The following is a 72,089-nucleotide window of genomic DNA, read 5'->3' as shown; positions in this document are numbered from 1 at the left end:
TGAGAGGAAAGCCTAGGGTGTGGAAATCAATTGGGACCGACCTCAGGTCACCCAGTCAATACCTGGTAAAGATCCTGGGTACCAGCGGGTGCACCCGCCGCTTGAGATTGGCGCCCCCAGCCGCCATCCAGGACTGGGACACACAGCCTCTGGCCCAGAGTGAGGGGCTCAACCTCCGGACCAGAGTGGAGACCTCAATTGCCAGCCCACAGTGGAGTGCATAGCCTCTGGCCCAAAACTGGGCCACCCCAGATCGGCACGCACAGCCTCGGGTCTAGATCGGCCACCCCAACCACCATCTCAGACTGGGGTGCACAGCCTCTAGCCCAGAGTGAGGTGCCAAACCCCCGACCCAGAGCAGAGCCCTTAGTTGCCAGCCCAGAGAGACATGCACAGCCTCTGGCCCAGAAGGGGACACACACTGCCAGCCCAGATCAGAGCGCAGAGCCTGCGGACCAGAGTGGTGCCCACAGCCACCATTCTAGACTGGGGTGCACAGCCTCTGGACCAGACTGGCGCCCCCAAACACCATCCCAGACAGGAACACACAGCTTCCGGCCCAGAGTGAGGCACCCAGCCTCCAGACTAGAGTGGAGGCCTCAGTTGCCAGCCTAGAGAGGTGTGCACAGCCTTCAAACCAGAGCAGCGCACCCAGCCGCCATCTCAAACTTGGGTGCACAGTCTCCCGGCTCAGACCGGTGAGCTCAGCCTGTGGCCCAGAGACTTGCTGGGTGCTCCTCTCCCCTTCCCAGACAGAACTGTGTGCCCAAGGGTACCAGACTGAGTTTCCCTGTTGGGAGAAAAACCCACAGCTAGGGAATCAGCAGGTTCTTCAAGAGGGCTGTACCTGGAAAACAGTGTAAAAATAGCAGCAGCTCACTAAATTCAGAACAAAAAATCCAGCAGTGGGGCAACTGTCTTGAGGACTTCTATGGGTGAGAGGAGAGCCCCCTGACTAACAAAGACCACAGCTACTACTCAGGTCTATACACCTGAGGTGAGCAGTGGCAATTCCTGAGAAACACTGGCCATACAATGACCATACCCAAAAAGCAGAGGAGGCTTCCTTCAGGAAAAATCGTCTTCCTGCCAATGGGATTCTCCCAACCTCAGGATTCCAGGAAGCACAAGAAACTAACAGCCAACATCTAAAACAGCCCAATGGGTAGAGGTCAGCATAAAAGCTCAACCAATAAAAGACAGAGCAATATGGCATCTCTAGAATCCAGTTATCCAGGGGCAAGTAGCCCTGGACACCCCAGCATAATTGAAATTCAAGAAGATGACCTAACATCTATGCTCATGAAGAGGATAACAGAGGAAACAAATAAAATGGGTAAAAACCTAGAGGAAGATAAACTCAAACAGATTATGGCCATCCATAAAGAAACAGAGATAGATAAAAACAGATTATGGCCATCTGTAAAGAAATACAGGAAGTAGCAGACAAACAGTTTGTGGCCTTTAGAGAGGAAATGCTTAAATCACTGAAATAAATAAAAGAAACAGAGCATTGTTCAAACAAACAGCTGAAGGAATTGAAGGAAAAATAGGAAAATATAGTCAGACAGGTAAAGGAAATCAACAAAACAGCTCAAGATCTGAAGATAGAATTGGAAAAATTAAAGAAAACACAAATGGAGGAAATTGTGGAGAGAAAGAACTTAGGGAAGAAAACAGGAACTACAGAGGTTAGCATAACCAATAGACTATTAGAGATGGAAGAAAGAATCTCACATGTGGAAGATACAATGGAAGATGTATCTGTCAAAGAAAATGTTAAATCTAAAAAATTCCTGACACAGACTGTCCAAGAAATTCAAGACAACATAAAAAGACAAAACCTAAGAATAATAGGAATAGAGGAAAAAGAAGATTCCCTCCTCCAAGGCCCAGAAAATATTTTCAACAAAATCATTGAAGAAAATTTCCCCAACTTAAAGGAGAGGCCAATAAGAATACAAGAGGCCTACAGAACACCCAACAAATTTGACCTGAAAAGAAAATCCTCCCACCACATAATAATCAAAACAGTAAGTATACAGAACAAAGAAAAAATACTAAAAACTACAAGGGAAAAAGGCCAAGTAACATATAATGGCAAACCCATTAGAATCACACCTGACTTTTCAACAGAGACTATGAAAGCCAGAAGGGCCTGAACGGATATCATGCACACCCTAAGAGAACACAGATGTCAGCCCAGGCTACTATACCCTGCAAAATTCTCAGTCCTCATAGATGGTGAAAACAAGATATTCAATGACAAAAACAAATTTCAACAATACCTACAAACAAATCCAGCATTACAGAAGACACTAGAAGGGAAAATACAACAGAAGAACTAGCTACTTTCAAGAAAACACGGGAAATAATTACCCTTGCTACAGTAAAACAAAAAGCAACCAAGCACACAACCGTATGACCAGAGCCAACATCAAAATCAAAGGATCTAACAGCCACTGGTCATTAATCTCTCTCAACATCAATGGACTCAATTCTCCAATAAAAAGACACAGACTAACAGAATAGATGCATAAACAAAACCCAGCAATCTGTTGCATACAGGAAACACACCTAAGTCACAAAGATAATCATTACCTGAAGGTAAAGGGTTGGAAAATGGCTTTCCAAGCAAATGGACCCAAGAAGAAAGCAGGAGTAGTCATTCTATTATCTGATAATAGATTTTCAACCAAAATTAATCAAAAGAGATGGGGAAGGATACTTCATACTCATCAAGGGAAAATTCCACCAGGAAGACATCACAATCCTGAACATCTATGCCCCAAATACAAGAGCACCCACATTTGTTAAAGAAACATTGATAAAATTTAAACCACATATAGATCCCCACACATTAATAGTGGGAGACTTCAACTCCCCACTCTCAACAAAGGACAGGTCAACAAAACAGAAACTAAACAAAGAAACAATGTCTGTAACAGAGGTCATGAATCAAATGGACCTAACACACATTTACAGAACTTTACACCCAAACAAAAGAATTTACCTTCTTCTCAGCACCCCATGGAAACTTCTCCAAAATAGACCATATAGTTGGTCACAAAGCGAGGCTCAACAGATACAAGATTGAAATAATCCCTTGTATCCTCTCTGATCACCAAGGAATAAAGCTGGACCTCGACAACAACAGAAATAGCAAAAAGCCTACACACACATGGAAACTGAACAACTTGCTACTAAATGATAGCTGGCTCAGGGAAGAAATAAAGAAATTAAAGTATTCTTAGAACTCAATGAAAATGAAGACACAACATACCCGAACTTGTGGGACACAATGAAAGCAGTGCTAAGAGGAAAGTTCATAGCACTAAGTGCCTTCAAGAAGAAATTCAAGACAGCTCATTCAAGCATCTTAATGGCTCACCTAAAAACCCTAGAAAAAGAAGAAGCAGACACATGAAAAAGGATTAAACAGCTGGAAATAATCAAACTCAGGACTGAAATCAATCAATTAGAAACAAATAAAACAATTCAAAGAATCAATGAAACCAAGAGTTGGTTCTTTGATAAAATCAACAAGATAAACAAACCCTTGGCCAAGCTAACTAAAAGGCAGAGAAACACCATCCAAATCAGCAAAGTCAGAAATGAAAAGGAAGACATAACTACAGATACTGAGGAAATCCAAACAATCATTAGGACTTACTTCAAAAGTCTATATGCCATAAAATTTGAAAATTTAAATGAAATGGACAATTTTCTTGATTGATTCCACTTACCAAAGCTGAATCAGGACCAGGTAAATCAATTAAATAATCCTATATCCCCCAAGGAAAAAGAAGTGGTCATCGAAAGTCTCCCATCCAAAAAAAGCCCAGGACCAGATGGTTTCAGTGCAGAATTCTACCAGACCTTCAAAGAAGAGATAACTCCAGTTCTCTTTAAACTATTCCACAAAATAGAAACAGAAGGAACACTACCAAACTCATTCTATGAAGCCACAGTCACCTTGGTACCTAAATCTCACAAAGACCCAACAAAGAAAGAGAATTTCAGGCCAATCTCCCTTATGATCATTGATGCAAAAATACTCAACAAAATACTCGCAAACTGAATACAAGAACACATCAAAGATATCATCCACTACAACCAAGTAGGCTTCATCCCAGGTATGCAGGGGTGATTCAGTATACGGAAATCCATCAATGTGATCCATCATATAAACAAACTGAAAGAAAAAAACCACATGATAATCTCCCTAGATGCTGAAAAAGCATTTGACAAAATCCAACATCCATTCATGTTTAAAGTATTGGAGAGATCAGGGATACAAGGCACATATCTAAACATAGTAAAGTCTATATACAACAAGCCTATAGCCAACATCAAACTGAACGGAGAGAAACTTAAAGCAATCCCACTGAAATCAGGGACAAGACAAGGCTACAAGGCTGCCTACTCTATCCAAATCTCTTCAACATAGTTCTGGAAGTCCTTGCTAGAGCAATAAGACAGTTGAAAGAGATCAAGGGGATACAAATTGGAAAGGAAGAAGTCAAATTATCACAAGTGAAATTATCACTATTTGCAGATGATATGCTAGTATATGTAAGTGACCCCCAAAACTCCACCAGGGAACTCCTCCAGCTGATAAACACCTTCAGCAAAGTGGCCGGATACAAAATTAACTCAAAATATCAGAAGCCCTCCTGTATACAAAAGACAAAAGGGCTGAGAAAGAAATTAGGGAAACAACAGCCTTCACAATAGCCACAAATGACATAAAGTACCTTGTGTAACCCTAACCAAGCAAGTCAAAGACTTGTACAAAAAAAAAAAAATTCAAGTCTCTGAAGAAAGAATCAGAAGAAGATATCAGAAGATGAAAAGATCTCCCATGCTCATGGCTTGGCAGGATTAACATAGTAAAAATGACCATCTTACCAAAAGCAATCTACAGATTCAATGCAATTCTCATCAAACTACCAACACAATTCTTTACAGACCTTGAAAAAAAATTCTCAACTTCGTATGGAATAACAAGAAACCCAGAATTGCTAAAACAGTCCTCTACAATAAAAGATCTTCTGGAGGTATCTCCATCCCTGATCTTAAGCTGTGCTATAGAGCAATAGTTATAAAAACGGCATAGTACTGGCATAGAAACAGAATGGTGGATCAATGGAACCGAACAGAAGACCCAGAAATAAACCCACACACTTATGGACACCTGATTTTTGATAAAGATGCCAAAACCATACAATGGAAAAAAGATAACATCTTTAACAAATGGTGCTGTTCTAACTGGATGTCTACATGTAGAAAAATGCAAATAGATACATACTCAGCACCCTGCACAAAACTAAAGTCCAAGTGGATTAAAGACCTCAACATAAAACCAGACACCTTAAATCGGTTAGAAGAAAAAGTAGGGAAAATCGTAGAACTTATTGGTACAGGAAACAACTTCCTGAACAGAACACCAACATCACAAGCTCTAAGAGCAACAATCAATAAATGGGACCTCACAAAACTGAAAAGCTTCTGTAAAGCAAAGGACACCATCATCAAAACAAAACGACTGCCTACAGATTGGGAAAGAATCTTCACCATCCCTTTATCTGACAGAGAGCTAATATCCAGTATATATAAAGAACTAAAGAAGCTGAAAAGCAGCAAACCAAGTAATCCAAGTAAAAAATGGGGAACAGAGCTAAACAGAGAACTCTCTGTAGAGGAATATTGAACGGCAGAGAAACACTTAAAAGAAATGCTCATCCTCATTAGCAATTGGGGAAATGCAAATCAAAACGACCCTGAGATTTCACCTTACACCCATGAGAATGGCCAAGATCAAAAACTCAAGTCACAACACATGCTGGAGAGGTTGTGGAGAAAGGGGAACCCTCCTCCACTGCTGGTGGGAATGTAAACTTGTACAACCACTCTGGAAATCAATCTGGCACTTTCTCAGACAACTAGGAATAGCACTTCCTCAAGATCCAGCCATACCACTACTGGGCATATATCCAAAAGAGGCTCAAGTACACGAAAAGGACATTTGCTCAACCATGTTTGTAGCAGCTTTATTTGTAATAGCCAGAAGGTGGAAACAACCCAGATGCCCCTCAACTGAAGAATGGATGCAGAAATTGTGGTACATCTACACAATGGAATATTACCCGGCAATGAAAAATAAGGAAATCATGAAATTTGCAGGTAAATTGTGGGACTTGGAAAGGATCATCCTGAGTGAGATGTCCCAGGAGCAGAAAGATGCACATGGTATATAGTCACTCATATAGACATATAATATAGGATAAACCTATTAAAATCTGTACATCTAAAGAAACTAATCAAGAGAGAGGACCCTGACTAAAATGCTCAATCCCCATCCCGAAAGGCAAAGATGATGTACATCAGAAGAAGAAGAAAACAGGAAACAAGCTATGAACCTGCTACAGAGTGCCTCTGAAAGGCTCTGCCCTGTAGACTATCAAAGCAAATGCTGAGACTTATGGCCAATGTTGGGCAGAGTGCATGGAATCTTATGTAAGAAGTTGGAAATAGTAAGATCTGGAGAGGACAGGAACCCCACAAGGAGAGCAACAGAAACAGAAAATTTGAACACAGAGGTCTTCCCATAGACTCATACTCCAACCAAGTGCCATGCATGGAGATAACCTAGAACTCCTGCACAGATGTAGCCCATGGCAGTTTAGTATCCACGTGGGTTACATAGTAATGGGAAGAGGGACTGCCTCTGACATAATCTGATTGTCCTGCTCTTCGATCACCTCCCTCTGAGGGGGGAGCAACCTTACCAGGACACAGAAGATGACAATGCAGCCACTTCTGATGACATCAAATAGACTAAGATCAGAAGGAAGGAGAGGAGGACCTCCCTTATCAGTGGACTTGGGGAGGGGCATGCATGAAGAAGGGGGAGGGTGGGTGGATTCAGCTGGGGAGTTGGGAGGGGCTTATGGGGGATACAAAGTGAATAAAGTGTAATTAATAAAATAAAATTTAATTTAATAAAAAGATAAAAAAAAAGACACAGACTAACAGAAAGGTTGCAGAAGCAGGACCCAATATTCTACTGAATCTAAGAAACACACCTCTACAACAAAGATAAACACTACCTCAGAGTAAAGGGCTAGAAAAATGTTTTTCAAGCATGTGGATCCAGAAAACAAGCTGGGGTCCTTTCTGAGACTGATACTCCAGCCAAGGACCATGCGTGGAGATAACCTAAAACCCCTGTACAGATTTACTCCATGGCAGTTCAGTATCCAAATGGGTTCCATAGTAATGGAAACAGGGACTGTCTCTAACATGAACTCAGTGGCTGGCTCTTTGATCACCAATCCCTGAGGGGGAAGCAGCCTTACCAGGCCACAGAGGAAGACAATGCAGTCAATCCTTATGAGACATGATAGGCTAGCCTCAGAGGGAAGGTGTGGAGGGCTCACCCATCAGTCGGCTTGGAGAGGGGCATGGGAGGAGATGAGGGAGGGAGGGTTGGATTGAGAGGGAATGAGTGAGGGGGCTATAGCTTGGATACAAAGTAAACAAACTGTAATTAATAAAAATAAATAAAATTACTAATGCATGCAAATATGTATATATACACCATATATTAAAAATATTATAGCATATGGACCTGTTCAGTCTTGTATAATGTTTCTAGTACGTGTTTTCTCAGGGCTGACCATTTGGTCCTGGACAAACAATTGGTGTGCTCTTCCCTGGGGAAGACCCTTTTTCTTGTTCCAGGCTTTCTTCAGTTGCCTGTAGCTCTTTGTGTTGAACTAAGGTCTCACGGGCTCTTCCCACCCAGTTTGGCATTTTCATTGATGCCATCCTTACCCAGCTCACACTGGGCCAACAATGTTGGTGAGACTTTTTGTGTGTTGCTTCTGAGAGGACACATCTCCCAGTGAACTCCCTAACCTGCTGTCTCTTGCTATCTATCTGCTCCTCTTCCTGCAATGTTTCTTGAGCCTTAGGTGTGGGAATGTTTGCACAAAATTTTTATAAGCAGGAAAAATTAGCTCATGATGTTGCAAGTTAAGAGCTTAGAAAATATGTCACTGATTTGTTAAGAAATTATATGTACATTCACATCATTTCATTTTTAACAGTGTATTCCAATGCTGCATACATAAATGGAAAGAAGTGCATGGGTAGAAGTTGAGAGATATTTACATAAAAATGCTGTCAGTGTTCACCAGTGATCAATGGGAGTAAAGATATTTGTTCTCTACATGTTTTCATGTATTTTTATTGCTTTAAACATTTTTCTGATATTTGTTTACAGTAAGCTACATTTAATTTGTTGATTTAATGTATGAGAAATGCATTTATATTAGAAATATTATATTCTTCAATAAAATTTATTCTCAGTAAGAGAAGGGTATGAAAAAATCTATTCCAACATTGCCTAAATATGAATTAGTAAATACTGGTTTAATTTAAAAAATGCTATGAGAACACTTGAAAATTTTCATAGAGTTAATATCCATGTAAACACATGTGCATTTATAAAAAAATTTCCAAACAGAATTATTGATGGAAGTTTAATAAAGAAGGTTGGTCAACTTCATCTAAAATATCTAAAGAATGTCAGTGTAGCTAATACATTTACTTATAAGTAACCTTTAATATTTGGGTTTTAGAAAGCAAAGAAGCCTATGTAAGACCAGTTACAATAGGTGTTTTATAATAATTAGCTGGATAATAAACAATGCCTGGCAGATTGGCTTTATCCTATAGGGAGTTCATGGTACCACTGAGGGTGCTTTAGTATTAAGTTTAAAAATAGAATTGAAAAGGATAAGAAATATATATCCCCTACAAACTACTTTTGTTAAAGAAAATTGACCTGAGAAGGACAGTTGCCACAGACACTCATGTTCCTGAAGCTTGAGTATCTTCACAGAGATTTAAGTTTTGGGGCATCTATCCCTGCAGAGATTTCTATAGAAATTTGGTGAGAAAACATTATTTCATTGTCATCTTTACTAGTTCAAAAACTTCATTACCAAAAGTTTGTTTTAATTTGCCAATACCTGCAAGGAAATGATGATGTGGGAATATCTGTACGGAATTTATGTAACAAATGTGACATGCAACAGTCCTGAAAAGCTATAAGAAATATTTGTTATTTTGTTCACTTTCTCTAAATCCCTGCTGACTCACAGTTATGTGTTTATACACCAAAGATTTGAGTTCAATTACACAAATTTGTAAGAGTCCATGCAGTCAACCTCTATGCTGTGATTCTTATTAAGGAAGTTGCTTTCTGACTTTGGAAAGTTCCATAATCAAGATGAATTGTTAGTTCCTGAGGTCAGAGGGCTGTGTGGCTTCAGATGGCATCTATGCCTGCTTCCTCACCTGGTTATTAGATTCCCAGAGAATCGTGGGAACATGAAGAGAGAAAGAGTCCCCACAACGACAGCATCTGTTTCATGCTAAGTGTTTGGCAGACAGAAAACAAAGGTCATCTTATGTTTTTGAGATATACAGCTGAATATTTAATAATTTTTAAAACATTACCTGCTTCTCTGCTATTTTGTTTCATCATATAATAAAACTCCAAGCATTTTTTTCTTTCTTATTCCCAGTAAAGTCATAGTTGACCTAGCTCCCCCGAAGAGTTTTTCTATTTAATTGGAACAATTAAGTCTCCATATGCAACTTTTTGTACTATCAATTCTTCTACACGTTTTCATTGTCTCATTATTTCTTGCATATCCTCTGTAAAAAAAATTTTTTCTCTTCTTAAAAAATAAGCAAATTATTTGAGAAAAAAAATATTTTTTTTTTTTCAAATCACAGATTTGAGAATGGAGCTGTTGTGAGTACATGTTGGGAGAAATCTCACTGAGGTGATCTGGTCCTAAGACTATGTCACTGTCCCTATTCATTGGATGATTAGACAAAGATCTGATTATTTCTAAGTGGTCAGCCACAATGTTAAATTAATAACACAGAGACGCAAATACACAAACCATCTCAAGCCAGAATTATGCATACTTATCATTGCAGAAATACTGTAAGGTGGTCCTGACTTGAAGGCTTTCCCTGGTTTTTTGGACAGGATCTGGCACCACTGACCAGCTGATTATACTCATGGCTACACATGACTTGGTGAAATTCTCTGCCTTGCATGTTATGGCTGTGGGCATTATAAATTAGCTAGTTGAGTGTTTTACTTAATTGATTCTTTAAGTATACACAGTTTTTTTTATCACATAAAGAATGAAGATATTGGAATCTTTGGTCATTCGCTCTATGGTGATGTGCTCTGTAATATTAAACAGCACCTTTAATTTTATAACCTCCCTCAAGCAAATCAAAAGCTCAGGAAACACCATGAAAAATCTCTTTAAAGCCATGGGCAACGGAAATATTAAATTATTCTTAATTTAATGGGAAATTCTCCACACACATGTTGAAATTACATTTCTTAGATCTCTCATTAATATGTAAAGAAATTGTGAACACTTGTCTGTGTATGTGTTTTACCTTAAAATAGAAGTGATTGTGTCATGCTGGATTAACATTAGCAACAGGTTCTTAGGACAAACAAAATTTAAGTGTCTTTAATCTCATAAGGAAATGAGTTACTCTGCTTTACATGTATTTAGCAGAAAAAAAAACTTGAAATTTTTATTCAAAATTTGTGTTTGTTGTTACATAATCAGGTAAAATATTTGAAAAGAATAGAAAGAGCAGAAATATTTCAATTACTACATTATTACCTAATCTACTTGTGTCTTAGAATGAGAGGTATACAAATATAATTGATACCCCAAATAAATTCCATTTCTTTACCTATAATAATATTTGAAAGATATATATGAAATGAAAATAGAGTAATGCCATTTGGGAGGGGGAAGAGAAATATTAGAGGAGGGGGAAAAAAACCTAAAGAGTTAATTAAGCATGATCAAAATCCATTATAAATGAGATGAAAAGGCAATGGTTTAACATAAAGCAATGGTTTAAACAATAAGACTTTTCAACTTTTAAAAATATTTTAGCATAAAGTGGATTTAGCATTTTATCATTCTAAATTTTGAATAGAAGTTATACATTATAAATACATTTAGATTAAACATAGTCTAAATATATATTAAATTATATATAATTTATGCTTATCTATATGCATAAGGCTAGGTGAATCAATGTCTTATGGCCCCCTCATTTACTTTTCAGCTAATTGCACGTTATAAAATGTATACATCAAAACTCTTCAGAAAATGATTGTTATTTCAGGAAAGCTTCGAAGGCAGAAACAGTAAACTCAGTTCCTGTTTTTGAGGAGCATCTAACATGTGTGAATGTGGACTATGATCCATCCTCATGGAGTCTTGGTCATATTTTCTTTATCTCATGTCTCTGTGCAGTGAGCGGCCTGAGGGATGCTATGGAAGAAAACAGGACTCTGCTGACTGAGTTTGTTCTCAGAGGGATAACAGATCGTCCAGAGCTGCAAGTGCCCCTGTTTCTGGTGTTCTTCCTCGTCTATGTCATTACCATGGTGGGCAACCTTGGCTTAATCTTTCTCATCTGGAAGGACCCCCACCTTCACACTCCCATGTACTTCTTCCTGGGAAATTTAGCTTTTGCAGATGCCTGTATTTCAACCACAGTGACCCCCAAAATGCTTACAAAATTTTTAAATAAGAATGACATGATATCCCTGGGTGGGTGTTTTGCCCAATATTATTTTTTTTTGTTTCAGTGCAACTGTTGAAATTTTCCTCCTGGTAGCGATGGCCTACGACCGCTATGTAGCCATTTGCAACCCTCTGCTCTATCTAGTGGTGATGTCCAAAAGACTCTGTATTGTGTTGTTGAGTTTATCATGTTTAATTGGTTTTATAAATTCTACAGTTCATGTAGGATTGTTATTCAGATTATCTTTCTGTAGGTCTAAATTTATTGATCATTTTTTTTGTGAAATCTTGCCACTCTATACAATTTCTTGCACAGATCCATCTCTTAATGAATTGGTTGTTTTTATGTTTGCCTCTTCTATACAAATCAGTACCTCTGTGACTATTGTAGTCTCTTATGCCCGTGTCCTATTTGCTGTCCTGAACATGAAGTCTGAGAAGGGCAGAAGAAAAGCTTTTTTCACCTGCAGTGCTCACCTGTTCTCTGTGTCTCTGTTCTATGGCACTCTCCTCTTCATATATGTGAGTCCTGGGTCTGGATCAGGTAAACAAAATGACAAAATGTATTCTCTGTTTTACACGGTTGTGATTCCTATGCTAAACCCCTTTATTTACAGCTTAAGAAACAAGGAAGTTTTGGGTGCTCTGAAAAAAGTCATAACATGACAATCATCTTCAGAAAATTTTGAAACTCATTCTATTAATTTTTCCTCTCTTTTGCAATGCATAATAATATTTAATCCTGTGTATTACACATATTTTACTTATTATGAAATAAAAAATAAAAATGTAGAGAGTGAATGGTTATCTTAGTAATACTAATATTAAATAGTTAACAAAGACTTAAAGAGCTATTTCTAGTTATTTTTATTTTTAAATTTTTATTCACTATGAAAGTTACTTCATTTAATTATTTTTCTGATTAAATTAACATACTCTTAGCTTAAAATCTGTATTAAAATTTTCATCAAAAATGTATTCCTTTGAAAATCAATCATAGGTTTTGTAAATAATTTGTTTAAAATGTTTTTTCTTCTAAACATTTCCTTAGTAAATTTCATTTAAATAATATGTAGTTATATTACCAGTACATAGATAAATTATACTTATGGAACATGTGACAAGGAACACCACCAAAACAATTAAAAGAGATACTTCATGAGAATTAAGGGTAACCTGAATGTGGTATACATTTATATTCTATAAACGTTTTTAAACTTAAAAGTATTAAAATCAAATAAGCATTTTTTTTCACGGGTCATGTAAAGAAATTTTAAATTCTTAAAAAACAACTCTTTTTTTTCTTTTGCCTACACATAGCCTTTGTTTTCAGTTATTTCTTTGTCTCTGGCATTTACTAGCCAAGGTCTCCAATGAATATCACTAGGAATAAGATGATCAGATCCACTGTACTTTATGCCATGGCTAAATAAAATCAGCAACATCATTAAAGAATATTCTTGCCACTAATGTTTATAATTTCTCTGAGTTTTGGAACAATATGAGAAAGATGAAAGCACATTGAACAGCATCAGCTGCAACAACCAAAAATGTAGAATATTTTCAAAACAGATTATGAGATTTACCCAAACATTTGAAGGGAAAAGGAACACAACTATTGTCGTAAATGTGATGCAGCCCCATAGGCTCTGACACTGGGCACTTAGTTCCTAATTGGTGGCACTGCTTGGAATGGTTAGGGAACATTTAGGGGGTGCAGCCCTGCTAGGGGTCAATAAAAGCAGGTCTAACCCCCCCCTTTTTTTTGTGCTGCTTCCCTGGTGGATTGGTCTGCACTGTGCCCTGCTGCATTAAGCTTGGCCACACTGACCTCCCAGCTTCTTTTTCCTCTGTTCCTATTATTCTTAGGTTTTGTTTTTTCATGTTGTCTTGGATTTCTTGGATGATTTGTCTGAGGAAATTTTTAGATTTATTATTTTCTTTGATGGATACATTGTATCTTCCACACCTGAGATTCTTTCTTCCGTCTCTTGTAGTCTGTTGGTTATGCTTACCTCTGCAGTTCCTGTTTTCATCCCTAAATTCTTCCTCTCCATGATTTCCTCTTTAAGTTTTCCAATTCTGTCTTCAGATCTTGAGTCGTTTTGTTGATTTCCTTCACCTGTCTGACTATATTTTCTTGTTTTTCTTCAATTCCTTTACCTTCAATGATGTTCAATGTTTCTTTGAACATTCCACTGTTTCTTTAATTTCTTTCAGTGATTTAATTATTTCTTCTCTAAAGGCCACAAACTGTTTGCTGCCATCTTCCTGTATTTCTTGATGGATGGCCTTAATCTGTTTATCTTCCTCTATTTTTTTTTTATGGATGGCCATAATCTGTTTGACTTTATCTTCCTCTAATTCTTCACACATTTTATTTGTTTTCTATTAATCTCTTCATCAGCATAGATGCAAGGTCATCTTCTTGACTTTCATTTACGCTGGGGTGTTCAGGGCTGCTTGCCCCTGGATAACCGGGTTCTGGAGATGCCATATTACTCTGCCTTTTGTTGGTTGAACTTTTACTCTGGCCTTTACTCATTGGGCTATCTTAGGTGTTAGTTGTTGGTTTCTGGTGCTTCTTGGAATCCTGCGGTGGGGAGAATCCCCTTGGCAGGAAGATGATTTTTCCAAAGGAGGACTCCTCAGCTTTTTGGTTTGGTCACTGGGTTTCTCAGAAATTGCCACAGCTCATTTCAGGCATAGACACCTGAGTGGTAACTGTGGTCTATGTTAGTCAGGGGGGGCTCTCCTCTTGCCAGGAGAAGTCCTGGAGACAGCTGCCCTGCTGCTGGGTTTCTTGCTCTGAATTTAGTGAGCTGCTGCTATTGTTCTTACACTGTTTTCTAGGAATAGCCCTCTTGAAGAGCCTGGGAGCCCCGCAGTTTGGTCAGTTTAGTTAGGAATAACTTGTTGCTCCTTGGAGCAGTATCTGGGGGCTGATCTCAGGGATCCCAGGATTCTGTAGTTCTGAGGGTTGAGCTCTGTGCCCCAGTTCCCAAGCAGTAATAAGTGGCAGGTTAGCACAGCGGAAGGCTAGTGCCTGGTGCCTGTGGGGGCCTAGAAACTTTTCTAGAGCTGGGTTTCCTGAGGTTGGACCAGAAGTTTCCCCTCATTGTGGGGTTTCCTCCCAACAGGCAGACCCAATCGGTGGTGTTTTGGGGTCTACAGTTCTCTCCGAGGTGGCTCATAGTGGACGTAGGTGTAGAGTGGCAGCTCCAAGCTAGCGACTGGGCATCTGCAGGAACCCAGGAGCTTTTCCTGAGAATTTTTCCATGTGTGTGTATGAGTGGGGGGGTCGGCTGAGTGCTCTAAGCAAGGACCTGCTGTTTTCCTCACTGTGGGACTTTCTCCTGACAGGGAATCCCAGTCTCTGGTGCCCTGGGGCCTAAAGTTCTGTCTGGGATGGTGAATCTGGTGTGCAGCAGATCTCTGGGCTGGCAGCTGTGGGCCTGCTGGGCACCAAGACATTTTCCAAGGAATGCCTGGGTGACCTGAGGTCGGTTCCATTTGTTTCCTTCACTGAGGGGTTTTCTTGCAACTGGAAATTGCAGCCTCTGGTGTTTTGGTGCCCATAGTTCAGCCTGAGAAGGTGATCAGGACACTCTGGCATGTGGCTCTGGGCTGGCAACTGAGTGATTACAGGGACCCAGGAACTCTTCCGGGTTTTAGCTGGATGACCTGAGAATGGACCCGGTTGATTCCCACACCATTACACACACATGGACACTGAACAACTCACTACTCAATGTCAACTGGGTCAAGGAAGAAATAAAGAAAGAAATTAAAGTCTTCCTAGAATTCAATGAAAATGAAGGCACAACATACCCGAACTTATGTGACACAATGAAAGCAGTGCTAAGAGGAAAGTTCATAGCATTAAGTGCCTTCAAGATGAAACTTGAAACATCTCATTCAAGCAATTTAATGGCTCACCTAAAAGCCCTAGAAAAAAGAAGCAGACACACCAAAGAGGAGTAGATGATTATGAAGGACCACCCGGGAACGAGAAAAACAACTGTGATTATTTGAATTGAAGCCAGGTGCAGATAGCTCTTGAAGGGCAGGGTGAACTGTTCTGAAAAAAAAACTATCTACAACCAGCTGTAAACTATAGAACAAAGTGTTCTGATTTTCAGGTATAAAAACCCTGTGCTTTGCATGTTCATAGTCGTCTCCTGTCTTAGGAGGGGCAATCCTATCGCAATAACAATAAACCTCTTGCTTTTGCATCGAGTTGTGGTCTGTGAGAATTTCTGGGAAGGGCATGATCCTGAGCTCCTGAGCAGTGAGAATCCAGGTCTCAAAATTGGAAACAATAAAACTCAAAGCTAAAATCAATAAATTAGAAACAAACAAAACAATTCAAGGAATCAATGAAACCAAGAGCTGGTTCTTTGAGAAAATCAACAAGATAGTCAAACCCTTAGCCAAACTAACTAAAAAGCAGAGAGATATTATCCAAATCAACAAAATCAGAAATGAAAAGAGGGACATAACAACAGACACTGAGGAAATCCGAACAATCATTAGGTCTCACTAAAAAAGCCTATATGCCACAAAATTTTAAAATCTAAATAAAATGGAGAATTTTCTTGATCAATTACACTTTCCAAAACTGAATCAAGACCTGGTAAATTGATTAAATAGTCCAATATCCCCTAAGGAAATAGAAGCAGTCATAAAAAGTCTCCCATCCAAAATAAGTTCAGGGCCAGACAATTTCAGTGCAGAATTCTACCAGACCTTCAAGGAAGAGCTGAGACCAATACTTTTCAAACTATTCCACAAAATAGAAACAGAAGGAACACTACCAAACTCATTCTATGAAGCCACAGTCACCTAAATCTTGGTACCTAAATCTCACAAAGACCCAACAAAGAAAGAGAATTTCAGGCCAATCCCCCTTATGATCATTGATGCAAAAATACTCAAAAAAAACTCGCAAACTGAATACAAGAACACATCAAAGATATCATCCACTATGACCAAGTAGGCTTCATCCCAGGTATGCAGGGGTGATTCAATATACGGAAATCCATCAATGTGATCCATCATATAAACAAACTGAAAGAAAAAAAAACACATGATAATCTCCTTAGATGCTGAAAAAGCATTTGATAAAATCAAACACTCATTCATTTTTAAAGTCTTGGAGAGATCAGGGACACGAGGCACATATCTAAACATAGTAAAGGCAATATACAGCAAGCCTATAGCCAACATCAAACTAAATGGAGAGAAACTTCAATCAATCCCACTAAAATCAGGGACAAGGCAAGGCTGCCCACTCTCTCCATATCTCTTTAACATAGTTATTGAAATCCTTGCTAGAGCAATAAAACAATTAAAAGAGATCAAGGGGATACAAATTAGAAAGGAAGAAGTCAAATTATCACTATTTGCAGATGATATGATAATATACATGAGTGACTCCAAAAATTCTACCAGGGAACTCCTTCAGCTGATAAACACCTTCAGCAAAGTGGCTGGATACAAAATTAACTCTAAAAAATCAGTAGCACTCCTGTATACAAAAGACAAAAGGGCTGAGAAAGAAATTAGGGAAACAACACCCTTTACAATAGCCACAAAAGCCATAAAGTACTTTGGTGTGACTCTAACCAAGCAAGTCAAACACTTGCATGAAAAAAATTTCCAGTCTCTGAATAAAGAAATAGAAGAAGATATCAGAAGATGGAAAGATCTTCCATGCTCATGGCTTGGCAGAATTAATAAAAGCCATCTACAGATTCAATGCAATTTCCATCAAATTACCAACAAAATTCTTTACAGAACTTGAAAGAAAAATTCTCAATTTCATATGGAATAACAAGAAACCCAGAATCGCTAAAACAATCCTCTGTAATAGAAGATCTTCTGGAGGTATCGTTATCCCTGATCTCAAGCTGTACTGTAGACCAACAGTAGTAAAAACTGCATGGTACTGGCATAGAAACCAACTGTTGGATCAATGGGATCGAATAGAAGACCCAGAAATAAAACCACATAATTATGTACACCTGATTTTTGACAAAGATGCCAGAACCATTCAATGGGAAAAAAGACAGCATCTTCAACAATTGGTGCTGGTTTAACTGGATGTATACATGTAGAAAAATGTAAATATATCCTTATTTATCATCCTGCACAAAACTAATGTGCAAGTGGATTAAAGACCTCAACATAAAACCAGACACACTGAACCTGTTAGAAGAAAAAGTGAGGAAGAGCCTTGAACTCATTGGCACCGGAGACAACTTCCTGAACAGAACACCAACAGCACAGGCTCTAGGAGCAACAGTCAGTAAATGGGACCTCATGAAACTGAAAAGCTTCTGTAAAGCAAAGGACACTGTGGTCAGAACAAAACGAATGCCTACAGATTGGGAAAAGATCTTCAGCAACCCTGTATCTGACAGAGGGCTAATATCTAGAATATATAAAGAATTCAAAAAGTTAAACAGCAAAAAAATCAAGTAACCCAATTGAAAAACAGGGTACAGAGCTAAGCAGAGAATTCTCAACAATGGAATATCAAATGGCAGAGAAATACTTAAAGAAATGCTCAGCATCGTAGTTGTCAGGGAAATGCAACTCAAAATGAATCTGAGATTTTACCTTACACCCATCAGAATGGCTATCAACAAAATCTCAAGTGATAACATATGCTGGAGAGGTTTCTCCATTGTTGGTGGGAATGTAATCTTGTACAACCTCTTTGGAAATCAATCTGGTGCTTTCTCAGGCAATTAGGAATAGTGCTTCCTCAAGATCCAGCCTGAGGGGGGAGCAGCCTTACCAGGCCACAAAAGATGACAATGCAGCCACTTCCGATGAGAACTGATAGTCTAAGATCAGAAAGAAGGAGAGGAAGACCTTCCCTATCAGTGGACTTGGGGAGGGGCATGCATGCAGAAAGGGGTGGAAGGGTGGGGTCGAGAGGGGAGGAGGGAGGAGCTTATGGGGGGATACAAAATGAATAAAGTATAATTAATAATAATAATAATAATAAAGATCCAGCTATACCACTCCTAGACATAAATCCAAAAGATGCTCAAGTATTCACCAAGGACATTGCTCAATCATGTTCATAGCAGTTTTATTTGCAATAGCCAGAATCTGGAAACAACCCAGATGTTCCTCAGTTGAGGAATGGATACAGAAATTGTGGTATATTTACACAATGGAATACTCCTTAGCACTTAAAAGCAAGGAAATCATGAAATCTGCAGGCAAATCAGTGGGACCTAGAAAAGATCATCCTAAGTGATGTATCCAAGAAGCAGAAAGACACACAGGGTATATACTTACTCATAAATGGATATCAGACATATAATATAGATAAAAGTACTAAAATCTGTACACCTAAAGAAGCTAAGCAAGAAGGAGGACTCTGGATAAGATGCTCAATCCTCATTCAGAAAGGCAAAGAGGATGGACATCAGAAGAGGGATAAAATAGGGAACAGGACAGGAGCCTACCACAGAGGGCCTCTGAAAGACTCTACCTTGCTGGGTATCAGAGCGGATGCTGAGACTCAAAGCCAAACTTTGGGCAGTGTGCAGGGAATCTTATGATAGAAGGGAGAGATAGACAGACCTGGAGGGGACAAGAGCTCCAAAAGGAGATCAACAGTACCAAAAAAATCTGGACACAGGGGTGTTTTCTGAGACTCATACTCCAACCATGGACCATTCACAGATATAACCTAGAACCCCTTCACAGATGTAACCATTGGGTTACAATGTCTAAGTGAGTTCCCTAGTAGTGGGAACCAGGACTGTCTCTGAGTTAAACTGATTAGCCTACTCTTTGATCACTTCCCCCTCAGGGAGGTGCAGCCTTACCAGGCCACAGAGGAAGACAATGCAGCCATTCCTGATGAGATCTGATAGGCTAAGATCAGATGGAAGGGGAGGAGGACCTCCCCTAGTAGTGGACTGGGGGAATGGCATGGGTGGAGAAGTGGGGGAAGAGGGAGGGAGCTACAGGTGGGATACAAAGTGAATAAAGTGTAACTAATAAAAATAAAAATAAAAAAATACAAAAAAATCAAAATGATCTCTTTAAAATGTACTATCCTGCTGGTATTTTTCCTTCATTTACGCCCTCTACTTCACTTTCTGTTCTCTCTGTCAACTTAAAGATTTAATGAACTAGGCATAAAAGTTGTTTCATCTACAGAATTAAATTAAACTTACAGTGAACCACATGGTTCTCATTTTAGGTCTCTCCAAACTTTATTCTCTTGCAAAAGAGACGCAAAGCTTTATTTGTGAATAAGTAAAACAGCTACCATAACAATTCAAGTCACCATTACATGTGTCTTTATCATCTCCCACCAATGACAAGAGCTTTCCTTTTCTTCTTTTTGATTCTGGAAACCTTGCAGTTACACATTAGAATTTTACTTTCACAGCAAGAAAATTAAGATTAAGAACACTGCTTCTAAAAAAAAAAAAAAAAAAAAAAAAAAAAAAAAAAAAAAAAAAGAACACTGCTTCTGACATGAATTGATTGACCTGCTCTTTGATCACCACCCCCCCTCCCAGGGGGGAGCAGCCTTACCAGGCCACAGAGGAAGACAATGCAGCCACTCCTGATGAGACCTAACAGACTAGGATCAGAAGGAAGAAAAAGAAACCCTCCCCTACCAGTGGACTTGGGGAGGGGCATGCATGGAGAATGGAGAGGAAGGGAGGGATTGGGACAGGAGGAGGGAGGGAACTAGAGTGGGGATTCAAAGTCAATAAAGTGTAAAGAAAAAAAAAAGAATACTTATTTGGTCAACCTCTTAGAAGCAAAATCTCCATGCCTATATGTCCCAAACAGGATGGAACAGGCTCCAAAAACCAATATGGTATAAATACACTAAGGCGTTGTCTGCACTGTCATGTCCACTGAAGTATCTTTCACCATGCTCAATGTATTAAAGTATCCGACATGGCCACCAATGGGATTTACAAAGTAAATGGGTTGAGCATATGAAAAATAATGAAAATTATGAAAACCATCATTTTCTGGTTTTCAATGAAAACTTACAACTCTGCATAAATATTCTGTGTTATGTTTATGTAGATATAGGTACTTTGTCAGGTAAATACATATAAACAAAATATGTTTGTTATATTTTACTTGCATAAAAAAGCAACATGTGTTGCTGCTGGATATGTAGATAAATTGTTGGGATGGCCTTTCCTCATTTTGTATGAATGTGTGTTTTCAAGTGTTGGTTGCTGTACGGGCAGAGATAAGTGCTGGCAGAATGTTTGGTGCTGTCCTCTCAATAGCCCATTACAACTCTGCTATGTATGAATGCTTGCTTGTCCTTTCTCAACTGCCCAAGACATGATTTCCTGACATTTATTCTATTAAAAAGCAAGCTGCTGTGAAGGTCATGCATCCCTCAATGTCAAAGGGCACCAAAAGAGATGGATCAGGCATTGTCCTGCTGCTGATTGGTTCAGTCTGGAATGTATGTAGCTTTTTACCCAAGAGACAGGTGTTACTGCAGCTGAGGCAGGAAGTAGGGGTGGAACTTCTGGTCAGACACAGAGGATGGCAGAAGAAGAGAACAGCACAAGGAAGTAGGCAGTGAGAACTTTGTGGACAGAGTGTCAGAGAAGTTGGGTTAAGTTAGTAGCTAGCTGAGAGACTGCTCCAGCAGAAGACCAATTGTTTTAAACTAGATGTCTCTGTGTCTTTATTAACAAACCTCACCTAGGGTCTGTGAAAGCCCCACAATAATAAATGATCACAATATACCCATAGTTTCATGGCAAAATTGTAAGACAACATTCTTAATGTCATTCTTACTCAACTCACATTGGGCTGCTGATGTTGGTGACATTTTATATGTGTTGTTTTTTTTATATTACTAAGAGACACAACCTCACAGCAAACTTTCTACTCTTTTGGCTCTTACAATCTATTTGCCCCTATTCCTGCAATGTTCACTGAGCCTTAGATATGGGAATGTTTGCACAAAATTTTTATAACCAGGAAAAATAAGCTTTTGACTTTTCAAGTTAAAATTTTAGAAAGGACGTCACTGATTTTGCTAAGAAAGGATATATGGCTGCTGACCCACGATCTGCCCGACACACCTGGGACATAGCCAGCAGAGGTGAGCAGTATTGCAGGCTCAGACCCACATTGTTCACTGTCCTAAGGAGGCCTGTGGGGGCCCGAGCAACAGTCAGTTTAGAGCACTCTCTGCTGCTGACTTCTGATTTGCCTAACCCACCTGGGACACAGCCAGCTGAAGGACCACCAGGCCTACTAACACCAGAGACAACCAGATGGCTAGAGGTCAGTGTAAGAGCACAGGCAACAAAACCCAGGGCCATATGACAACACCAGAAACCAGCTATCCCACCACAGAAATGGCAGAGAAACACTTAAAGAAATGCTCAACATCCTTAGCTATCAAGGGAAATGCAAATCAAAGCTACCCTGATATTTCACCTTACCCCCCATCAGAATAGCTAAGATCAAAAACTCAAGTGACAACACATGCTGGAGAGGATGTGGAGAAAGAGGAACCCTACTCTATTGCTGTTGGGAATGTAAACTTGTATAACCACTCTGGAAATCAATCTGGCGCTTTCTCAGACAACTAGGAATAGCGCTTCCTCAAGATCCAGCCATACCACTCCTAGGCATATATCCAAAAGATGCTCAAGTACACAACAAGGATATTTGCTCAACCATGTTTGTAGCAGCTTTATTTGTAATTTCCAGAACCTGGAAACAACCCAGATGTCCCTCAGTTGAGGAATGGATACAGAAATTGTGGTACATTTACACAATGGAATACTACTCAGCAATTAAAAACAGGGAAATCATGAAATTTGCAGGCAAACGGGGGGAACTAGAAAAGTTAATCCTGTGTGAGGTATCCCAGAAGCAGAAAGATACACATGCTGTATACTCACTTATAAGTGGATACTAGACATATAATATAGAATAATCATACTAAAATCTGTACAGCTAAATAAGCTAATCAAGAAGGAGGACCCTGGGCATAGCTGTCTTCTGAGAAGCTCTATCCATAAAAAGATTGAAACAGATGTTGAGTCTCACAGCCAAAGTTTGGGTGGATTGCAGCGAGTCTTGTGGAAGAGTTGGGGGAAGGATAGAAGGACCCAGAGGGGACAGGAGCTTCACAAAAAGACCAAGAGATCCAACTAACCTGGACTCAGGGGGACTTTTGGAAATTGAAGTAGCAACCAAGGACTATTCATGGACTGGATCTAGGCCCCCTACACAATACCCAATGGGCAACCTGGTCTTCTTGAGGGTCTCCTAATAAGAGCAGTGGGGGCGGTTTCTGACATGGATTGTGTTGTCTGCTTTTTGATCACTTCCCCATAGTGGGACTGCCGTGCTAGGCCACAGTGATTCTCCTGTCCTTAAAAGCCAGGGGACCTTAGCCACACCTACCCTATTCTGCCCTGCCCAGGCATAGGCCATTTAATCAATCAATCAGGTATGTCTTATGCAAGTTTACACAACAAAGATAGGTATATCCAGGCAGTAGCCAGCTCTTGAGGGCTAGCTTCAGAACAACCCCAAACATGAAAAACTAAATAAAGTTAACATTTAAAAATAAAGCACATATCCATTCATATTATTTTTATTTTAACAGTGTATGCTAATTTATATACACAAATGGAGAGACATGAATGGGTAGAAGTTGGGAGGTATTTGCATGAAAATGCTGTCAGAATTCGCCAATAATCAGTATGACTAAAGCATTTTTTGTTCTCTTTATGCTTTTATATATTTTTATTGTTTTAAACATTTTTGATATTTGGTTATTGTAAGCCACATTAAATTTGTTGATTTTTTTTAATGTGAGAAATGCATTCATGCTGGAAATAATTTATTATTAGTGGGAGAAAGGTGTGAAATTATCAGTTCCACCGTTGATTGAATCAGAAGTAGTAATTGCTTATTTAATTTATAAATTGCTATGAAAACACGATAATTTTAAAGACGGTAAAGTCTTAACTAATGTATGATATACATATTAAGAAAATATTTGTCTAAATATTATAGAATGATAATTTACTGAAGTTTTATAAAGATGGTAAGTCAATTGCATCTAAAATATCTAATGGATGTCAGTGGAGTAGATATATTTATTTATATATGACCATTAATAATTTGCTTTTAGAAAACACATAAGACTATGGAAGACCATTACAATAAGTAACGTTAGTAATAATTAGCTGAATAATAAACAATGCCCAGCAGATTGTCTTTATTCTATAGGGAGTTCTTGGTTGCATTGAGGGAGTTTTAGTGGTGATTTTAAAAATAAGGTTGAAGAAGATAAGAATTAAACAACCACTACAAACTGCTTTTGCTAAAGAAAATTTATATGATAAAGACAGTTGTCACAAACACTCTTGTTCCTGAAGCTTGAGTATTGTCATGGAGTTTTAAGTTTTGTTGTGTCCATGCCTACAGAGATTTTCACAGTAATTTGGTAAGAAAAATAACGTTTGTCATAATGTGTCAGTGTCTACATGGAAATGATAAAGTGTAACTATCTTTTTAGGGGAATTATCTAACAAGAGGGACCCACCGAAGTCCTGAAAAGGTAAGTGGGACGTTTTGTCTATTTTCTCTAAACCCCCTGTGATTCACAGCTATGTGCTTATACACCAAGGTTTCATTCTCAGTCGTTTGAATTTGTAGGAGTCCATGTGGTCAACCTCTATGCTGTGACTTTTATTAAGTAAAATTACCCTTTCTGACTTTTACTTTGGAAATAGCCATAATCCAGATGAATTGCTGGTTCCTGAGATCACGGCTGTGTGGCTTGCTATGGCATCTACACTTGCTTCCTCGCCTGGTTATTAAATTTCTTGGGAATCCTGGGAATGTGAAGAGACACGGAGTTCCACACAACAGCATTACTTTCATGTTAATTGCTTGGAAGACAGAAAAAAGATCATCTTATACTTTTTATACAGGACCAGGGAACATTTAATAATTTTTACAAACATTATCTGCTTCTTTGTTATTGTGTTGTACCGTCCAGTAAAACTCTAAGCAAAAATTTCTCTTCCCTATTCCCAGTAAAAATGGAGGCGAACTAATTTCACAGGATAGCTTTTCTATTAGTTGAAATAAGTAACAAAAGATGCCCTGTGCTCCTTTTAGTACAATATTTAAGTTCAAGATGATTCCCTGCCTAGTCCTTTCATAGGAGTTCTAGTTTATACTATTTTTAAAAAAAATAATAAAGCAAATAATTTGAGAAAAATAGTCTATGGGTATGGAGCTGTTAGCTCATTCTATGCAGAACTGGCTACTAAGATTTAAAAAAAAACAAGGTATATGCAGTTGGTAAGAAACTCACTGGGCTGGCCTTGTCCTAAGACTCTGAGCCTATTCCTATTCATTGGATTATTAGACATCAAAACTGGATATTTTGAAGTGAGGAGCTCCAATTTTAGATCATCAATACAATGATGCTAATACATAAACCAGCTCAATCCCAGAACTATACACTATAGAATTATATTTTAATATATAATTTTGTATTTAATTATATAATTATGTCATGATAATTACAGACATACTGTAAGGTGGTCCTGACTTGAAGGTTTTCCCTGCTGTATTGGACAGGATCTGGCACTGCTGCCCAGCTGATTGCACTCATGGGTACACACAGCTTGCTGAAATTTTCTGCCTTACATGTTATGTATGTGGGCATTAAGAATTAGTTAGTTGAATGTTTTACTGAATTGATTCTTTATATAAACATAGTTTTTATCCAGAATGAAGAGATTAGACTCTTTGGTCATTTTCTCTGTGGTGATGTGTTCTGTCATGTTAAACAGCACGTTCAATTTTACAACCTTCCTCAAACAAATTAAGGGCTCAGGAAACACCGTGACATTGTTAAAATTTCTTTAAAGCCATGGACATCTGAAATATTAAAAATATGCTTAATTTACTGGGAAATTCTCCACACACATGTTTAAATTACATTTCTTAGACCTATCATTAACATGTAAAGAAGCTGTGTACACATGTCTGTATGTGTATTTTTATCTTAAAATAAAAGTGATTGTGACATCATGGATTAACATATGGGTAACAGCTTCTTTGTGACCAAAAAAGAAATAATCAATAGTATTTGAACTTAGGTGTCTTTAATCCCATAAGGAAATAAATTAATACTGCTTCTTTAAAAGCATTTAGTAGAAAAAAAATGAAAATTTTATTTAAAACTTTTGTTTGTTCTTATGTATGTACAGTCAGGTAACATAGTTGAAAAGGATAGAAATAACAGATATATTTTAATTACCATTTTATTACTTAACATGTTTATGTCTTAGAATGATAGATACACCAATATAACTAATCCAAAAGTATAGGCCACATTTCCCCCATATAAGACTATTTGAAAGATATATGAACTGAAAATAGGGTGATGACATTTGGGAAAATGAAGAGAAACATCAGAGGAGGGAAAAAAAAACAGTAGAGTTAAGCATGTTCAAAATCCATTAAAAACTAGAAAAAATGTTATTCTGTATAAGGCAATATTTTAGACAATAAGAACTTTTCAACTTGAGCTTGTTTTAAAAATATTTTATAAAATGTATTCATCAAAACTCTTCAGAAAATGATTGCTATTTCAGGAAAGCTTCAAAGGCAGAAACAAACTCAGTTCCTGTTTATTGAGAAGCATCTAACGTGTGAATGTGGACTATGATCCATCCTCATGGAGTCTTGGTCATATTTTCTTTGTCTCATGTCTCTGTGCAGTGAGCAGCATGAGGGATGCTATGGAAGAAAACAGGACTCTGCTGACTGAGTTTGTTCTCAGAGGAATAACGGATCGTCCAGAGCTGCAAGTGCCCCTGTTCCTGGTGTTCTTCCTCGTCTATGTCATCACCATGGTGGGCAACCTTGGCTTAATCTTTCTCATCTGGAAGGACTCCCACCTTCACACTCCCATGTACTTCTTCCTGGGAAATTTAGCCTTTGCAGATGCCTGTACTTCTTCCTCTGTGACTCCAAAGATGCTTATGAAATTTTTAAATAAGAATGATATAATATCCATGGGTGAGTGTTTTGCCCAGTTTTATTTTTTTTGTTTCAATGCAACCACAGAGATTTTCCTCCTGGTAGCAATGGCCTATGACCGCTATGTAGCCATTTGCAACCCTTTGCTCTATCTAGTGGTGATGTCCAAAAGACTCTGTATTGTGTTGATTAGTATATCATATACAATTGGTTTTTTAAATCCTATAGTTCATGTAGGATTATTATTCAGATTAACATTCTGTAGGTCTAATGTTATTGATCATTTCTACTGTGAAATCATGCCACTCTATACAATTTCTTGCACAGATCCATCTCTTAATGAATTGGTGGCTTTTATTTTTGCCTCTTCCATACAAATCAGTACCTCTGTGACTATTGTAGTCTCTTATGCCCGTGTCCTATTTGCTGTCCTGAACATGAAGTCTGAGAAGGGCAGAAGAAAAGCTTTTTTCACCTGCAGTGCTCACCTGCTCTCTGTCTCTCTGTTCTATGGCACTCTCCTCTTCATGTATGTGAGTCCTGGGTCTGGATCAGGTAAACAAAAGGATAAAATGTATTCTCTCTTCTACACCGTTGTGATTCCTATGCTAAACCCCTTTATTTACAGCTTAAGAAACAAGGAAGTTTTGGGTGCTCTGAAAAAAGTCATAAAACAATAGCTATCTTATGAAAATTTCAGTTTTTTTACAATCTTTTTTCTTTTGCAGTGCATCACAATTTCATTGTGTGTTTTGAACATAATAGAGATCTTACCTATTGTTAGACTTTACACACCTGTCTAGTTATGAAAGTATTATTAAAATACTTAGCTAAAATTTTAAGATTCCTGACTGTTTGTTTGTACAAATATATACTCTAAATTGCTTTGGATCATTTCCCCTTGTTTGAACTGAAAGAAATTTATTTTTTTGTTTTAAAATCAATTTTCACTTAGAAAGACAAATGTGAGGTGCATTGGACGTAGGAGAAAACAAGCAACAGGACAGGAGCCTACCACAGGGGGCCTCTGAAAGACTCTACCTAGCAGTGTATCAAAGCAGATACTAAGACTCATAACCAAACCTTCAGCAGAGTGCAGGGAATTATATGAAAGAAGGGGCAGTTTGTATGACCTGGAAAAGATAGGAGCTCCACAAGGACCAAATATATCTGGGCACAGGGGTCTTTTCTGAGACTGACACTCCACCCAGGACCATGTATGGATATAACCTATAACCTCTGCTCGGATGAAGCCTGTGGTAGCTCAGTAACCAATCGCTTACCCATAGTAACGGGAACAGGGACTATTTCTGACAGGAACTCAATGGCTGGCTCTTTGACCTCCCTACCTCCCAAGGGAGGAGCAGTCCTGCTAGGCCACAGAGGAGGACTTTGCAGTCAGTTCTGAAGGTTCCTGATAAACCAGGGTCAGATGAAAGGGGAGGAAGTCCTCCCCTATAATTGGACCTGGAAAGGGGCAGAGAGGAGATGAGGGAGGGAGGATGGGATTGGGAGGGAATGAGGGACTTGGATACAGCTGGGATACAAAGTTACTAAACTGTAACTAATATAAAAAAATTAAAAATTAAAAAAGAAATTGTGTTATTATGCCAAATTGTGAAAAATGAAGTATCTAAAATGATTACTTTCTGAGATTTAATGAGCTAAATATTTCTGTTACATCTACTGAAAATACACAAATTATTAGCTAAAAAACAAAAACAATTTAAAATGTAATAGAGCGCCTTCTAGATGGTAAAATTACTTGCTATCAAGCCTGTATTAGGATCCCAGGACCCACAAAATTGAAGAAGAAAAATGATTCCAGCAGGTAGGTTTTCCTCTGACCTCCACCTGCACACCATGGTATGTACTTCCCATCAATAAAGCAATAAATGTAAAAATAAAAAACGTAAAAATATTTTAAAAGTTGATGGAGCATAGATAGAAAAATTTAGATTTTTATAAAACTTCTATCATTTATTTTTAAACTAATATTGTTGTGCCCCTCAATCCTGACTCAAAGACGACAACTGATTCTAAATGTTTCCTATAACTGAAACCTTTAACAGGCTATTAAACTAATTTTTCCTTCTTTAAAGTAAGGATGAGTCTGTAAGGCAATTGTGGAAGTGTGTGGCCTTTCTGACCTTCTGCCTATGCTGGATATGGATTATTGAATGTGTAAATAGGACACAGGGAACAGGACAGGAGCTTACCACAGAAGGCCTCTGAAATACTCTACCTTGCAGGTTATCAAAGCAGATGTTGAGACTTATAGCCAAACTTTGGGCAGAGTGCAGGGAAACTTATGAAAGAAGAGGAGATAGTGAGACCTGGAGAGGACAGGAGCTCCACAAGGAGAGCAATAGAACCAAAATATCTGAGCACAGGGGTCTTTTCTGAGACTGATACTCCAACCAAGTACCATTCATGGAGATAACCTAGAACCCCTGGACAGATGTAGCCCATGACCATTCAGTGTCTAAATGGATTCTCTAGTAATGGGAACAGGGACTGCCTCTGACATGAACTCAGTGCCCTGCTCTTTGTGGCTTTCACCTCAGGGGGATGCAGCCTTACCAACCCACAGAGGAAGACAATGCAGCCACTCCTGATGAGACCTGATAGACTAGGATCAGAAGGAGAGGGAGGAGGACCTCTTCCATCAGTGGACTGGGAGAGGGACATAGGGGAAGAAGAAAGAAGGAGGGTGGGACTGGGAGGGGACAAGGGAGGGATACAAGGGTGGGATACAAAGTGAATAAACTATAATTAATAAAAATAAAAAGAGATATCTCTCAAACCTATGTCAGAGAAACTCCTTTTTCTCAGTAGCTGACAATTAGCAAAGAGCTTCACAAGTAGCCAAAGTGTAAAGGATAAAAAACAGTGGAGCTGTCAGTTTTAAATAAGACATCAATATCACATCCCTTCCTCCCAAGGAAGTGTTGCAAGATATTTGATCCTATTGTGAACTCCAAAACTGTAAAACCCTGTTTCTTTGGTGTGGTTGAGCCCTATCACACACCTGTAATCCAAGAACTTTCTGTTCATTGTAAACTCGGTGATTATGCCATGGTTCACTCAGACCTAGCACACACCTTTAATCCAAGTTTTTTTTTTCTGAAATTTTTTTCTCTTTTTAAAAATTTTTATTATTAGTTACATTTTATTAACTCTGTATCCCAGCTATATCCCGCTTCCTCATTCCCTCCCACTCCCACCCTCCATCCTTCATCTCCTCCCTGCCCCTTTCCAAGTCCACTGCTTGAGGAGGACCTACTCCCCTTTCATCTGACCCTGTTTTATCAGGTATCTTCAGGACTGGCTGCAAAGCCCTCCTCTGTGACCTAGCAGGACTGCTCTTCCCTTGCGGGGTGGGGAGGTCAAAGAGCCAGCCATTGAGTTCCTGTCAGAAATAGTCCCTGTTCCCCTTATTATGGGAAATCAATTGGCTACTGAGCTACCACAGGCTAGAGTTTTTTATACACAGGATTTAATAAAGTTAACCCTAGGACAAGAGTCAGAGCAAGAAACTAGCTAACAGGGATTAAAGAGTACGAGAGACTTTGAGTTGAGCGATATTTAAGACAGCATGGAGAAGAAGCTCTAGCTTTAGCTTAGGCTTCAGCAACTCAACTCCCTGGCTTGTTGAGCTTTGAGCAAACAAGTCTTCGATCTTGGATTTTTTTTTTTTTTTTTAGCCTTTTGTTCCTGGGCTGTCAGTTGAGTTAGTGAGGCTTTTGGATTTTTCCATCTAGACCTGAGCTGGGAAGGAAGGTTAGCTGGGTACCTTCTCTGCCTCTCTGAGCTAGCAGATTTTCAACCCAGAATCTGGCTCCTGAGTATTGGTAAAATAGAACAGTTGGAATTTTCCTTTTTGTCTATAACAACAGGATAGATATCATTGTAGAAAATGGGGGTAAAGGACTGTAAAAGCCAGAGGCAGTACATGACTACAAGTAAATAGTTTCTGAACACATAGTAATTCACAGATGTTAGGACAGTATGCACAAGGCCTATGCAAGTTTAGGCCACACAAAATCCCATTATTGAAGGGAGTGCTTGGGCATGATGTTCCATCCCTACCTGAGGAGCTATTGGTAATTGGTATCAGTCAAAGGAGGGAGTGTTAATTTTTTTATGAGTGTGTAGACATAGTAAGCCTGACACATTCCACAGAATGGCCCCACAGCTAACAGTATGCTGGCAACACTAATACGATACAGTGGGTTTTTCTAATAGTGAGAACACCAACTTGAGTATGTTATGAGAGTAGATCTAGCAAGAGACAGGGGAAAGAGATAGGGAGGGATAAGGAAAAGAGATAAGAGATGAAAATGTTCAGCTACAATGTATGAAATCCTCAAAGAATTAATAAAACTATCTACAGTTATCATTTGATGGTTGTTTGGCATGGCTACTTTTAGTCTTGGGGTGATAAAGAACATCATGGCAGAAGCAAGTGTTAAGGGAAAACTTTTCATCTTTCCAAGAGGATGTTTATAATGTTTATAGAGATGTTTATAGTGTCTAGAACCACTTCAAAGACTTAAAGTTCTTAAAGTTCCTACTGCTGAATATGGGCTATTACTCACTTTCAATTATCGATTACAAGTTTGCTGTCATTGAGTAGCATCGCAGTTTATGGTCATTTCTAGGACAGGTTATAATACCACAAGATAAAGGATGAGAGGTAGGAATATAAGGGGAAATCCATTAACTTCTTATTTTGAACTCTGACTTTTTGCAAGAGTCACGTTTTAGTGAGAACATCCATGTTCCAAAGAGATAGCTCGGTTATTGTAATATTTATCTTGTCACACTACAGAGACCAGATTTGGGAAGACATTTTCCAATTTTTCATTTGAGGCTAAAACAAAAAAATAACAGCCCCAAATGAAACCCTGTAGCTTACCATGTAAAAGAGTGGGCATTGTGAAAGACCTTGGGAGATCAGAACAAAATCTTGTTAATTTGAAAGGATTCAGCACAACAAGGAACTATTTGTATTTAACCCAGACAACTGAGGCAGAGATGAGGCTAAGCTTAAAGTGGGAATGGGTGTGTCAGAAAAGAGAATATGGGGTATCTTTGGGATTGTGGGGGAGGTATACATTCATGACACATTTACAACGGTGACTACTGAACCTCCAGTTTAAAGTTTGGCTAATTATTGTACAGACTGACTGATAGCTGAGGTCTCTGGAACATGTGTTGCACTATTTATGGAGGCAGATTTTAGTACTAGGAAAAGCCTTCACCTTAGATCCTATTTTGCTTTACCAAGTTCCAAATCTCTATACGTTAGATAGAAAAATAAACGGTAGAATAGAGTTTTATTTAGAAGTGAGTGCAGAGGCTGCCTGCAGAACTTCTCCTCTCTCTCTCTGTTCCTGAAGACCCAAACCCTGTTTAGTTCCTAGTTCTGTAACAGAACACCAGCTGCAGGCTATCCTCTTCCTCTTCCATTGCTCACATTTCCTGTGGATCCCACAAACTAACCCCTTCCCAACTTGCTGCTTTGTCCCAGACCCCAACTCCAGAAGTCTCCCCCCTGCTAACCCAAGGGCTGCTTCTCCCCGAGCCACAAGTAGGCTGAAGGCAGACCCACACCTCTCCTACTGCTCCTGAGATCCAATCTTCCAGCCTCACCCTAGCTCTGTAGCTGGAACCCTGCTGTGATCTCCTTTTCCTCTCTGATCCTATTCCCAGGGATCACAAAGACATACTCCACCAACCTTCCTTCCCTCAACTCATCCCAGTTCCCCAGCACCCAACACCAGCAGGCATTATCCAGGTTCACATCATAACAGGCCAGAAAAATAGGCAACACAGCCATCACACTCATCAAAACCAAGCGAGGAAAAAGAAAACAAGGGAAATAAAAACCCACCCAACAAAGACAAATCTAGATATCAATACCTAGACCCATAATTATCCCAAACCCAGATGCCAAGACACCAGAATAGAAACACAGTCAACACTCTACCTGCCAGAGCAGTTGGCAGTCCTTTGTTCCTTCAAGCATGATGGCTGCCTTAGTGACCAAATCTGTTTTATGTCCAGGACACATAAAAATCAAATCAAATCAAATCTAGGCAGTACTGATGTGGAAGTTTCTGTTTGTTTGTTTGTTTGTTGTTGTTGTTTTGTGTTTCAAGAAACCCAGGGGAATTCCATGGGCTGGTAGATTCTTCCATATATATTGAGCATCCAGCTGCCCTTGTATCAGTTGTTCAAGTGCCTGCACTTTTTCTTTTGTTATGGGCCACTGCTCTTGGTACACAGGTCTGTTTGATAACAATTTTAGGGCCACAAGTGTTGGTATTTCAGCAGTGGTCCCTATTATAAATGTGAAAACTCAGTCCCTATGATGTTCTGTGTTTCGACAGTGGCCACAGCTTGTGATTGTTCTTGCTTTCACATATCAATACCTTCCCCAGGAGCATCTACCACTTCACCCCTAATTTCCTCATTGGCTGTCTCTGGGATTGCAGGAATGTTAATTTAAGTATACCATTGTTTTAAGAAGGGCAAACAGGATAGACATCAGAAGTAGGAGAAGACAAGAAACAGGACAGGATCTCTGAAAGACTCTACCCACCAGGGTATTGAAGGAGATATTGAGGCTCATAGCCAAACTCTGGACAGAGTGCATGAAACCTTATGAAAGAAGGGAGAGAGAGAAAGACCTGGAGAGTACAGTAGTTCCACAAGGAGACCAACAGAGCCAAAATGCCTGGGCCCACAGGGTCCTGCAGAGACTGATGAATAAACCAAGGACTATGCATGGAGAAGACCTAGACCCCTGCTCAGATGTAGCCCATGGGCAGCTCAGTTTCTATGTGGGTTCCCTAGTAAGGGTGCAAGGACAGTCACTGGCATAAATTGGTTGCCTGGTCTTTGATCACCTTCCCATGGCGAGGTGGTCTTTTTAGGCCACAGAGAAAAAGAATCCAGACAGTCCTGAGGAGACCTGATAGGCTATGGTCAGATAGTAGGGAAGGAGGAACTCTCCTATCAGTTGACTAGGAGAAGCACATGGGAGGGGAAGTAAAAGGAAGGGTGGGACCAGGAAGAGAGGAGGGAGGGGACTACAGCAGGGATACAAAATGGATAAATTGTAATAAATAATAATAATAAAGATTTTTTTTTAAAGTCAAGATTGCCAGTAACCAGGGTCACAATAGGAACTGGAGACCAGAGTGTCACTGAGATTATCTGGCCAGGATCCTGATTCAAGGTTAAGTGAGAGATCCTGTCTCAAAATGACTAAATTGAAAAATGAGAAAGCAGGACAACTGATATCTTCTCGGATTCATGTACACTACACACACATGCACACACACACACTCACATGCACACATACATGCATGCAGGCAGGCATACACACACAACAAACATCTTAAATGCTATTTTAAAATTTTTTCTCTATTCCTTTATTCTTCAAAGGCAGATTGGCCAGAAGTATCTTTTTCTAATTCATGCCTATTATGAATATAATATTCATGGGCTCACTATGCTGAAATTTATAGCTGTTCTATATAATCAGTTGTTGAATATTTATTGCTTAATTAATTATTTTTTATTTTTTAATAATTTTCATTTTTCTTCACAATTTATTCATTATATATCCTGTTTGAAGCCCCATCCCTCAACTCTCCCCAGTGCCACCCTCCCTCTCTCTTCCCCCGACCCCCTTCTCCTAGTCCACCGAAAAGGGGGAATTCTCCACTATTGCCATCTGCCCTTAGCTTGTTAAGTCTCATCAGGGCTGCCTGGTTTCTCTCTCTCTGTGGCCTGGCAAGGCTGCATAATCAGGAACGAGTGATCAAAGAGCAATCAACTGAGTTCATGATAGAGGCAGCCCCTACTCCCTTCATTCAGAGATCGACATGGAGACTGAGCTGCCAATTGGTCACATCTGAGTAGGAGGTCTAGTTTCTCTCTATGCATGGTCCTCTGTTGCTGCATCAGTCTCTGAAGGACCCCCTGGACTCACATCTTTTAGTTTTGTTGGTCTCCTTGTAGGGTTTGTGTCTCCTCATCCTCCCTCTATTCCCACCCTTCTCTTCCTCCATAAGACTCTCTGTGCTCTGCGCAAAGCTTGGCCAGGAGTCTCAGCATCTGCTTTGATCCTCTGTTGGGTGAATCCTTTCAGAGGACCCTCTCTAGTAGACTCTCATCCTGTTTCCTTTCTTCCTCTGCTTCTGGTATCTATCCTGTTTGCCATTCTGAATGAGATTTAAGCATCCTCCCTAGTGTCCTCCTTAGTGTTTAGCTTCTTTATGTCTGTAGATGGCTATGCTATATTATAAGGCTAATATCCACTTATAAGTGAGTGTATACCATGCCTGTCTTTTGGTCTCTGGGTTACCTCTCTCAGGGTGATCTCTTCTAGTTCCATCCATTTGCCTGTAAATTTCATAATTTCCTTGTTTTTAATAGCTGAGTAGTATTCCATTTTGTAGATGTACCAAAATTTCTCTATCGATTCCTCTGTTGAGGAACATCTAGGTTGTTTCCAGATTCTGGCTATTACAAATAAAGCTGCTATAAATATAGTTGAGAAAATGTCCTTATTGAACGGTAGACCATCTTTTGGGTATATGCCCCGGAGTGGTATAGCTGGATCTTGAGTTAGTGCTATTCCCAATTTTTTGAGAAAGTGCCATATTGATTTCCAAAATGGTTGTACAAGTTTCCACTCCCACCAGCAATGGAGGAGGGTTCTGCTTATCTTTAAGCTTTTATATATTAGTATTTTGCTGATAATATTTTCATCCTCTTTTTCTTTCTTATCAAGGCTTCCTGAGTCCCCAATTCCCTCATAAACTTATGAAAAGTTCTTATTTAATTAGAAATATATATATGTATATATGTTTATACATGTATATATATATGTATAGCCCCAGAGTCCATATACATCAGATTACCTTGTATATACTTATGATATTAATATTCTGATTGCATTGTAGTTTATATTTTTACTATATATTTGCTATAATTTTTGGTGTATTTACTACTCATGCAATCATTTACTGCTTTCAACAATTGTCATTATGTGTATCCAACATATTTTCTTTATTTGTGAATTATCCTGTTGATAATCAAAATACTTCAAATTCTTTGTTATTACCAAGCATGTTTTGATCAATATTAATGCTGTTAGGCTTGGCTTAATAATGGCTGTCTTGATGTGTCATGAGCAACTTCATATTGCAATTCAATAAATGTATGACAATCATTCTACAATGTCTGTATAGGCTAACCATTCCTTCCTCAAACACATGACACTGTTACGTATATATCTGAAAAATGAAGTGCTGTTCCAAATTACATACAACATTAAAGAAACATACACACACCACAACTATTATGAAATAAAATGGATCTGATTTTTGAAACAAATCTTTTGGAGCATTTAAAATATCTTAAATTCTTTAAGAAAGTATTCTTTCTCACATTTGGCTTAAGTTTTATATTAAGATCAATATTATTTTAAGTTTACATATTGATCATATAATTATATGTACTGACTGAACTGAGGTTTGAAAAGTAGTTTATTCAACACACACACATAAACACACACATATTCTGTGAGCAATGTGTAATGTTACCACATTTTTAAAAGTTTCACTTAAAACCCGGAATTTCTGAGCAGCACATATAGAATATATGTTTTCCTATGATTAGGACAAATGGACTTGCAGTTGGCACTTTTAACCATTAAATAAAAATTAATTAAAGTGGTAAAACGTATTTTGGAGAGGATAAATGTATTTTAAATAAAGGATTTATACAAACATAGAGTTTCTTTAGGGAATATAAATTCAAAGCATTGTTAATATTATACATTTTATATGTGACATTTATCTGTAAACATGAGAGTTTGTTTATCCTACAAGGAGATTTAATTTGCTGATTTTACTTTAACTTACCTGTATGGATTTAAAATAACAAATAATCTACCTTTAAAGTGCACATTAATATTTGAGAAATCTATAATGTTTATATAACAGTTACACAGATTAATGGTTACATTTCATTATTTAACAATATATCAGCTCACTATATTTGATAATGCCAGATCAGAAATTTTTGATGTATTTAATAAATAAACACCGAAAATTTTTCTGAAAAATAGCTATGGCTTTATGATTTTTCTCAGAGCACCTAAAACTTCCTTGTTTCTTAAGCTGTAAATAAAGGGGTTTAGTAGAGGAATCACAATGGTGTAGAACAGAGAATACATTTTATCCTTATATTTGCTTGGCCCAGATCCTGGGCTCACATACATGAAGAAGAGAGTACCATAGAACAAAGAGACAGAGAACAGGTGGGCACTGCAGGTGGAGAAGGCTTTTCTTCTGCCCCTCTCAGACTTTGTTTTCAGAATTGAAAAGAGAACGTGGGCATAGGAGACTGCAATACTCATGAAGGTAATAGCTTGTATTGCAGCAGCAAAAATAAAGACCACCAATGCATTAATAGATGGGTCAGTGCAAGAAATTGTATAGAGCGGCAAGATCTCACAGTAGAAATGGTCTATTATATTGGACTTGCAGAAGGTTAATCTAAATAATAACCCTACATGAACAAGTGGATGCAGAAAGCCAATTGTATACGAAACACTTATTAGGTGTGTACACACTCTGTTGGACATCACCACTAGATAGAGCAGAGGGTTGCAGATGGCTACATACCGGTCATACGCCATCACTACCAGGAGGAAACATTCTGTGGTTGCACTGGATCCAAACACATAATATTGGGCCATACATTCAAAGAGGGAAATCATTTTACCATTGTCTAAGATGTTGACAAGCATCCTGGGAGTCACTGAGGATGAAGTACAGGCATCTGCAAACGCTAAGCTTCCAAGGAAAAAGTACATGGGAGTGTGAAGGTGGGGGTCTTTCCAGATGAGAAAGATTAAGCCAAGGTTGCCCACCATAGTGATGATGTAGATGAGAAAGAACACCAGGAACAGGGGGACTTGCAGCTCTGGACGATCTGTTATTCCTTTGAGAACAAACTCAGTCAGCAGAGTCCTGTTTTCTTCCATCACATCCCCTCAGGCTGCTCACTACAAAGAGATTTCCATGAAGATATATGACCAAGTTCGAACAAGATGGAATTGATGTCATTATCACATCTTCTCTCTCACATGTTCATTAATCAACAGTTCTGAGTATGGAATGTTTCTGTTTTTACAAATGGATCTAACACATGAAGATTTTTAGAATGATTTTGAGATATAGGGACTTTTAATGATATCTTTCTGATACCACATTTGCAATGTCAGTGTCAGAATGCATTTACTTAACAAAACATCCAGCATATTGGTTCTACAGCATATTCTTACAGGAGCCTTTATTATTATCATCATTATTTAACTACAAAAAAATCTTTGCATCTTGATTACATTTCCAACTTACTGGGTTATCTATCTTATTACAATTCATAAATCTTGTTTTAATATTTTCTTTCCAAAGTATTGGACTCACCAGAAATACACCCCTAGCTATCAATAAGTCAATGTTTTTTCATTGATGTCAATAAGCCGCATAGCCACAAAGGCTAATCATAGAGTTCTTTGCACATTCACATGACTGAACTCAAATTTCTGGTCTACAAATACCTAAGTGTGTTTCCATAAGGATAAAGAGGATCAGACAAGATGTTTCAGTTTTTTTTTCCAATGAATCCTGCTTTCTAGTCCATTTTGTAGGTAAATCATTTCAATAGATATATTACTTATATGTTATCACTTTATGAAAAAAACATTAGTATTAAATGATTCTACTTTAAAAAATAATTGCATCCAAATAAGAATACAGTGTCCTCACCTAATTCCTATAAGGAGATACAATGGATGTGGCTTCACTGAGATTTACATTATCATGAAGAAATCTGAAGGTGAAGAAGAAAGATAGCTTGAACAATTGTTCTCTTCATGTTAATTTTCTATAAGAGGAGTTTGGATTGAATGATTTTTTTTTCACATCTTAAAAGCTACTTGAGAAGTTAACACTGAAATTCCCAGTGGAATAGCCAGTCCCTGGATAGTATGAAAAAATTAAGAAGTCACTACAAGGCAACTATTATAACAATTGGTTCCAATGTTTGCTTTCTTTTGAAAACAAAAGCATTACAACTTAATGATAATAAAAACCATATTCCATTGAGATTCTTTTGCTGTTTTTAGATGTAACTGACTAGCCAATTAAATTTGGCTTGGGATAAAACAACTGACAACAAGTTCTGGAGGGAGTGTGGGGAAAAGGGGATGAGGATTCGCTATTGATGAGCTAGCAAACGTGTCCAGCCTGTGTGTTAACTATACAGACAGAGTTTAAATGATATTTTCCATCTGGGCTTTTAATGTTCCCTCTGGGAGCCAAAGACCATCTAACAAAAATCTCAACACCAGTCATGAGAAACCTTAATTTGAATTGTTGGTCAGTTTCCAAAACAGTTCACAAAACATGGACTATTGCTGTTATTCTTGGCTGCATCCCAGAGATAGAAGGTAAGCCTCAATCTCTGAAGACACCATACCTGACGTAGAACTGACCTGACAGCCTCCTTTCTGAGAACAAGCTTTCATGGTACCAGAAGCCACCATGTAAGCTTCAGAAGGAGGAAGCAAATACCAAGGAGGAAGCAAACGTCTAGCTATAAAGCCTATGAACCACCACAACGACCAGCATGGTGCCGTAACTCTAAGGATGCAGAAGTACTCCACGTTTCTCTAACTGGACTTCAGACCTACTCAACAACAGAGAAACCACCTGATACTGAAAACCTAGGTAAGTGCCCAAGAAAATTATCCATTTCATTTAGATTGTGGAATTTGTAGCCTACAGGATTTTGAAGTACAACCTAATGTTTCTTTGAATTTCCTCGGCATCTGTTGTTATGTTCCCCTTTTCATTTACAATTCTGTTAATTTGGATACACTCCCTTTGCCTTTTAGTTAATTTGGCTAAGGGTTTGTCGATATTGTTGATTTCCTTAAAGAACCAGCTCTTGACTAAAGAAGCTAAAAAGCAATAAATCAAGCAATCTGATTAAAAAATGGGGTGCAGAGCTAAACAGAGAATCCTCGATAGAGGAATATTGAATAGCAGAGAAACACTTAAAGAAAAGCTCAACATCCTTAGCCATCAGAGAGACGCTAATCAAAACAACCCTGAGATTTCAACTTACACCATCAGAATGGCTAAGATAAAAAACTCAAGTGACAACACATGATGGAGAGCATGTGGGGAAAGGAGAACCTTCCTCCATTGCTGGTAAGAATGCAAACTTGTACAACCTTTGGAAATCAATCTGGCACTTTCTCAGACAACTAGGAATAGTGCTTCCTCAAGATCCAGCTATATCATTCCTAGGCATATATCCAAAAGATGCTCAAGTACACAACAAGGACATTTGCTCAACAATGTTTGTAGCAGCTTTATTCATAATAGCCAGAACCTGGAAACAACCCAGATGTCCCTCAGTTGAGGAATGGATATAGAAATTGTGGTACATCTACACAATGGAATACTACTCAGCAATTAAAAACAAGGAAGTCATGAAATTTGCAGGCAAATGGTGGGACTTTGAAAGGATCATCCTGAGTGAGGTATCCCAAAAGGAGAAAAACACACATGGTATATACTCACTTATATAGACCTATAAGATAGGATAAACATACTGAAATCTATATACCTAAAGAAGATAAACAAGAAAGAGGACCGGGATAAGATGATCAGTCCTCACTTAGACAAATGGGATGGACATTGGAAGTAGGAGAAAACAAGCAACAGGACAGAAGCCTATCACAGAGGGTCTCTGAAAGACTCTACCTAGCAGTGTATCAAAGCAGATAATAAGACTCATAACCAAACCTTTGGCAGAGTGCAGGGAATCATAAGAAAGAATGGGGAGTTAATATCAAGTGAGAGGACAGGAGCTACACAAGGACCAAATATATCTGGGCACAGAGGGCTTTTATGAGACTGTTTCTCCAACCAAGGACCATGTATGGATATAATCTAGAACGTCTGCTCGGATGTTGCCCATGGTAGCTCAGTATCCAAGTAAGGGGAACAGGGACTATTTCTGATATGAACTCAATGGCTGGCTCTTTGACCTCCTTTCCCCCCTCCCGAGGGAGAAACAGCCCTACTAGGCCACAGAGGAAGACTTCACAGCCAGTCCTGAAGATACCTGATAAACCAGGGTCAGATGAAAGGGAAGGAGGACCTCCCCAATCATTGAACTTGGAAAGTGGCCGGGAGGAGATGAGGGAGGAAGGGTGGGATAGGGAGGGAATGAGAGAGCGGGATACAGCAGGGATACAAAGTTAATAAACTGTAACTAATATTAAATAAATAAATAAATAAATAACAGTTCTTGGTTTTGTTGACTCTTTGTATTGTCCTGTTTGTTTGTAATTTGTTGATTTTAGCCCTTAGTTTGATTATTTCCTGCCATCTACTCCACTTGGGTTCCTTTGTATTGTTATTGTTCTAGAGTTTTCAGGTTTGCTTTTTTTCACTGAATTTTCTTTATTATTATTATTATTATTTTATTAATTACACTTTATTCACTTTGTATCCACCCATAAGCCCTTCCCTCCTCCCCTTCCCGCCCATCTTCCCTTCCCCTTTCTTCACGCATGCCTCTCCCCAAGTCCATTGATAAGGGTGGTCCTCCTCTCCTTCCTTCTGATCTTAGTCTATCAGGTATCATCAGGAGTGGCTGCATTGTCGCCTTCTGTGGCCTGGTAAGGCTGCTCCCCCCTCAGGGGGAGGTAATCAAAGAGCAGGCCAAGAAGATTACCTCAGAGGCAGTCCCTCTTCCCAATACTATGTAACCCACTTGGACACTAAACTTCGATGGGCTACATCTGTGCAGAGGTTCTAGGTTATCTCCATGCATGGTACTTGGTTGGATTATGAGACTCGGGGAAGACCCCTGTGTTCAAATTTTCTGGTTCTTTTGCTCTCCTTGTGGGGTTTCTGTCCACTCTAGATCTTACTATTTCCCACTTCTTACATAAGATTCTGTGCACAGTGCCCAACAGTTGGCCATAAGTCTCAGCGTCTGCTTTGATAGTCTGCAGGGCAGAGCCTTTCAGAGGCTCTTTGTGGCAGGTTCCTTGCTTGTTATCTGTTTTATTCTTCTGATGTCCTTCCTCTTTGCCTTTCGGGATGGGGATTGAGCATTTTAGTCAGGGTCCTCTCTCTTGATTAGTTTCTTTAGATGTACAGATTTTAGTAGGCTTATCCTATATTACATGTCTATATGAGTGAGTATACACCATGTGTGTCTTTCTGCTTCTGGGACATCTCACTCAAGATGATCTTTTCCAGGTCCCACCATTTACCTGAAAATATTTCCTTATTTTTCATTGCAGAGTAATATTCCATTGTGTAGATGTACCACAATTTCTGCACCCATTCTTCAATCGAGGGGCATCTGGGGTGTTTCCAGGTTCTGGCTATTACAAATAAAGCTGCAACAAACATGGTTGAGCAAATGTCCTTATTGTGTACTTGAGCCTCTTTTGGGTATATGCCTAGGAGTGGTATGGCTGGATCTTGAGGAAGTGCTATTCCTAGTTGTCTGAGAAAGCACCAGATTGCTTTCCAGAGTGGTTGTACAAGTTTACATTCCCACCAGCAGTGGAGGAGGGTTTTCCTTTCTCCACAATCTCTCCTAAATGTGTTGTCACTTGAGTTTTTCATCATGGTCATTCTGATGGGTGTAAGGTGAAATCCTTTGTATCCTATCTGATCACCATGGAATAAAGCTGGACCTCAACAACAAAAATAGCAAAAAGCCTACACACACATGGAAACTAAACAACTTGCTACTAAATGACAGCTGGGTCAGGGAAGAAATAGAGAAAGAAATTAAAGTCTTCCTAGAACTCAATGAAAATGAAGGCACAACATACCCAAACTTGTGGGACACAATGAAAGCAGAGTTAAGAGGAAAGTTCATAGCACTAAGTGCCTCCAAGAAGAAATTCGAGACAGCTCATTCAAGCAACTTAATGGCTCACCTAAAAACCCTAGAAAAAGAAGAAGCAGAACATGAAAAAGGAGTAGACAGCTGGAGATAATCAAACTCAGGGCTGAAATCAATCAATTAGAAACAAATAAAACTATTCAAAGAATCAATGAAACCAAGAGCTGGTTCTTTGAGAAAATCAACAAGATAGACAAACTCTTAGCCAAGCTAACTAAAAGGCAGAGAGACACCATCCAAATCAACAAAATCAGAAATGAAAAGGGGGACATAACTACAGACACTGAGGAAATCCAAGCAATCATTAGGACTTACTTCAAAAGTCTATATGCCACAAAATTTGAAAATCTAAATGAAATGGACAGTTTTCTTGATTGATTCTACTTACCAAAACCGAATCAAGACCAGGTAAATCAATTAAATAGTCCTATATCCCTCATGGAAAAAGAAGTAGTCATTGAAAGTTTCCCATCCAAAAAAAGCCCAGGACCAGATGGTTTCAGCGCAGAATTCTACCAGACCTTCAAAGAAGAGCTAACTCCAGTTCTGGTCAAACTATTCCACTATAGAAACAGAAGGAACACTACCAAACTCATTCTATGAAGCCACAGTCGCTTGTTACCTAAACCTCACAAAGACCCAACAAAGAAAGAGAATTTCAGGCCAATCTCCCTTATGCAAAAATACTCAACAAAATACTTGCAAACCGAATACAAGATCACATCAAAGATATCATCCACTATGACCAAGTAGGCTTCATCCTAGGTATGCAGGGATGTTTCAATATACAGAAATCCATCAATGTGATCTACTACATTAACAAACTGAAAGAAAAAAAAAAACCACATCATAATCTCCTTAGATGCTGAAAAAGCATTTGACACAACCGAACATCCTTTCAGGTTTAAAGTCGTGGAGACATCAGGGATACAAGTCACATATGTAAACATAGTAAAGGCAATATACAGCAAGCCTATAGCCAACATCAAACTAAATGGAGAGAAACTTAAAGCAATCCCACTGAAATCAGGAACAAGACAAGGCTGCTCATTCTTTCCATATCTCTTCAACATAGTTCTTGAAGTCCTTGCTAGAGCAATAAGACAGATGAAGGAGATCAAGGGGATACAAATTGGAAAGGAAGAAGTCAAATTATCACTATTTGCAGATGATATGATAGTATACGTGAGTGACCCCCAAAACTCTACCAGGGAACTCCTACAGCTGATAAACACCTTCAGCAAAATGGCTGGATACAAAATAAACTCCAAAAAAATCAGTAGCCCTCCTGTACACAAAAGACAAAAGACTGAGAAAGAAATTAGGGAAACAACAACCTTCACAATAGCCACAAATGACATAAAGTACCTTGGTGTAACCCTAACCAACCAAGTCAAAGACTTGTATGAAAAAAATTGAAGTCTCTGAAGAAAATTAGAAGAAGAAATGAGAAGATGGAAAGATCTCCCATGCTCATGGCTTGGCAGGATTAACATAGTAAAAATGGCCATCTTACCAAAAAGCAATCTACAGATTCAATGCAATTCCCATCAAATTACCAACACAATTCTTTACAGACCTGGAAAAAAAATTCTCAACTTCATATGGAATAACAAGAAACACAGAATTGCTAAAACCATCCTCTACAATAAAAGATCTTCTGGAGGTATCTCCATCCCTGATCTTAAGCTGTGGTATAGAGCAACAGTTTTAAAAACTACATGGTACTGGCATAGAAACAGAATAGTGGATCAATGGAACTGAACAGAAGACCCAGAAATAAACCCACACACTTATGGACACCTGATTTTTGACAAAGATGCCAAAACCATACAATGGAAAAAAGATAGCATCTTCAACAAATGGTGCTGGTCTAACTGGATGTCTACATGTAGAAAAATGCAAATAAATCCATACTTATCACAGTGCACAAGACTAAAGTCCAAGTGGATCAAAGACCTCAACATAAAACCAGACACATTAAATCAGTTAGAAGAAAAAGTGGGGAAGACTCTAGAACTCATTGGTACAGGAGACAACTTGCTGAACAGAACACCAACAGCACAGGCTCTAAGAGCAACAATCAATAAATGGGATCTCATGAAACTGAAAAGCTTCTGCAAAACAAAGGACACTGTCATGAAAACAAAACGACTGTCTACAGATTGGGAAAGAATCTTCACCAACCCTTTATGTGACAGAAGGCCAATATCCAATATATATAAAGAACTAAAGAAGCTGAAAAGCAGCAAACCAAGCAATCCCATTAAAAAAATGGGGAACAGAACTAAACAGAGAACTCTCTGTAGAGGAATAGTGAATGGCAGAGAAACACTTAAAGAAATGCTCAATGTCATTAGCCACTAAGGAAATGCAAATCAAAACGACCCTGAGATTTCTTTTTATTCTTATTGTTTACAATTTATTCACTTTGTATCCTGGTTGTAGTCCCTTCTTTAAATTACTTATGTGAGATCTCTCCAATTTCTTTATGAAGGAAGTTAGTGCTATAAACTTTCCTCTTAGCACTGCTTTCATTGTGTCCAGTAAGTCTGGGTATGTTATGCCTTCATTTTCACTGAATTCTTCAAAGTCTTTAAATTCTCTCTTTATCTCCTCCCTGATCCAGTTGTCAATAAGTAGAGAGTTGTTCAGTTTCCACTAGTTTATAGGCATTCTGCTGTTTCTGTTGTTGAAGTCTAGCTTTAATCTATGATGGTCTCATAGAATACAAAGTGCAATTTCAATTTTCTTGTATCTGCTGAGTCTTGTTTTATGTCTGAGTATGTGGTCAATTTTGGAGAAGGTTCTCCAAGGTGCTTAGAAGAAGGTATGTTCTTTTGTGTTTGGATGGAATGTTCTGTAGATATCGGTCAGGTCCATTTCATTCATAATGTCAGTTAGTTTCATAATTTCTTTGTTTAGTTACTGTGTGGATGATCTGTCCATTGGTGAGAGGGGTGTGTTGAAGTCTCCTACTATTAACATGTGGGGTTTGCTATGTGACTTATGCTTTAGTAAAGTTTCTTTTAAGAATGTGGGTGCCCTTACATTTGGGGCATATTATCTTTGAACTGAGTTGTTATCTTGGTGGGTTTTTCCTTTGAGCAGTATAAAATGCCCTTCCCCATCTCTTTTGATTAATTTTAGTTAAAAGTGTATTTTCTTAAATATTAGAATGGCCATTCCAGCTTGCTTCTTATGTCCATTTTCTTGGAAAGCCTCTTTATCCTGAGGTAATGTTTAACTTTGTTGCTGAGGTGTGTTTCTTGTATGCAACAGAATGATGGTTCCTGTTTTTGTTACCATTCTGTTAGCCTTTGTCTTTTAATTGGTGAATTGAGACCATTGATGTTGAGAGATATTAATGACTAAGGATTGTGAATTCCTGTTATTTTGATGTTGGTTGTATTAGTGTGAATGAGTTTGTGTGTGCTTCTCTTCTTTTTCTTTTGTTGGTGTAGATTTATTTATTTCCTGTGTTTTCTTGAATGTAGTTACCCTCATTGGGATGGAATTTCCCTTTAGTATTTTCTGTAGAGCTGGATTTGTGGATATATATTGTTTAATTTTGGTTTTATCTTGGGATTTTTTTTTAATGGTGAGACCACTGAGGTCATGGTCTCTTAGAGTTTTCAAGACATCTGTCCAGGCCCTGCTGGCTTTTAGTCTCTGGTGAGAAGTCAGGTTTTATTCTGATAGGTCTGCATTTATATTTTACTTGGCCTTTTCCCCTTGCAACATTGCATATTCTTTCTTTGTTCTGTGGTTTTAGTGTTTTGATTATTATGTGACAGGAGAATTTTCTTTTCTGGTCTAGTCTAATTTCTTTTAAATTTTTTTTATTTTATTATTTTTTTATCAGTTACATTTTATTAACTCTGTATCCCAGCCATGTCCCGATCCCTCATTCCCTCCCAGTCCCTCCCTCCCTACCTCATCTCCACCCTGTCCCTTTCCAAGTCCACTGATAGGGGGGACCTCCTCCCCATTCATCTGATCCTGTTTTATCAGGTATCTTCAGGACTGGTTGCAAAGCCCTCCTCTGTGGCCTAACAGGACTGCTCCTCCCTTCGGGGGTGGGGAGACCAAAGAGCCAGTCATTGAGTTCCTGTTAGAAATAGTCCTTGTTCCCCTCACTTTGGGAAACCAATTGGTTAGTGAGCTACCACAGGCTACATCTGAGTACATGGTCCTTGGTTGAATGTCAGTCTCAGAAAAGACCCTGTGCCCAGATATATTTGGTCCTTGTGGAGCTCCTATCCTTTCCCCATCAGACTAACTCCCCTTCTTTCTTATGATTCCCTGTACTCTGCCAAAGGTTTGGTCATGAGTCTTTGCTTTGAAAACACTGCTAGTCTAATTTCTAATTGGTGTTCTGTGTATGCTTCTTGTATGTTTATAGGCATTCTTTTTTTTTTTAAGTTGGGGAAATTTTCTTCTATGATTTTGTTGAAAATACTATCTGGTCTTTGGAGCTGAACTCTTCACCTTCTTTTATTCCTATTATTCATAGGTTAGGTCTTTTCATAGTATCCCAGATTTCCTGAATGTTTTTTTTTTTTCAGGGATTTTTCATCTTTGATATTTTCTTTGATTGATGTATCAACTTCTTTATTAAAGCCTCTGTAGCTAAGAGTCTCTCTTCCAACTCTTAGATTCTGTTGGAGATGCTTGCATCTGTTATTCCTGTTTTCTTCCCTAGGTTCTGGTATTGACATATTGCCCTGTTGCCTGGTGGCCTCTGATGGTCCCTAGGGCCTGCCAGACTACTGGAATGAAGGTAGGGGAGAGGTCCAGTGGATAGAGGGTGCAGGGAATAGAGCAGAGCTCACTGCTGTTGTGTTTGTCCAGTGGTCTGATGTAAGCAGGGGGCTGCCATATAGAGATCTCACTTGTCTTTCCCAGGTGGCCCCCAGGAGCCTCCAGGAATGGAGAACTGGACCCAGAATTCTGTGCACAGGGGATGAGCATTTTCTATAATTCATATAAGCAAGACCAACTTACAGCTTCACTGCTTAAATACAGGATAAATCCTAGAGAAAATACAAAAGACATTATCAATGTCCAAGAGGAATGTTTTGTGGATGAGAATTGAGGCTAAGTATAATTGTGGAGAATATGTTACTTAAGTCTGTTCTGTGTTCATATGTTTTGGGAGTAAGTTAATAACTGTCTTCCTAGCAGAAAAAAGTACAACTGTATCAGTTCCCTCATTAATATGAGCACACGGGAAATACTTCACTTATTCTCTAAAGTTTTGTACATGTGCAGTAAGGGATGCTGCATTCAATTTCAATAGCATTTAATACAATCAATAATGGCAGCACACAAATAAATTGGCCATGGTCTTATTTTATCACATTCAAAACCTGTCTGAGGTTATCTGCTTCTGGGAACTGTTTCTCCAGTTTATCTTGAGTTTTAAGTGAGCTGTGTGCTTGCATGCATGTGATGGAGGAGGTTGGTTTTTAGCTTAGAGATACAGGTCAGTCACTGAATACCCACGAACAAGGCACATGTCCTTATCCAGTGGAGGCACTCCAGTGATTTTGTTACCTGTTGGAGAAATAGTTTTAGAATGATAGGTACATCATTACAATACTGGTCAGGTTTAGGTTTATAAGAACTATATGAATAAGAAAAAGATTAATAAGACATTATTAGGTTTATAAGAACTATATTAATAAGGAAAAGATTGTATGAGGAGTCAGTTGACTGTTATCAATGGCTGGAATAAGGACAGGAGGCATCATGTGAGACCAAATGACTCCTTTGGTTTCAGTGAAATTTTGAGTTTAAAATGCTGTTGATGAATTTGACTTTTCCTCAAATGGTAGGAAAAACAATTAATAACAATATAGTTAAATGATGTCACCCTGTTGATTTGTAAAACAAATCTTATGTTGTGAAATTATTCTTTCTGTGGTTTCAAATTTTATTCAGGGTTTTCCAAAAGAAAAAAAAGTCTTAATACTCTTTGGGATATAGTTCATTAGAATTTCAGCAGGTCAAATCTCTTATCCACCAAGAAAATACAGTTGTTGACTACACACACACATATATATATGTATGTATGTATGTACAAATTGTGTATGTGAGTATGTCTCACACAAGATGGCAATTGAATGGACCTAATCTGCCTATAATCAAATGTTCCTATTGGAGAAAGAACTACCCAGGAGCTTCTTTGATGATATTTCTGACATTGTGGGTTATGCAAGTCAGACATTGGCCATGGAGGAAAAATCACCCCACCAATATATTTCATTGCCTATATCAATTTATCTATATAATGAGGAGGTGATGAATGCATTGTTTCCACAAAAGATATTTTACAGTCTTTGAAAGTATTTTCTTTGAACTTATGACTCTCTCCTTGACGTTTTTCTTGGAATAAGAATTTATGTAACTTAAAGATGAAGCGAAAACTAGCATATTGAGGATACATAGCAACCCAGCATACCTAATTGTGACAATTTCGTGACCTTTTCATTTGTGTTCACAGGATAACCAAAGGCATGATGAAACTGGCGCCTTTATTCTATGTGTGTCTGTACTATGGGCCAGATTTCTTGATGACTCTGTAGGCATATAAAGCATTGGATATCCACCCAGCTAATGACATACCCTTTTAAAAATGAAGTGAAGAAAGACAAGCTTCTTCAAATCTCCAGTCACCTTACATTCCAGGAAGAGCAAAGCTTCACAAGAAAGTTACGTGTGACGGAGAGGCTGCACTCTGAGGAATCAGAAATGGTCTCGTGAGTATAAGATTTTCTCTTTGAGAGGTAGATGCTTCTCATCACCTTGTATGGACAGAACTTTGACAATGACCAAGTGCTCACAGCTTGACAATCATACCCCATTAAGTATACAATTTTGAACACTGTCTCAACTTTATTTAAATTCAAAACTTATGTCAGTATTCTGAAGATGTACTTGGAGTTACTGAATCCCTAAAATGGCCACGTTGACCAAGTACTCTCCTTTTGGCCACACTGTTACTCACCTCTTCTTTGGTGGGTGGGACCTGTGCCAAGCCTTGCTTATACATGCTGGCAGAGGAGGAACCTTTGCCCTAAAATCCAATCACATTGTAAACTAAAAGGAATTTGAGATGATTTAACAAACTACAATTATAAGACTGTTCATATTGCTAAAACAATTCTCTACAATAAAGGATCTTCAGGAGGTATCACCATCCCTGATCTCAAGCTGTACTATAGAGCAACAATACTAAAAACTAATGGTACTGGCATAGAAACAGACTGGTGGGTCAATGGAATCAAATAGAAGACCCTGACATAAATCCACACACTTATGGACACCAGGTTTTTGACAAAGATTCCAAAACCATTCAATGGAAAAAAGACAGCATCTTCAACAAATGGTACTGGTCTAACTGGATGTCTACATGTAGAAAAATACAAATAGAACTATACTTATCATCCTGCAAAAAACTAAAGTCCAAGTGGATCAATGACCTCAACATAAAACCAGACACACTAAATCTCTTAGAAGAAAAAGTGGGGAAGTGCCTTGAACTCATTGGCACAGGAGAGAACTTCCTGAACAGAACACCAACAGCACAGGCTCTAAGAGCAACAATAAATGGGACCTTGTGAAACTGAAAAGTTTCTGTAAAGTAAAGGACACTGTTGTCAGAACAAAATGACAGCCTACAGATTGGGAAAGTATCTTCACCAACTCTATATCTGACAGAGGGCTAATATTCAGTATATATAAAGAACTAATGACGTTAAGCAGCAAAAAATTCAAGTAGTTCAATTAAAAAATGGAATACAGAGCTGAACAGAGAATTCTCAGTAGAGAAATATTGAATGGCAGAGAAACACTTAAAGAAATGCTCAACGTCATTAGCCATCAGAGAAATGCAAATCAAAACGACCCTAAGATTTCACCTTACACCCATCAGAATGCTAAGATCAAAAACTTAAGAGACAGTTCTGGAGAAAGGGGAACACTCCTCCACTGCTGGTGGGAATGTGAACTTGTACAACCACTCTGGAAATCAATCTGGCGCTTTCTCAGACAACTAGGAATAGCACTTCCTCAAGATCCAGCCATACCACTCCTAGGCATATATCCAAAAGAGGCTCAAGTACACAATAAGTACATTTGCTCAACCATGTTTGTAGAAGCTTTATTTGTAATAGCCAGAAGCTGGAAACAGCCCAGATGCCCCTCAGGGGAGGAATGGATGCACAAATTGTGGTATGGAATATTATTCAAGAATGAAAAACAAGGAAATCATGAAAATTGCAGGTAAATGGTGGGATCTGGAAAAGATCATCCTGAGTGAGCTATCCCAGAAGCAGAAAGATGCACATGGTGTATATACTCACTCATATAGACATATAATACAGGATAAACCTACTAAAATTTGTATACCTGAGAAAACTAATCAAGAGGGAGGACCCTGACTAAAATGCTCAGTTCCTATCCAGAAAGGCAAAAAAGGCTGGACATCAGAAGAAGGAGAAAAGAGGGAACAAGTCAGGAGCCTGACACAGAGGACCTCTGAAAGGCTCTGCCCTGCAGACTATCAATGCAGATGCTGAGACTTATGGGCAATCTTTGGGCAGAGTGCATGGAATCTTATGAAAGAAGTGGGAAACAGTAAGATCTGGAGAGGACAGGAACTCCACAAGGAGAGCAACAGAACCAAAAACTCTGAGCACAGGGGTCTTTCCTGAGACTGATACTCCAACCAAGGACTATGCATGGAGATAATCTAAGACCCCTGCACAGATGTAGCCCATGGCAGTTCAGTATCCAAGTGGGTTCCATTGTAATAGTAACAGGGACTGTCTCTGACATGAACTGATTGGCCTGCTCTTTAATTACCTCCCCATGAGGGGGAAGCAGCATTACCAGGCCACAGAAGAAGACAACGCAGCCACTCCTAATGAGACCTAATTTACTAGGATCAGAAGGAAGGAAAAGAAGTCCTCCCCTATCAGTGGACTTGGGGAGGGGCATGCATGCAGAAGGTGGAGGAAGGGAGGGATTGGGACGGGAGGGGGGATGGAACCACAGGGGAGATACAACGTGAATAAAGTGTAATTAATAAAGAATTAAAAAAAAGAAAAAATAACTCAGATCACCATTAGCATCTCCAAATAAAAGTTTTTAAAGTAAAAAAAAAAGAGTGTTCATTTATATATTTTAATATAATGAAAACACCATACAAAGATAAGCACACACATGTACAGAATAATATACCAAAATATCATGAACTGGGTAAGACAGATCATGGAGGAAAAAGATCTTCATACCATCTACTAAAAAAAACAAAACAAAACAAAACAAAAAAACCCCTTTAATTATGGAGTTTGTTAAGTCATATTAGGAATCTGGAATTTGCTTAATAGTTTCAGATTAGCTAACTAGTTTGCAGAACCAAGTTAATACATTCCAAATATTTTTGGTGAAGACATTAGATTAGTGGTATAGTATGGCATGAATGATTATTAGAGTGACTAAAGATATTGAACTGCCATGCTCAAACTCTGTGATTACAAATCTTACCTTACTATGTTCAAAATGGAGTTGTAGAAATTTTTGAGTAGTTTGCTAAAGCCTGAGGACAGAGACTCATCATTCTTGATGAAATGATGTGAAGAGGAATCACATTTTAATTTTGCTTGAGAATCTCTGCCAGGGAGAATTTTTTAAAATTCTTTGCTATTATTCTCCTCAATGTATTAATGCTAATTTCTCTATTGACTTGTATGCTTGCAAGTATTTATGACATTCAATGTTAAAAAAATAATACCTTTCAGAATTGCATGATTATTGTCATCAAGGAAGAGATATTGCTCTGGTGAACAACAGAATGCTTAATTTCTTTGGTCATTTTCTATAAAATAAGCAAACCAGCATAGCAATAGTCCATTCTATAGTAATGGCAAGGTGTCTACTAAGACTCTAGTAGAAGGAAGTGAGGGAGAGTCAGCAGATCCTTGTCTAGGATTGTAATCACAGCTCTAGCTTGTCCATATGAATTTGAGATATCTTAAATGGTGGAGGATTAAAGAAGGGACCCCAAAATGACACCTATGTCAAATTGTCACCTAAATGGGATGGATCTTTTTTTGTGATGCTGCTATTTTTAATTCACACACGCTCTATAAACGCTCACCCACACTCTAATAAAGTCATCACTAAGTTGGACAGTGTTAGTATGCAATTAGTGCTATATCTGGAGTCAATAGATAATGTTTATGTCTTTCTGGGCAACACTCATTTTTTAAAAAATAAAATGTATATTGTATGTTTGAAGTTCCTTGTAAAATGCTATTGTATATAGATAGACAGAAATTATCTACTATAGAAAAGAATATTAACCCGATTAACATGTCCATTATATTTCATATGCTTTGTGGCAAGAAAAAAAAAACAAGAGCTAACTGTTAAAACAAAATCCTAACTATTATACAGTTTCATTAGTTAAGACTATACTCTGCAGAGAAGATGCATAGAAAAAACTAATTAGTATCCATGTTTTTGCTGTTAGAAATATGGCCTTCTTTTGCATTTAAATGTGGTCAGATTGTTTTGTTTTTAATTGAGAGCCACATATGTCACTTAATTTTCTAGCCAATACTCATTTCATGTGCAAAACCCTTCGGTAAGTGTATTCTGGCTTTATACAGATGAGAAAATAGACACCAAACAAAATCAAGTTGGGAAAATCACTGAGTAGTAAAATCAAACCCTTCAGGACTCTGAATCTCCCAGTGGGGCTGAATGTTCTCCCAGTTAGAAACACAAATATAGCACTTTACATAAAAAAATAACTGAGCTTCTTAAATCAACTAAGATATTCTGGAAGAACTATGAAGCCATTAATGTTATAATAAAAATGATATATAAATAACCCTAACAAAAACCTTTTAACTGTTCAGTTAATTACTGTGTCTATTTCCCAGCATGGGGTCTACAAAATTAAGAATATTAGTTGTTATTTTATAAACAATGAGAATCGCAAATCCTAAATGGCAAGTTTGTATTTTTCTGTGGTAGTAAAAGGTAGAGGTACATTTTAGGATCAATCTTAAATCAGTGTGGAAGCTGAATTCGATGAATGTTGTAAGATAGATTGGAATATCCTATATTCCAAGCAAATAATGAATAATTTCTGAGTTGAGTTTTGAACTGAATCATGGAGAAGGAAAGAAATCTATGGATACAATATAATCTTCAGCTGATAAAATCTAAAAGAGTTGGTTTCCTAAGAAGAACACAGAAACATCAGGTTTGGGGATGGGGTTGAAAGAGATCATATCAGCTTAGAACTTATTAAATGTCAAGTGCCTTGGGGTGCTCACCTGAAAATAAAATTAATGAGGTGATTTCAATTGTGCACAACTATGGGCAATAACAGGAAGGACAATAAACTCACTCTCAACCCTGCTCATCGTGACTGCTAAACAAGCCCCTACAGAGCCTCTGAGGACACAATGCCTACCCTTAATTGTAGCTTTGTGTGGATGATTTAATGATTGAGGTAATGCCCAGTAGAACAGTGCTGACATCATCCTATTGGGAGTCTCATGGAACCCATACATTATTTAAAGGGCAGGTTCATTGTAGGTGAAAGAAATTCTATCCTGCTCCAGTTTGGAGTTTTTGAGGAAAATCTGTACACAAACAATCCCACTTCATTCTATGCTTTGTGTGGTACTCCCAGAAATTTGAGCATGGTTTCAGCAATTGGGTGAGAGTGCTGATATCATTAGTATTTGCCTCAAATGATTTCTGCATGATCTGATATTGAGAATACCAATTAATTTGAAGATATAAAGAATCTTGAGTCATAGAGGGTATGTACCTAATAATTTAGAATTTTAATCAGCATTTGATTTTCTTTTGCATAGTAGAGTTCTTGGATGTATTTAAAAAAATTCCAAGTTGCTCTCATTCTTTTATTTTCACTGAGGACAGAAAAGCTGTGCTCATTCTCCATGCTGATATCTATTCTGATAGCTGATATTTTCAAATTAGATGAACACAGGTTTTCTACTATTGTAACTAACATTTTGATGTTTTTAAGTGTTAAATATTCTATCAAGTTATTTGTGCTTTTTACATATGGAAACATAACACATATTCTTGCATTTATTTTTCCTTAAAACTACTCATCAGAAAACTTGCCATTCTTTTAGAAATTGTCTATCAAGCACGAAAAAAATGTATCAATTCATGTTTTCATTAAATGTCCTTTCAGGACAGGGTCAGAAATAAAGAGCACAGAAATAAGTTTTATCTGAACATTGCTAAATAAGTAACTTTCATCCATGGGTTATCAACCTGTGGGTCACTGCCCCTTGAGAGTCCAGTGAGCATTTTATAAAGGTCATCTAAGACCATCAGGAAACACAGATATTTACATTATGATTCTTAATCACAGCCTTTACAGGTCACTGTATGTTTATTTATCAGATGGGAGGGGAGGAGGGCTCCTCTTTCTGAGAAATAGGGGGAAGAGGTGGGACTGGGAGGAGACGAGGGAGGGGGCTACAACAGAGATGTAAAGCGAGTAAATTGTAAAAAAAAATAAATTTAAGTTAAAACAGAAACTTTAAGCGAATATGTGAGTAAAGAAATGAAGGTAAATATTTGAAACTAGCAGAGAAGCATCACGTAGGAATAGATCAGTAACACAAACATCTCCCCATCTTAGGTTCTATCTTAGTGACTGTCCAGGTCAGATATGGAAGAAAGAAACGAGACTCCGGTGACTGACTTCGTCCTCACAGGACTCACTGAGTGTCTGGAGTTGCAGGTGCCACTCTTCCTGGTTTTCCTCATCGTCACCTCATCACCATGGTGGGCAACCTTGGACTGATCGCTCTCATCTGGAAGGACCCTCACCTACATATGCCCATGTACATATTCCTCAGCAGTTTAGCCTTTGCTGACGCGTGCACTTCGTCCTCTGTGACCCCCAAGATGCTTGTCGATTTTTTATCTACGGATCGTGAGATATCCCTGATCGAGTGCTTTGCCCAATTTTACTTTTTTTGTTCCAGTGCAACCACAGAATGTTTCCTCCTGCTAGTGATGGCCTATGACCGCTATGTCGCCATCTGCAACCCCCTGCTGTATCCCGTCGTGATGTCTAATAAGCTCTGCACCCAGTTTATAGTTGTGACATATCTTATAGGTGTTATGAATTCAGCCATGCACGTGGGCTTGTTAACGAGATTAACTTTCTGCAGGTCCAACATTGTACATTATTTTTACTGTGAAATTGTACAACTATTCACAATTTCTTGCACCGATCCTACAATTAACATGCTTGTGGTTTTCATCTGCTCGATCTTTATACAAGCGTTCACACTTGCAAACATTGTAGTCTCTTATACCCGTGTGCTCTTTGCCATCCTGAGAAAGAAGTCCGAGAAGGGCAGACATAAGGCGTTCTCCACCTGTAGTGCTCACCTGCTCTCTGTCTCTTTATTCTATGGCAATCTCTTCCTCATCTATATTCGTCCTGGGTCTGGACCTGCAGAAGATAAGGAAAAACTGTATTCTTTATTTTACACAATAATAATCCCCTTGCTAAACCCATTTATTTATAGCCTGAGGAACAAAGAGGTTCTAGGAGCCCTGAGAAGATTAATAAAGAAATAAACATTTGTCAAAAGTTTCAAGTGTTTTTAAAAAATCTCATAACAAGAGCAAAACACAACAACAACAAACCTCAAGTTCACTCTATGAGCCATTACTCTGCTCTTTTAGCAAAGAGCTGTTACTCAGAATGTTTTGTGAGCTCAGTATGAAGGAAACAGTTTCTTGCTCGGTTCCAATGCCTTGTGGCCATTTCCTTGCCTGTGAGTGTAGAGCTGGTTAGTTAACATTGTCTATACTGTGGTCGATTACACCTCAGCATTTTAATTTTGTAAATTAGCTATTTTCTAGGGACTTTCATCATCATAAGCAGCCACTGGAAATTTTACAATAAATAATGAGGAACAGTAACTGAAATAAATGAATGAATACTTGGCTACTAGTGTAAAAGTTAACGACTGAACTGTCACTTACACCTGCTAGGTGAAGGAAAATCAGGCTGCATCAAATACAGAGACCCAAAGCAGACATTACTCAGAGAGTAAGAGACCTTAGAATACTCAGCCCTAGATGAGATGTCGCCATCAAATTTGTCCCCTCAGAATTCAGGGGACCCCCTGGGACAGGAGATAGAAAGAGGGAAAGAACTAGTGGGCATGGAAGGGTAACAAGAAAGCAAGGTTCTCTAAACCAATCTGAGCAAAGCCCACATGAAACTAGAGACAGAAGCAGCATGTGAAGGGGCTGCCCAGGTCTGCACCAGGTCCTCTGTGTATCTACTTTGGCTTCCAGCTTAGGATTTCTTAGGGATTTTCTGAGTTTGCAAACAAGTGCCTTCTTCTGGGCTCTTTTCCTTCTCTTGGTTTGTTTTCTCTGAATTTAACGTAATCGTTTTTGTTTTAACTTCTTACATTTTATTTTGTTACATTTCAATAGTGAGTGAATGAATGAAAATCTAGGTTAAAGCAAAGGTTAACAACCACACTGTCTCTTACACCCGCTGGGAGAGGGAAAGTCAGTTTTATCCAATAGAACGACACCAGTCACTTCAGGGTATGTCCAGGAGATGTTGACCAACATATAATGGGCTCCAAAGATTTGTGTGTGTTTGTGTGTGTGTGTGTGTGTGTGTGTGTGTGTGTGTGTGTGAGAGAGAGAGAGAGAGAGAGAGAGAGAGAGAGAGAGAGAGACCTTTATTTGATTACAGTTTGGGGGGGTTGGGCGTGGTTTTATTTTGTTTTCTTGGTTTTGAGTGTTTTTGTCGTTGTATTGTTTTTTGTTTGTTTTTTGAGAAAGGACTTAAACTTGGGTAGGTAGGGATAGAGGAAAGATCTTGAAGGACTTGGAGAACAGGAAGAATATGACCAAAATACAGTTAAATTTAAACTTGTTTTAAATAATAAAAATAATTTCAAATGTTTATGATAGTTGCTTACCTAATTGAGCCTAATAATACCAAGGGCTGGTGATGGCTCAGTGGGTAAGGCACACCCACCAAGTCTAATAACCTTAGCTTGATCCTCAGGACCTTAGGGAGGAGGCCTGAAACTGCTCCAAAGAGCTGTCTTCTGACCTCCACATGTACACTGTGGCAAGGGCATGCTCACATATGAACACGTGCACACATTTACATACATGCAAATAACTGCATGTCATCAAAATTTTAAAACATTTGTGGTTTAATATGTCAATTGGATTAGGTTAGCCCAAAGTGGTTATTAATAGCTCTTAGAACAGCTCCACATTCTACTTTGATTAACAACATGGCATGTAGCCTGATACTCAATAACTTTAAGCTTAAAAACATTTAAATGTAACAAACGCGGTTGTACACAAAGTCCTGCGGTTCCACTGCTATTTCTATCAAATTTGGCAGAAGTTTTTCATGAAAAATTTACGGAAACACAATCTGGTACAACAAACTGGCACGTGAGGATAGCAAAGATAAATTCCACTGTTTATTTATCAACATAAATCCATATATAAATAGATAAAAATATATCATTATATTTTAAGTAATCATGCCCTTAGGGGTCCAGAAAGTTCATGCTTGGGAATTCACAGGCACAGTAGAATGTAGCCACAGATGGTCCAACTCCTTTTTTTAAAAAACAGGTGCATTCCACCATTTGAAGGGAAATGATACACAACAGTTGAATAATAAAATGCTTTTTAGTTTGCTCCCTGTAAATTCTATAGCATTTTATGTTAAAAATCCTAATAGGTGTAGTCTAAAGAATAACTTCTACATGGACTCCAAGTTAAATACACAAACATAAGGAGCCACTGCAGTGGGAAACAAAGATCTTAAGGGAGACAGGGAAGTAGAACACAGTGGTATGGAGGGGATGGAGAACAATGGGGAGAGGTTTGGGTAGGGAATGGTATGGGAGGACAGTAGGGGAGAGAACAAGATGGTGAGAGGTGACTAACAAGGATATTTGAAAAAGCCATGTGGTAACCCATTTTATAAGCACATGTGTACATATTCATGCTCATATATATATATATATATATATATATATATATATGCGTTTAACTGTAGTTGTCCTGCATGTTGGATAATGCTACCTTCAGAAGCCATGTGTTACTAGATGAAAAATTTAGCGCAAGGAGTGGGCCACCTCCCTCCCAGTCGTTGGTTAGGCATATACCCAGACACCTGCCAAAATAAAGATTATTGCCGTTGCTCAGTGCTGCCAAGATTTTGATGTTGAACATGGTGAATTCTTAAAGAAGAGTTTATACTTGTTTTTCATAAACTTCCTAAAGATTAAAGAACAAGGGAATATTTTTGTGGTATTTTATTTATTCTGGCTGTGCATAGTAGAGCAAATAAAGCAATATTGAACAAAAAGCAAACAAAACCCTAATAATTTCACAACTAAACAAGTAAAGGTCAAAAGAAAAATAAAAGCTATTTGATTTGGAAAAATAAGTTTAAAAATGTACAGATATTGTGATTAATTTTGTATAAAAGTTCTAATTTTTACTAGATATTTACTAGAAAAAAGGTGCCCTGTAAATGAATTTAGTACAATTTAATTATATATATATATAAAATTAAATATATATAATATATTGTCAATGGCATTTCTTAGTTCTAGAAATTATAAAAATAATTTTATTTACAATAAATCAATAGAAATGAAAATATACATCCAATCAGAATTTCCTTTATAAGAACATGGCAATATCATTTGCAATATCTCCAAACAACTCAAATATCTCTTAACTGAGGGAAAGAAAAGCAAAATGTGCTATATCTAAACAATGTAATATTATTGAGCAAAAGAAAGGAATAAAATAGCTTTCCATGCTACAACATAAATAAACTGAATGCATATCAGCTGAAAGAATTTGGAATCAACTCATAATAACATTATGCTTTCATCAAAAAACCCAGAATCGCCAAAACAATCCTGTACAACAACAGATCATCTGGAGGTATCTCCATCTTTGATCTCAAGCTGTACTACAGGGCAACAGCAATAAAAACTGCATGGTATTGGCATAGAAACAGAAAGGAGGATCAATGGAACCGCATAGAAGACCCAGAAATAAACCCACACACCTATGAATACTCGATATTTGACAAAGAAGCCAAATCCATTCAATGGAAAAAAGATAGCATCTTCAACAAATGGTGCTGGACCAACTGGATGTCTACATGCAGAAAAATGAAAATAGATCCATATTTATCACCCTGCACAAAACTAAACTCAAAGTGGATCAAGGACCTCAACATAAAACCAGATACCCTAAATCAATTGGAAAAAAAAGTGGGGAACAGCCTAGAACTCATTGGCACAGGAGACAACTTCCTGAACAGAACACCAACAGCACAGGCTCTAAGAGCAAAAATCAATAAATGGGACCTCATGAAACTGAAAAGTTTCTGTAAAGCAAAGGACACTGTCATCAAAACAAAACGACTGCCTACAGATTGGGAAAGAATCTTCACTAACCCTTTATCTGACAGAGGACTAATATCCAGTATATACAAAGAACTAAAGAAACTGAAAAGCAGCAAACCAAGTAATCCAATTAAAAAATGGGGAACAGAGCTAAACAGAGAATTCTCGACAGAGGAATATCGAATGGCAGAAAAACACTTAAAGAAATGCTCATCCTCATTAGCCATCAGGGAAATGCAAATCAAAACGACCCTGAGATATCACCTTATACCCATCAGAATGGCCAAGATGAAAAACTCAAGCGACAACACATGCTGGAGAGGTTGTGGAGAAAGGGGAACCCTCCTCCACTGCTGGTGTGAATGTAAACTGGTACAACCACTCTGGAAAGCTATCTGGCGCTTTCTAAGATAATTAGGAATAGTGCTTCCTCAAGACCCAGCTATACCACTCCTAGGTATATACCCAAAGTTCGTTCAAGTACACAAAAGGGATACTTGCTCAACCATGTTTTTTTTTTTTTTTTTTTTTCTTTTTTTTTTTTTTTCAATGCAGTTTATTCAGGAACATTGAACAATCCTCGGACCCCGGGGAAAGCCAGCCCACAGCTTAAATAGCCTCTGGGTAGCCAACCCAGGCGTGCCACGGGGGCAATGCAGATAGGTCCACATACATGGAAGCAAGCCAGATCCTCGGCCTTAGCCAAATGTGGAGTTGTTCCTGACAGAGAGCACTCACCATCGGGAAGGTGGAAGGCAGAAACCAGCTCCATCTTTAAGGCATAGCATTCCGCAGCTCTCTACAGTTCCCCCTTTTTGTTTTAGACGCATCAGGCAAGAGTAGAGGTCTGATCTCTGATATTAGAAATAAATTGGGACTTTGTACAGATGTTCATTTAGGTGTCATCCACCCAAAGAGCATCAGACCGTCCGATACCTTTTTCTCAGAGGCGGGACCTGGGGCATCAACCCGCATGCAATCAGACATGCTCTTCTCTGGGTCCAAAGCGGCTGACCCTGAGTGCAGTGCTTAGCCTCGCATCCTGAGCGTATCATTTTAGCTTTTTATGGTATCCAACCATGCTTGGGGAGAATGTCCTGCTTCAATGGCTGTAAAGGCCTGAATGATCATGGCTGCATCACACTGTTGTGAGACTCTAATCTTGCATATATACCACAGGCAAACCAAGGAGACCAACACCAGAAGGCCTGCTAACCCTCCCATGCCCGCCCATTCCTTCAGATGATTCATGGCTGCAGCCTCAACCATGTTTATAGCAGCTTTATTTGTAATAGCCAGAACCTGGAAACAACCCAGATGTCCATCAACGGAGGAATGGGTACAGAAATTGTGCTATTTTTACACAATGGAATACTACTCAGCAATCAAAAAGGAGGAAACCATGAAATTTGCAGGCAAATGGTGGGATCTAGATAAGATCATTCTGAGTGAAATATCCCAGAAGGAGAAAGACAAACATGGGATATACTCACTTATATAGACCTATAGGATATGATAAACATAATGATATCTATACATCTAAAAAAGATAATCAATTGAGCGGACATGGGGCAAGATGATCAATCCTCGTTTAGAAAGACAGATGGGATGTGCATTGAACGTATGACAGGAGTCTACTGAGCGCATCTGAAAGACTCTAACTAGCAGTGTTTTCAAAGCAAAGACTCATGACCAAACCTTTGGCAGAGTACAGGGAATCATAAGAAAGAAGGGGAGTTAGTCTGATGGGGAAAGGATAGGAGCTCCACAAGGACCAAATATATCTGGGCACAGGGTCTATTCTGAGACTGACATTCAACCAAGGACCATGTATGGATATAACCTAGAACCTCCACTCAGATGTAGCCTGTGGTAGCTCAGTAACCAATTGGTTTCCCAAAGTGAGGGGAACAGGGACTATTTCTAACAGGAACTCAATGACTGGCTCTTTGCCCTCCCCACCCCTGAAGGGAGGAGCAGTCCTGTTAGGCCACAGAGGAGGGCTTTGCAGCCAGTCCTGAAGATACCTGATAAAACAGGATCAGATGAATGGGAAGGAGGTCCCCCCTATCAGTGGACTTGGAAAGGGGCATGGTGGAGATGAGGGAGGGAGGGAGGGACTGGGAGGGAATGAGGGATTGGGACACGGCTGGGATACAGAGTTAATAAAATGTAACTGATAAAAAAAATTAAAAAATTAAAAAATTAAAAAAACATTATGCTTTCATATATGTGCAATATTAAAAATAAATTAGTTGACTTGAAATTGCATGAGCTGTTTTTCTGGAAACAGTGTCAACAAGTTTGCAACCTTGTAATTATACTTGAGACTCAAGAGGTATGTCAACCTCACTCCTTTTCTTTTGGTGATAATTTTATAAATATGATGGAAGTCATCTTTTCATCAACATTACATAGAAGAGTCAAAAGTTAGTAATTAGTGGCCAGGTCCACCTGGGGCACAGCCAGTAGAGGCAATCTCCATGTTATCCCTGCCTTTCCAAGGAGGCCCAGGAATATCCAGCTTAGACACAAACTGATATTGTGAATCAAATGGACCTTACAGATATGTACAGAACATTCCACTTAAATCAAAAGGATATACCTTCTCCTCAGCACCTCACAGAACCTTCTTCAAAATAACCATATAGTCAATCACAAAGCAAGCATCAACAGTTAGAAGAAAACTGAAATTAACTCCTTGTATATTATCAGACCACCATGGATTAAAGCTGGACTTCAACAACAGAAACAACAGAAAGCCTACAGAGTCATAGAAACTGAATAACTCTCTACTCGGAAACCACTGGGTCAGGGAAGAAATAAAAAATGAAATTAAAGGCTTTCTAGAATTTATTAAAAATGAAGGTACAACATGCCCAAATTTATGGGTCACAATGAAAACAACATTAAGAGGAACTTTTATATCACTAAGTGTCTTCATAAAGAAATTGGAGAGATCTTATACTTAGCAATTCAAAGCACACAGGAAAGCTCAGAAAAAAAGAAGCAAACACACTCAAGAGGAGTAGATGGCAGGAATTTATCAAGCTCAGGGTTCAAAACAATAGATTAGAAACAAACAAACAAAAAACAATACAAAAAATGAACAAAACCAAAAGCTGGTTCTTTGAGAAAATCAACAAGATAGACAAAGTAACTAAAAGGCAAACAGACAGTATCCAAATTAAAAAAAAAAAATCCAAAGTGAAAGGGGAAAAAGAACAACAGACAACAAGGAAGTCCAAAGAATTGTTAGGTCTTACCACAAAAGCTTGTACTCTACAATACTGTAAAATCTAAATGAAATAGACACCACCTACCAAAGGTAAATCAAAATCAAATTAAAAAATCTTAAGAGAACCATAACTCGTAAGGGAATAAAAGAAGTAATTAAAACTCTCCCAACCAAAACAAACAACCAAACAATAAAACAAAACAAAACAAAAAAAGCAAAAACAAAAACACCCTCCCCAGGACAGGAACAGATGGTTTTAGCCAAACTTTCAAAGAGGAGTTAATACCAATACTCCTCAAACTATTCCACAAAACAGAAACAGAAGGAACATTGCCAAACTCGTTCTATGACGTCACAGTCACCCTGATACTTAAACCACATAAAGACTAAACAAAGAAAGAAAATTTCAGACCAATTTCCCTTATGAATATTGATGCAAAAATACTCAACAAAATACTCTCAAACTGAATCTAAGAACACATCAAGATCATGAGAAAGTAAGCTTCATTACAGGCATGCAGGGGTGCTTCAACACATGATAATCCATCAGAGTAATCCACCATATAAACAAACTGAAAGAAAAAAAAAAAACAGGATCATTTCATTAGATGCTGAAAAAGCCTTTAATGATATTCAACATTCCTTCATGTTAAACATCTTGGGGATATCAGGGATTCAAGGCACTTAACGAAACATAGTAAATACACAGCAAGCCTGTAGCCAACATCAAACTAAATGGAGAGAAACAAATCAATTCCACTGAAGTCAGGGACAAGGCAAGGCTTCTAGTCTCTCTGTAGCTCTTCAACATAGTACTTGAAGTCCTAGCTAGAACAAAGACAACTAAAGGAGATCAAGGGGATACAAATCGGGAAGGAAGAAGTCAAAGTATCATTATTTGTAGATGATATGATAATATACATAAATGACTTCCAAAATTCTACCAGAGAACTCCTAAAGCTGATAAACACCTTCAGCAAGTTGGCTGGATACAAAATTAACAACAATAAGAACAAATCAGCAGCTCTCCTTTACTCAAGTAATAAATGAGCTGAGAAAGAAATTAGGGAAACAACACCCTTAAGAATAGCCAAAATACTATAAACCATCTTGGTGTGACCCTAGCCAAGTAAGTGAAAGACCTGTATGACAAGAACTTCAAGACTTTGAAGAAAGAAATTGAAGACATCAGAAGATGGTAAGATCTCCCATTCTCATGGATTGGTAGGATTAACATAGTAAAAATGGGCATCTTACCAAAAATAATCCACAGATTCAATGCAATTCCCATCAAAATTTCAACAAAATTATTTAGAGATTTTTGAAAGAACAATTCTCTACTTCATATGGAAAAATAAAAAACCTAGGATGGCAAAAACAGTCCTCTACAATAAGAGAATTTCTGGGAGTATCACCATTCTTGATTTCAAGCTGTACAACAGAGCAATAATAATAAAAACTGCATGATATTGGCATAAAAACAGATAGGTTGAGCAATGGAATTGAATGGAAAACCCAGAAATAAACCCATACACCTATGGATGTCTGATTTTTGACAAAGAAACCAAAACCATACAATGAAAAAGAAAGAAAGAAAGAAAGAAAGAAAGAAAGAAAGAAAGAAAGAAAGAAAGAAAGAAAAGAAAGAAAGAAAGAGAAAAAGAATGAGAAAAAGAAAAAGAGAGAGCATCTTCAACAAACGGGGCTGGTCTAACTGTAGGTCTGCATGTAGAAGAATGCAAATAGATCCATATTTATCACCCTGAATAAAACTCAAGCCCAAGTGGATCAAGGACCTCAAATAAAACTAGATACACTAAATCTAATAGAAGAGAAAGTGGGGAATAGCCTTGAATGCAATAGTTCAGGAAACCACTTCCTTATTATAACACCAACATTTCAGGCACTAAGGTCAATGATTAATAAATGGGACCTCATGAAACCAGAAAGCTTCTGTAAGGCAAAGCACACTGTCAATAGGATAAAACAGCAGCCTACAGAATGGGAAAAGATCTTCACCAACCCTACATCAGACAGATGGCTAATACCTAAAATATCTAAAGAACTCAAGAAATTATATACCAATAAACCATAACCCATTTAAATCGGGTACAGAGCTAAACAGAATTCTCACCTCACGAATCATAATAGCTGAGAAGCACTTAAATGTTCAGTGCTCTTAGTCATCGAGGAAATGCAAATCAAAACTCTGAGATTCCATCTTACACCCATCAGAATGGCTTAGATCAACAATTCAAGTTGAAGCACATGCTGGTGTTGGGAACCATGCAGGAGCAACAGCAAAACAGCTCTAGGACTCATGGAATACAGCTCAGCAGTTAGCACAATCACGGTGAGATTGTCTTGGAGAGGCATAACCGGAAGGACTGCATGTCCTGAGGACTTCAGGCCATTGTGAGCATAGCCCTTATGGTCACCACACCCCTCACCATATATGAGTTGTATGAAAACTCTAAGGGGGCTGCCAGCCCCTTCCTGGGCAGGGTATCTCGCACTTAAAGTTAATGCTTGATCTCTTTCAGGCATGGCTGCGGGAGCAGAGTAATGATTTAACCACCAACCTTGAAAAACCCTGTAGATGTAGGTTGTTAGCAATAGCCACTACCCTTAGAAAGAACTGGAAAAAAAAATGGATTGCTTAGCAAGGTTAGGAAAGATCCTTTCACTAGTGGCTCTGATGTAAAAAATCTTAGACAACTCTTTGAAGTTCAGGAAAGCACAGTCTTAATAGTAAAGCCAGGGACTTGCTGAGGTTGGTGAGTGAGAACAATACCCCAATTAGCATAGCTGAAGTGTCTTTCTCACTGAAGCTGGGCTTCAGGGTGATTAATTTCTTATACCCATTTTTGTCCCCAGCTTCCTGTTATGATTTAAAAAAATCATTAATGAGTAGATGTGCACCTTAAATATTTTAAGTAGAGATGGCTGAATTTTTTTATATAAAAGTTTAGATTTGTGATTTTTATAAGATTACTTTTTAAGTCTATTGGGTGACCCTAGCTGAGACTCCTAGCAGTGGGGGACATAGAGACTGAAGCTGGTACTTCCTGTAGCCAAGTGGGACTTCCAATGAAGGAAAGGGGACACCAACTCACTCATAAAATCTTCCAACCATAATTTGTCCTGCCTACAGGAAGTGTAGGGGCAATGATGGGGCAGAGATTGAGGGAATGCCCAAACAATGACTGCCCCAACTTGAGAGCCACCCTATGAGAGAGAGCCAACCCCTGACACTACCAATTATACTCTTCTATGTTTGCAGACAAGAACCTAACGTAACTGTCTGATGGAAACAGTTGCAGAGACTATCAGCCAAACAATAGGCTGAGCTTGGAAAGTTTTGTGGCAGAGTGCGAAGAAAGATTAAGAGAGCCAGAGGGGTCAAGGACACCACAAGAAGACTACAGTGTGAACTAACCTGGGCCAGTGGGGGATCACAGAGGCTGACCCACCAACCAAAAAGCATGCATGAGCTGGAGCTAGACCCCCTACCCATATGTAGCACATATGCAGCTTAGTCATCATGTGGATCCCCTAACAATGGGAGTAGGGACTATCTGTGAATCTTTTGCTAATCTTTGGATCCATTTTCCATGCTGGACTTCCTTGTCTGTCCTCAGTGGAAGAGGATGCAACTTGATGTGCCAGGGTGGTTTGATACCCATGGGGGAGGGTTCACCTTCAATGAGGAATGGTCACTGAGTTCATGTCAAAGACAGCTCCTGCCCTCCTTACTAAGGAACCCACTTGGACTAATGGCTTCCTCTGAGCAGGGCATCTAGGTCCTCTCCATGCATGGTCCTTAGTTGGAGTATCGGTCTCTGCAGGCCTCCCTGGAACCAGGATTTTGGCTCTGTTTTTCTTCTTGTGGAGTTACTGTTCCCTCCATGTCTTCTCTATCTTCCTCTTACATAAGGTTTCCTGCACTCTGCCCAAAGTGTAGCTATGATCTCAATATCTCCTTCGAGACCCTGATGAGTAGAGTCTTTCAGAGACCCTCTGTGGAAGGTTCCTGTCCTGTTTCTTGTCTTTTCCTACTACTGTTTGTCCTTCTAAGTGAAGATTCAGCTTCTTCTCTAGGGTCCTCCTTGTTGTTTACCTTCTTTAGGACTATAGGTTTTAGTATGTTTATCCTATGCTATATGGCTAATATCCACTTATAAGTGAGTATATACCATATGTGTCTTTTTCTGCTTCTGGGTTACATCACTCAGGATGATCTTTTCTAGTTCCCGCTATTTGCCTGCAAATTTCATTATGTCGTTGTTTTTAATTGTTGAGTAGTATTCCATTGTGTAAATGTACCACAATTTCTTTATCCATGATCACCTTCCCCCAGGGTACAGCCTTGCAAGGCCACAGAGGAAGATGATGCAGCCAGCCCTGATGATACCTGATAGGGTAGGGTCAGAAAGAAGGGGAGGAGTCTTCCCCTATCAGTGGACTAGGGAAGGGGCATAAGGGGAGAAGAAGGATTGGTGGAAGGAAATGAGGGATGGGGCTATAGCCGGGATACAAAGTGAATAAATTGTAATTAATTAATTAATTAAAAAGAAGATACAATATTAATTCATGTTCATACTCTAATATGCTTTTAACATACTACAAAAGTTTTCTTTTTAGAAAAAACTGAGGAGGGGTATATGAGGGCAGGACTGAAAGGAGAGGAGGGAGGGGGCTAGGATCAGGGTGATTAAATAAATTAAATGGAAAATATTTAGTAATCATTCAAACCCTTGGTATATATATATATATATATATATATATATATATATATATATTTAAAGAAATTTTGGAAACTTTACATGAAAGCCATGGATAATAACAGGTTGTAAGACTCTAGCTGTATTTCAGGATGGAAAAACATATGATACTATGGACTGAAAGATTCTGATCTTTCGTATCAGAGCTGTTGGAATGTATGTGACTGTTAGGTAGAGACATATCAACAGATGTGAGAGCAGTGGCGACCTCAGTGGTTTAGCATTTTATGGGAGATGGAGGGGGCTACAGCTGGCATTTTATCAAGATGACACAGAGAACCTGCAGAGAGAAAGTTGGGAAACAAACTCAGATTCCCAAAATTTTACTTTAATATACCAAGACGATGATGGTGACGATGACGATGACAATGACAATGATGATGACAATGACAACAACAAAGAAGAAGAAGACAGAGAGTTATGAAAGTTTGAGAATTAGACAGTTTCAATAGACAACAGAGAGGTGAGATCAATGGTTCATACAGTGCTTTAGAAATTCTGAGTTCATCATCCAACATAAATCTCCTGATCATTTAAAATATATTTTTGTTAGCTAATTTCACCCATTTCACATTATAAATTCCAAAGATAACTATTTCCATGATAAGTATAGCAATTCACCTTTGTCAACTAGAAAGAAAATGAGAAGAAGCAAATAAAATGAGGGCACACAGTGATGTTGTGGAAAGACAGTGAGAGGGTAAGATAAGAGCCATTAAATTTGTATTTAAACATTGATTTTGGTACATGATAGGCATTTCAGAGCAGATTAGTATGTTTGGGGAACACAGTACCTTGAAGAGAAAGAAGAGAAAGGAAAGTAATATATCTCCCTAAGACCTCAGAGGGAAGTGTTGACTTCGGGCTGTGCCTGCCCTAATACTCCATACTGTGTAAAATTATGTCTTTGTTTTACATTGTTCTTGCCCTTGAGAGACTGGCCTTAAGAAAACATAATAAAATCTGTACACTTAAAGATGGATGCTAAACAAGAAGGAGGACCCTTGGTAACATGATCAATCCTCACTCAGAAGGACAAACGGGATTGACATGGGAAGAAGGAGAAAACCGGAAACAGGACAGGAGCCTACCATATAGGGCTTCTGAAAGACTCTACCCAGCAAGGTATCAAAGCAGATGCTGAGACTCATAACCAAACTTTGGGCAGAGTGCAGGGAATCATATGAAAGAAAGGAGTGTTAGTAAGACCTGGAGAGGACAGGAACTCCACAAGGAGAGCAACAGAACCAAAATATCTGGGCATAGGGTCTTTTCTGAGACTGATACTCCAACCAAAGACCATTCATGGAGAAAACCTAGAACCCCTGCTTAGATGTATCCCATAGCAGCTCAGTGTCTAAGTGGGTTCCCTAGTAAGGGAACAGGGACTGTCTCCGACATGAACTCAGTGGCTGGTTCTTTGACTACCCCCCTGAGGAGGGAGCAGCTTTGCCAAGCCACAGAGGAGGACATTGCAACCAGTCTTGATGAGACCTGATAAACTAGGGTCAGATGTAAGGGAGGTCCTCCCCTATCAGTGGACTTGGAGAGAGGCATGGGCGGATATAAGGGAGGGAGGGTGGGAATGTGAGGGATTAAGGGAGGGGCTACAGCTGGGATACAAAGGGAATAAAATGTAAAAATTAAATGATACTTGCTTTTTTGCCCAATGCTGTAATGCTAGTAAATTTACTAGCTGGTTACTCGCATGCCTCGCTGGGTGCCTGTGCCCGTTGATGCCCTCACACTATGACTCTCTTCAGACAGAAAAGGGATCTTGGAATTACAGCTGCCATTGTTACTGCCATCTCATTGGCGGCTGTTGGAGCTACCACCACGGCATTACCCATGAGTCATACTGGGCAGACTGCTCAGACCCTGAATAACCTTTTAGCCAATGTAGCTCATGCCTTAGATGTACAAAAAGGAATTAATGCTCAACTAAAAGGAGGTTTGATGGTGTTCAATCAGAGGATTGACCTCGTGCAGGAGCAAATTGATACCCTATGGCAAATCGCTCAACTTGGCTGTCAATGAAAGTATGCTGGACTTTGAGTCACTAGCATACAACATGAGAATTTTCCCTGTGCTGCAAATCTGTCTAAACAATTGTCTAGCTATATTTTAGGTAATTGGACTGGAGAATTCGATACTACGATGGAGCAGCTGAGAGTGGCCATTGTCATGGTAAATTCTACCAGAGTGGACACAGGACTAGCCACAGGATTATCATCATGGATTGCTGCAGCCATGAATCATCTGAAGGAATGGGCGGGCATGGGAGCGTTAGCAGGCCTTCTGGTGTTGGTCTCCTTGGTTTGCCTGTGGTATATATGCAAAATTAGAGTCTCACAACAGCGTAATGCAGCCATGACCATTCAGGCCTTTACAGCCATTGAAGCAGGACAGTCTCCCCAAGCATGGTTGGCTACCATAAAAAGCCAAAATGTTACGCTCAGGATGCGAGGCTAAGCACTGCACTCAGGGTCAGCCGCTTGGGACCCAGAGAAGAGCATGTCTGATTGCATGCGGGTTGATGCCCCAGGTCCCGCCTCTGAGAAAAAGGTATCAGACGGGTCTGATGCTCTTTGGGTGGATGACACCTAAATGAACATCGGTACAAAGTCCCAATTTATTTCTAATATCAGAGATCAGACCTCTACTCTTGCCTGATGCGTCCAAAACAAAAAGGGGGAACTGTAGAGAGCTGCGTAATGCCGCGCCTGAAAGATGAAGCTGGTTTCTGCCTTCCACCTTCCTGATGGTGAGTCCTCTCTGTCACAAACAACTCCACATTTGGCTAAGGCTGAGGATCTGGCTTGCTTCCATGTATGTGGACCTATCTGCATTGCCCACGTGGCATGCTGAGGTTGGCTACCCAGAGGCTATTTAAAGTGGGCTGGCTTTCCCCAGGGTCCGAGGATTGTTCAAGGTTCCTGAATAAACTGCATTGAAAAAAAAAATATTTAAAACAAAAGAAAAAAATAGAAACCAGACTCTCCCCTAAAGCTATCATCTCTCCATACCTCCTCATTTAGGGATGGGGGAGCCTTATGAACCTCTTATTACTCTATGATAGAATGTTGGCAGCTTGATTTTGTGTAGTTCATGTGCTACAGCTACAACTGCTGATACTCTGAGTTCATGAGTGAGGTGGTCCTCTTGTGTCCACACATTTATCCCTAGTCTTCCTAACCTCTGGCTCTTACAATCTTTCTACTATGGTCTCTGAGCCTTGCTGAGGAGGTTTGATATAAGAATCCTGTTTATGGCTGAGTACTCCACTGATATTTATTCTCTGTACTTTGATAAGTTGCATGTTTCTGCTTTAATCACTATATACTGTACAAATAAACTTCTCTAATTAGGTCTGATATTTGGACAGAGATACTAATTTAATGGTCATTTTAATACTGTATACCCATTTATCAAAAAAATAGTAACACTAAATTAGTTCACCTTTGTGACTTCTTGTTGTTCTAATCATGAGCTCTTTTTTTTTTTTTTTCTAATCATGAGCTCTTGATCATATCAGTGAGAAGTGTGTTTTATTCCTGTGGAATGGGTCTTAAATTTCATCAGAAAGTAGTTGATTACATCTATAACATTCATGTCACTTTACACCCATGGGTATATCTTGCCGTGATGGTCATTATGGAAGCTCACAGCATCGATAGCTGGATAAAGCTGTTGATGAGTTTTTCCTATGCTCCAGCAGCCCGCAAAGCATTTTTCCATAATTTTGTTTTATTTTTTAATTATTTTTTATATTAATTACAGTTTATTCACT

The 72,089-nt window shown here is 38.7% G+C and overlaps 3 protein-coding genes and 1 pseudogene across 3 annotated transcripts; 3 read left to right on the top strand and 1 right to left on the bottom strand.

Annotated features, from left to right (window-relative positions):
- The first annotated feature begins 11,407 nt into the window (after nucleotides 1–11,407).
- Nucleotides 11,408–12,326, top strand: LOC110544502 (olfactory receptor 5AC1-like; annotated as a pseudogene).
- Nucleotides 12,327–26,479: 14,153 nt separating this feature from the next.
- On the top strand, nucleotides 26,480–27,400 carry LOC110540142 (olfactory receptor 5AC1-like). Its single transcript, XM_021626960.2, has one exon. It carries the CDS (start codon nucleotides 26,480–26,482, stop codon nucleotides 27,398–27,400), a length of 921 nt encoding a protein of 306 aa, XP_021482635.2.
- A 9,473-nt stretch (nucleotides 27,401–36,873) lies between these two features.
- Nucleotides 36,874–37,794, bottom strand: LOC110540144 (olfactory receptor 5AC1-like). The gene has a single exon (XM_021626961.1). It carries the CDS (start codon nucleotides 37,792–37,794, stop codon nucleotides 36,874–36,876), a length of 921 nt encoding a protein of 306 aa, XP_021482636.1.
- A 17,706-nt stretch (nucleotides 37,795–55,500) lies between these two features.
- Nucleotides 55,501–56,423, top strand: LOC110540146 (olfactory receptor 5AC1-like). The gene is given in 2 exon segments (XM_021626963.2): nucleotides 55,501–55,600; nucleotides 55,603–56,423. Coding segments are annotated over 2 exon segments (921 nt in total).
- The last annotated feature ends 15,666 nt before the right edge of the window (nucleotides 56,424–72,089 follow it).

Source organism: Meriones unguiculatus, chromosome 17 (assembly GCF_030254825.1).
Source record: "Meriones unguiculatus strain TT.TT164.6M chromosome 17, Bangor_MerUng_6.1, whole genome shotgun sequence".
NCBI classification, from domain to species: domain Eukaryota; kingdom Metazoa; phylum Chordata; class Mammalia; order Rodentia; family Muridae; genus Meriones; species Meriones unguiculatus.
This window is presented reverse-complemented; position numbering and strand designations above follow the sequence as displayed.

Excerpts from the sequence above, each read along its gene's own strand:
- LOC110540144 (XM_021626961.1), bottom strand. The coding sequence starts at position 37,794 with ATGGAAGAAAACAGGACTCTGCTGACTGAGTTTGTTCTCAAAGGAATA.
- LOC110540142 (XM_021626960.2), top strand. The coding sequence starts at position 26,480 with ATGGAAGAAAACAGGACTCTGCTGACTGAGTTTGTTCTCAGAGGAATA.